At 37.9% G+C, this 71,735-nt stretch overlaps 2 pseudogenes; one reads left to right on the forward strand and one right to left on the reverse strand.

The window, feature by feature from the left end:
• Positions 1-40,049: 40,049 nt before the first annotated feature.
• LOC118008709 lies at positions 40,050-40,953 on the reverse strand (annotated as a pseudogene).
• Positions 40,954-45,347: 4,394 nt separating this feature from the next.
• Positions 45,348-45,882, forward strand: LOC118008922 (annotated as a pseudogene).
• Positions 45,883-71,735: the final 25,853 nt, after the last annotated feature.

Genomic DNA, 71,735 nt, shown 5'->3' on the forward strand with positions numbered 1-71,735 from the left:
CTTCTATTTCTAATGGGTGTTAAATTTTATCAAATGCTTTTTCTGCTTCTATTGAGATGATCATTTGTTCTTTGTTTTTCTATTGATATGACATGATATTAATTGATTTTTTGGATTTCAAATCAACTCTGCACTTTGGTATCCCATTTGGTTATGTTGCATAATCCTTCTTATATGTAGCTGAGTTTGGTTTGCTGCTATTTTGTTGTGTGGTTCATAAGATATATTGGTCTGCAGCTTTCTTGTGATATATTCTGGTTTTGGTACCAAGGTAACACTGGCCTCATAGAATGAGCTGGGAAGTGTTCTGCCCAGGGGCACCTGGGTGGCTCAGTCGTTAAAGTGTCTGCCTTCGGTTCAGGTCATGATCCCAAGGTTCTGGGATGGAGCCCCATATCAGGATCCCTGCTCAGCGGGAAGCCTGCTTCTCCCTCCCCCACTCCTCCTGCTTGTGTTCCCTCTCTCGCTGTGTCTCTCTCTGTGAAATAAATAAATAAAATCTTAAAAAAAAAAAGGAAGTGTTCTTCCTCCTCCTCCTCCCCCTTCCTCCTCCTCCTCCTTCTCCTTCTTCTTTTCTTCTCCCTCTTCTTCTTTTTATTTTTTGGAAGACTTGTAAAGAATTGTTATTAATTTGCTTTAACTGTTTCGTAGAATTCACCAGTGAAGCCATCTGGGCTTGGCCTTTTCTTTGTAGGTAGTTTTTTGATGACTAATTCGATCTTTTAATTGTTACAACTCTACTCAGATTGTCTGTTTTTTCTTTAGTCACATTTGGTAGTTTATGATTTGGGGGGAATTTATCCATTTCATTTAAGTTGTGTTGTCTATTTTCATACAATTGTTCTTTGTATTTATAACCCTTTTTATGCTTATAAATCAGTAGTAATGTTCCTTTTTTCATTTCAGATTCTAGTAACTTGAGTCTTCTTTTTTTGTGGTCAATCTTCCAAAATCTGTTAATTTTATTAACTTTATTAAAGCTCATTCTTTCCAAACAACCAGACTTTGGTTTCATTGATTTTCTTTATATTTTATATTTCATTAATTTCTTTTTTCCTTCAAATTTTTATTTAAATTCTAATTATTTAACATATAGTGCAATATTGGTTTCAGGAGTAGAATTCAGTGATTCATCACTTACATACAACACACAGTGCTCATCATAACAAGTGCCCTTTTTAATACACATCACCCATCTAGCCCATTCCCTGCTCACCTCCATAAACCCTCATTTTGTTCTCTATCTTTAAGAGTCTCTTATGATTTGTTTCCCTTTCTCTCTCTCCTTTTTCTTTTCCCCCTCCCATATGTTCATCTGTATTGTTTCTAAAATTCTAGCTATGAGTCTATTTCACTAATTTCTACTCTAATAATTATTTCCTTCTTTCTGCTCACTTTAGAGTTAGTTTGTTCTTTTTTTCCAGTGTCTTAAGGTGGAAGGTTATTAATTTTCACTCATGTTAAATTATTTTCTAACTTTCTTTGTGATTTCTTCCATGACCTATTGGTTATTTATGTGTGTGTTGTTTAATTTCCACATTTTTGCAAGTTTCCCCTTCTCTTATTGGTTTTTTAATTTTATTCCATTGTGGTTTGAGGACATACTTTGTATTGCTTCTATCCTTTTAAATGGAATTAGGTTTTTTTTTTTTTGCTTTTCAGTCTATCCTGGAAAATATTCCATATGCACATGAGAAGAATGAATATTCTGCTGTTTTGAGATGGAGTTTTCTACAAATGTATGTTAGGTATAGTTGGTTTATAGTGTTTTTTAAAAAAATTTAAATTCCAGTATAGTTAATATACAGTGTTATATTAGTTTCAGGTATAAAATACAGTGATTCAACAATTCCATACAACTCCCAGTGCTCATCACAACAAGTGCCCTCTTTAATCCTCATCACCTATTTCAACCACCCCCCCACCCCCCTCCCCTCTGGTAACCATCAGTTTGTTCTCTATAGTTAAGAATCTGTGTCTTGGTTTGCTTCTCTCTTTTTTCCTTTGCTCATTTGTTTTGTTTCTTAAATTCCACATATGAGTGAAATCATATGGTATTTGTCTTTCTTTGACTAACTTATTTCTCTTAGCATTATACTCTCTAGCTCCATCCATGTCAATGCAAATGGCAAGATTACATTCTTTTTTGTGGCTGAATAATATTCCATTGTGTGTATATATGCCAATTTTGTTAAAATGTCTATACGACCCAAAGCGATCTACAGATTTAATGCAATCCCTATCAAAATACCAACAGATCAGTTTTTCACAGAACTAGAACAAAAAATCCTAAAATTTGTATGGTACCACAAAGACCCTGAATTGCCAAAGCAATTTTGAAAAGGAAAAGCAAAGCTGGAGATATCAAAATTCCAGACTTCAAGTTATATTACAAACTGTAGTAATTATAGCGTTGCTCAAATCATCTATTTCCCTGTTTATTTTCTGCCTAGTTGTTCCATCCATTGTTGAAGGTAGTTTATTAAAGTCTCCATTTAATTCTGCCAATTTTTGCTTTAGGTATTTTGGGGTTCTGTTTTTAAGTGCACATGTATTTATAATTGTTATATCTTCCAGCTAAATTGATCCTTTCATCATTATAAAATGTCCTTTTTTACCTGTAGAATTTTTGTTGTTATTTTAAAGTCTATTTTATTAGTATTGCCACTATTAGTGGCAATTAATATTAGTATTGTCACTTCACTTTCTTGTGGATGTTGTTTGCATGATATATTTTTCCATCCTTTACCTTGGCAACAATGTAGCTTGAGGCAGGATGAGAAATGTTGGCATCCTGTACCTCTTGGGAAGATAGCCCTCCAACTAAGAGTTAGAGAGAGAGATCTATATCTGTGCAAGTCTGGAACATAGTTTCCACCTCACTGAGCTGGGAGGGAGGGAAGAAGGGCGTAGGTTTTGGTTCAAATACCACAGAGTCTTGCAGTTCTTACTGAGTTTTTGTAGATTTTCTTGAATAATATTTCTTCATTTGTTGTATGTCCTGAGAACAATTTTCAGACTTTAAATAATTGTTTTCAAAATAACTTTTACCAGCTTAACTAGGAAGCATATTAATAAAGCCCCTGATATTGTCATGGCAGAAATGAAATTCTTGAGGTGTTTTTTAAGTAAATATATATCCATGTTATGATCTGACCATTCCATGCTTGGTTATTTATCTAAGAGAAAAGAATGCATATGTCTATACAAAGACTTGTACATGAATGTTCCCAACAACGTTATTTGTAATAACCCCCAAATGGAAATAACTCAAACATTCAACAACTTAATAGATAATGAATTGTAATATATCAGTACATTGGAATACTACCCAGCAATAAAATAGACTGGACTATTAATACAGACAACAGCATGAATGAATCTCAAAATAATTACACTGAATAAAACAAGTGAGACAAAAAAGAACACATACTCTATGACTACTTTTATATAAACTACTAGAAAATGTAAAGTAATCAATAGTGACAGAAAATACCCTGAATGGGATGTACTGGGAGGGATTTGAGGGAGGGATTATAAAGGAGCATGAGGAAACCTTTCAGGGTGATGGACATGATAATTATCTTCATTGTGGTGATTGTTTCACAGGCTTATGTATATGTCAAAACATGAAATTGATTGTACACTTTAAATATGTGAAGTTCATTGTAAGTCAGTTATGACTCAATTAAGCTGTTAAAAAAATTCTATTCTTTTTCTTACTGAACATCTCTGGTCCTGGGACGAAACAGCAAATTTCCTCTTGCTTAAAGTGACTTTTCTACTTTGTCTGTGTATTTCCAGCTTCTGATGAACCACCCAAGCCACTGTATTCCTCTCTCTTCCTCTCATTTTGGTGCTTGGTTTCCTCTCTCATCTGTAATTCAGCTGTGTCTTGGATCCATTCGATTTCTTTTCTCATTTCTTTATGCCTTCAACAAACATTTGTTGGGCACCTGCTTAATGCCACATGCTATGCTATATTCTGGAAATAAAAAAGAAACATGGTCCCTGTTGCCAAGGAACTCATTGTCTAGTAGGGTGGAAAGACACACACACACACAAAACACTAGAAATCCTAAGTAATATGGAAGTTTACACAATGTACAATAGGGCACAAAGAAGGAAATGGTAGGGGATATTTTTGGTTTTGTGTCTCCTGAGTTTTCATTCACCCTAATCTTGATAACAGCCTGGTTTCTTTCTGAAGAATTGCCTTTCTCCACTGTGTACTATGTCAGTGTGACTATGAGTCTAAGTGACTGCTTTCCTTGACCAAGAGACCTGTATGAAGCTGAAACACAGGTTTTCTCCATGGATTTTGCATCTTGAGAAATTCAAGGATGGAAAAACAGATATAGTTCACTTATTCCAAAACTACCTCCTGGGCCAGATGGCCATATTCTAATTCCTGCTCCCTAGCTTCCTGATCTGTCCTGATGTCTGTCTATTTCTGAATCTGGTACTCCAACCTTCCTATTATATCTGTGATGCACTTCTAATAAATTTCCTTTTTTCCTAAATAAACCCAAGTCAGTTGCAGTTGCTTACAAGGAGCCCTAAATGATATAACTTCATGGAAGAAAAGGTGCTGAAGTTGTCTATTAACATAGGTATAGTACAGATGGGCCATAGACAAAATTGAAATTGGAGAGATGTACAGGGGCCAGACCCTGGGGTGTCTTAGGATAAGGACAAGATGATTTTAAACTGGAAAGTAATCAATCAATAAAGTCATATATTAGTGTTTCTCAAAATGTAGTCCTTTGGGCCAGAAATATAAGCATCACATAAGCACTTATTAGAAATGCACATTCTAGGGCTCCACTGAATCAGACCTACCAAATCAGAAACTCTGAGCATAGGGTCCAGAAATCTATGTTTTAACAAACACTATATAATTAGGATGCACTCAAAGATTTGAGAATAAATTTTCTACATAATTCTTGCTGCTGTATGGTGGGGAGTGGGGTTTAAAGGGTGGACGTCTGAAGGAAACAAATCCAGTTGGGGCACTATTACATTAGTATATGGCCTAAACTAAAGTACTGCTAGTAGATGGAGTATAGGAAAAAATTTCAAGAAATTCAATGAATATAGAGCCAAATGGACTGCGCCATTAATAGGATGTTTGCAATGAGGAAAATGAAATATTCAGAATTATTTCCAGATTTCTGACTTGGATGAATGAGTGAATTAAGCTTACGGGGAGAAGTATAGACGGAAAGGCAGGTTTTTAAAAATTTACTGAGGTGAAATGCACGTATTTCAAAGTTAACCATTTTAAAGTGAACAATTCAGTAGCATTTAATACACTTACAACACTGTGCAACCACCACCTCTATCTAAATCCAAAACATTTCCATCACTCCAAACTGAAAACCTATGCCCATTAAGCAGTTTATCTCCATTCCCTTGTTCCCCAGCCCCTTGAAACCACCAATCTGTGTTTTGTCTGTATGGATTTACCTGTTTGGGATATTTCATATAAATGGAATCATACAGTATGTGAACTTTTATGTCTGGCTTTTTTTCACTTAGCATAATATTGTTGAGATTCATCCACATTGTAGCATGTATCAGTATTTCATTCCTTTTAATAGCTAATATTCCATTTCATGTATATATCATAATTTGGTTATCCATTCAATCTTTAATGGATTTTTGTTTCCGTCTTTTGGCTATTGTGAATAGTGATACTATAAACATGTGTGTACATGTATTTTCACATACCTGTTTTCAATTCTTTTGGGCATACACCTAGGAGAAGAATCACTGAGTTATTTGGTAACTCTGTTTAACATTTGAAAGAACTACCATTGAATGGTCTTGGAACCCTTTTTGAAAATCAATTGGCCATAAATGTATGGATTTATTTCTGTACTCTCAATTCTATTCCATTGGTTTATATGTATCACACTGTTTTGATTGTTATAGCTTTGTAGTAATGTTTGAAATTGGGAAATGTGAGTCTTCCAACTTTGTTCATTTTCTAGATTGTTTTGGCTATTTGGGATCCCTTGCAATATCATATATATTTGAATATTGACTTTTCCATTTCTACAAAAAAAAAAAAGACACTGGAATTTTGTTAGGGATTGCATTGAATCTGTAGAAAAGCAGATTGAAAGATAAAGCATGAGTTTTATTTTGAGCATGATGAGTTTAGAGTGATCATCTATAAGGAATTAGATATATGTTCTAGAGCTTAGGAAAGAGGCCCCAAAGGAGATGCATATTTGGGATATGAGTATACATGAAGATAGTAGCTGAAGCCCTAGCTGTGATGAGATCTTTTGGGAAGAGCATGTAGAGAGAGAAGAGACGAAAATCCTTGGCTTCACCAATATTAAGAAAGTGTAAGGGAAGGAAAGCCTGTGAAAATAATTTAATAAAAGAAGGACAATGGAAACTAAGTGAACAAGAGAAGAGTAATACAGTAGAAGCCAAGGGAAGAGAGAGATTTAATACAAGTAGTGTTTTGTGTTGCAGAGTTTATGACATAATTTTGAAAAACAGTCAATGGATTTGGCAGTCATAAGGCCACTAGTGACCTTAGGAAGATCAGTTTGTATGAAATGTGAAGGCTGAAACCTGGCTAAGGCAGGTTGGAGCATATACAGAAAGCAAGAAAGAGGGGGCAGCAGAAGTATAGAATATTATTTTGGAGCATCTTGGCCGTGAAAAGAAGGGGAAAGATAAGGTTAGTGAAAGAGGAGGATATAGTGATATTGGAAGATTTAGGAGCCACAGAGAAGTACCTCAGAATGGAAATAAGTTGAAAATAGAGAAGAAAGAGGAAGTAATGAGCAGAATAATGCCTTGAATCTGTTGGATGTAGTGAAAAGAAGGGGCACATGCACCCTAATGTTCATAGCAGCGATGTCCACAATAGCCAAACTGTGGAAGGAGACAAGATGCCCTTCAAAGATAAATGGATAAAGAAGATGTGGTCCATATATACAATAGAATATTACTCAGCCATCAGAAAGGATGAATGCCCGCAATTTGCATCAACATGGATGGAACTGGAGGGGATTATGCTAAGTGAAATAAATCAAGCAGAAAAAGATAATTATCATATGGTTTCACTCATATGTGGAACATAAGGAATAGTGCAGAGGACCATAGGGGAAGGGAGGGAAAACTGAAGAGGGGGTGGAATCAGAGAGGGAGACAAACCATGAGAGACTATGGACTCCGGGAAACAAACTGAGGGTTTCAGAGGGGAGGGGGGATGGGGGGGCTGGAGTAACCGGGTGATGGGTATTAAGGAGGGCACGTGTTTTGATGAGCACTGGGTGTTATACTCAACTAATGAATCGTTGAACACTACAGCAAAAACTAATGTTGTACTATATGATGGCTAACTGAACATAATAAAAGAAAAAAGAAAAAAAAAGAATCTGTTGGAGATGAGGGGGATATGGAGGGAACTGCCTTTATCAGGATAAAGGACAGCCTCCACAGCCTACTTTCACCTTCTTTATCATTAATGACCAAACCTGAAAGTAGGTGCAGATAAAAATGACTCACAAGTATGGGGGGAAATTACAGAAGTTCAATATCTGATGGCCTTGATATTATGGGTGAAATTGGAGGTAAGGTCATCTGCACTGAAATGATAGATTACTTGAGGTTAGTGGAGCAACCAGTCAGAGAAATAGGAGAAACTGGTCAGAAATAAGGTAACAAACTAATAAGGGGTGTTGAGGGTTTAGGAAAGACTAGAGACCATAATTCTGTGGTGGTCTTAATCCATCCAAGGATGTGATTTTTCTACAGTAGCATTCAGCAGCCCAGATGTGGGAGCAGCAAAGGAAGATGGCAACGTTGATCTAAAGTTGAAGACTATAGGAAAGATGATGGGCTTGGTTTTGACTCCAAGGATACAGTGGCTGAGTGCAGCGGGGTCATGTTTGGATAGATGAGAAGATAAAGCCAAACAGGGCTGATGGACTAGGAATAAAATGGCTTTGATGTCTCTGCATGTGAGGTTAAAGAGCTGAAGGAAGAGAAAAGGCTGGAAGGATAAAAAGATAAGATCCAAAACGGTACAGTAGAATATGAGTTTGGAGGCAGAGCTGTCCCAAGTGATATCAAGTCTAGGGTATGACAGTCAAAGTGGATCACTGGGGTAGTGACAGGTGAAGACTGTTGGTGTTGAAGATGTTTAAAAAAAAAAAAAAAAAAAACAGCCACAAGACCAGGATGCTGGATGGCTTCTCATGGATAGAGAAACTGTTCAGCATGAAGATAGGACATGGGGAGGAGAAGAAAACAGGGAGCAGGTATCCAGGCTTTTAATGAATACAGAGGAACAAGTGAGAGGTTCAAAGATAAAACAAAGAGGAGAGGGATATAAAGAAGTATATACAGTTGTCATAAATCTTAATGAAGGAGGCTTTCTTGCCCCAGGATGGAGGAGTAATAATCTTCCAGTTGTTTTGGGATGCTAGGAGACATGATTAAGTAGACAGCATGCAATAAGTGGGTGTAGAAGAATCAGCCTTTTCTATAGAAGAAGCTTGGGAGTTTCAGGAGAGATGTTGTGCTCTGGAAAGATCCAGAAGATAGTGCTCTGTTAAGTGGTTGAGGATATAAGGGAGGTTATTTACAGTAGAATGAGGGTCTTTGAGAAAGGATTGGAAGGAAGTCATCAGTGTGAGAAATATCCAGGTGGAATGAGGATAATGAATGATAATAATAATGTGTGTCAGACACCATAACAAGGGTTTTATATATTTATTTTATGTAATTATTACACTGACTCTGCAATGTAGGTGTTATCTCTCTTTTTCATATAAATAAACTGGCATTGAGGGCACATAGAAACTTGTTTAAAGTCATGTATCTAATAAGTGGCTGAGTTGGCTTTCCAAGATTTGACTTCCCAGCTTGGTCTCTTAACCACTAAAAAGGATTGGAATGACAAGATATAAGAGGAGAGGGTGCTGGAGGAGCTCCCATTTGGAGGGCCTCCAATGATTGGATAGGAGACTTCATGGGTCCATCTAACTGAAGATGTAGATGTGTGTTCATAGGATCCTGTGGCTGGAAGGGGCCCCCAGTCAGGGTCAGCAGTCTGCTCTTAGATTTCCAGATGGTCAGTGAGTGGAGGAATATGGAGACAGGTTCTTGGAGAAGGCTCTGAAAATGTGACAATAACAGAATTGCAGAAACAAGAAGTGATTCTTCCCTTGGGGGTTTTTTTCCCCTCCTTCCCTCTCACCACAGGCCAGGCCCCTTCTGCTTTTTAGGTTTTGCCAGCTGTGGCGAAAGCATTGCTGGTACTCACTCAGATCCCTTCAGATTTCTCTTACTGTTTCTACACACCCCTCTCCTGGTTTCGTGTGTGTTTGCTTCCAAAGGCTACATCTGAGACTCTTCTGATGACTGCTTTCTTTGCCTGGGCCGGCTTTAAGCCAGTGCCTGATGGATGTGGCAGTAAGAAAGCTCAACTTCCTTGCCTCAAGTGAGGACACCTTAGAGGCATAACTTACTGCAGAGTTCTCTTGAGGGATCAGGTTGGACCTACCGTCCTTGGGACCTGGCCTGAAATTGCACTCTGCCTTGGCTTCTTCCCCTTCTCTGTCCTGCTTCCCCCACTTACTTCCTAGTTTCTTCCAGGAGCACTTATTACATAAATCACATGTACATGAATCCTCAACTTAGAGTCTGCTTCTGGGGAACTCAAACAGGAAATCAGGTAACTATTAAAGGAATGTTCATTTAGATAGATATTTTGAAGATAAAATTGAAAATGTATTTTTTTAAACAAAAACACATGAATGATTTAAGTGCTAAAATAAAGTATGGGTGAATTCCTTCATAATACAGAAGTGGAGAAAGCTTTTTGACATATGACTTAAAATCAAGAAGCAATGAAAAGAAAAGATTGATAAAGTCTACTACATAAAAATGAAAATAAAGGGCGCCTGAGTGGCTCAGTTGGTTAAGCGACTGCCTTTGGCTCAGGTCATGATCCTGGAGTCCCGGGATCGAGTCCCGCATCGGGCTCCCTGCTCGGCAGGGAGTCTGCTTCTCCCTCTGACCCTCCCCCCTCTCATGTGCTCTCTCTCATTCTCTCTTTCTCAAATAAATAAATAAAATCTAAAAAATAAATAAATAAAAAAAATGAAAATAAAATTTTCTTAAAAAACATAAGTAAAGAAAATGACAAAATGAAATAAAAAATATTTGCATCTTTTATCATGGGTGAAGGGCTAATTTCCTTGCTATATAAAGAGCTGTCAAAAATTTAGAGGACAGCAGGGATGCACATTCTCTCCACTTCTGTTCAACAAGTACTGGAATTTCTAGTCAGAGCAATTAGGCAAGAAAAGGAAATAAAAGGCATCCAAATCAGAAAGGAAGAAACAAAATTGCCCCTGTTGGCAGATGGCATGATCTTATATATAGAAAACCCTAAAGACTCTGTTAAAAAAAAAACTGTTATATCTAGCAAATGAATTCTAGTAAAGTTTCAGGATACAAAATCAACATTCAAAGATCAGTTGCATTTCTACACACCAACAATGAATTATCTGGAAAAGAAATTAGGAAACGATCCATTTATGATAGCACCAAAAAGCATAAAGTACGTGGAAATAAACTTTAAGGAGGTCAAACACTTATATACTAAAAACTATAAAACATTGATGAAAGCAATTAAACAATACAAAAACAAACGAAACGACATTCTATGATCATGGAATAAAAGAATTAATATTGTTAAAATTTCCATATCACTTAAAGTAATCTACAGATTTAATGCAACCCCTATCAAAATTCTAATGGCATTGCTTTTTACAGAAATGGAAAACATTTTTAGAACATGTATGGAACCACAAAGACCATAAATAGTCAAATCAATCTTGAGAAGGATGAACAAAGATGGAGGCATCAAGCTTCCTGATTTTAAAATATATTACCAAGCTATAATAATCAAAACAGTATGTATGAGACTGGCATAAAGACAGACATATCAACCAATGAACAGAATAAGGAGCCCAGAAATAAATTCCCACATATACAGTCAACTCATCTTTGACAAGAGAGCCAAGAATACACAATGAAGAACAAATAGCTTCTTCAACAAATGGAGCTGGGAAAGCAAGATATCCACATGCAAAATAATGATATTAAACCGTTATCTTACACCATACACAAAAATCAACTCAACTAGATTACAGGCTTAAATGTAAGACCCCAAAACTCTATAACTTCTAGAAGAAAACATAGGTGAAAAGTTTCATGACATTGGCCTTGGCAATGATTTCATGTATACAACACCAAGACCACAGGCGAAAAACCAAACAAACAAACAAAATGAACAAACAAATAAACAAAAAACCCCATCAAACTAAAAAGTTTCTTCACAGGAAAGGAAACAATCAACAGAGTGAAAAGCTACAAAATGGAAGAAAATACTTACAAACCACGTATCTGATAAGGAGTTAATAACCTATTATTAAAAAAAACAAAAGGCAACAAGTGTTGTCGAGTACGTAGAGAAATTGAAACCCTTGCACACTGTCGGTGGAAATGCAAAATAGCACAGCCTTTTTGGAAAATAGTATGAAGTTTCCTTAAAAAATTAAAAATAGAGCTACCATATGATCCAGCAATCCCATTACTGGGTATTTATCCAAAAGAAATGACATCAGGATCTCAAATACACATACACATTATTTACATTGTATATATTGTATATATATCAATATATAAAATAGATATAACCCTATATGTATATGTAGACATATACATAAACCTATAAACTATATGTATATAGTTATATATAGGTGCTTAATATTTGCAAAAAAAAAGAAACATAAGAAGGCCAATCAGAACATAAAATTTGCTACTATGGAGGTATGAATGGAGATAAATGTATCAAGATGGAACTGAGACTTCTCCAAGGATACTTTTCTGTGTAGTTCTCATTTTTGAAATATATTAATATTTTACATATTCAAAAATAAAGTTACATCAAAAAAAGCAAAAAAAGAAAATCCTAATATTGACCATAAGCAGAGACAGATGAACCTTGCTGTATATCAAATTGATAATATATCCACACAGAGAAAAAAAGAATTATAAATTATTTCAAGCAACATTTGAACATGGTTCTCTGACTCCAATACTCTATATATTTAGTGGCATATATTCTGAAGATGAAAAGAGCTGTAAAAAAATCTTAAACTTTACTCAGTAGGTTTACTGTCAATACTATCAGTTTGGTTTAAATATATTGCAGGATCAAGCAATTTGGCAATTTGAGCATGAATATGAAAATAGCTGTATTTTATTATAACAGGAAATAAAAATTTATAAGCCCATAATGATAGCCAAAGAGTGGGTGGGACGGAGAAAAGAGGCAGGAGGAGAAGAAGGAGGAAAAGGAGGAGAAGGGGGATTTTGATTGTGGTACTGTGGTTTTTAAAGAGAATGCCCTTGATCTTAGGAAATGTACACTGAAGTATTTGGTAAAGGGGCTTGATGTTGCCAGCTTATTTTCATTTGAGAGTATTCTGTCCAGGAAAAAAAAAATGTGTATATATATATATATATATATATATATATATATATATATATATATATGCACATGCACATAAGAAAAGGGAGAGAGTAAAACAGATGGGGCAAAATGTAAACAATTGGTGAATCTGAGTAAAGAATATAGGAGAGATCCTTACACTATTCTTGGAATTTGAAATTATATCTAAGTAAAAAGTTAGCAAACAAAAAGTTACTCCCCAAATACTACTTTCTCAGCGTGTGCAACATTTGAGAGCAGAGCAGATGGAAGGGTTGCCCTCTATGCTAAATATTAACCCTGGGGCAGGATGCAGGGTGATTAGAAAACAGAAAGAAGGTCCGGTTCCCAATAACCAAATTAATCCTTTAGTAAGTGAGAACACATGGTTTCCAAAAGCAAACTAGTCTCCAGTTTTTGTCATTAGAGATCACAAGGACTTTAACTGCACAAAACACACGGAGGGAGATTTGGATGAGGAGTAACAAATGCTAAGACCAGGTAAGAGGCCACACCCCAGCTTGGGTTGATTGGTCCGTGGAACAGGGAGGAGTCTTGTGTATCTGTCAGGCTTTGTACATACAGGCACAGAGGTCAGGCGCCAAAGGGAGAGGGAGGGGAGAAAGTACAAAGCAGGCAACAGGCAGGAGCGGTCTCCTGAATAAAAGGCGAAGTGGGGGGGGGGAGCACTGAGAGGCCACAGCCCCTCTCACTTGGGCCATCAGCATCAGGCCTTTGCAGCCACCTCATTAACACATCATTAAGAAGAGTCCATCCCACCTAAGTGAGTGTTTCCCAGAAAAATGGATTATTTCTGTCCCCTTAAAATTCATAAACCCTGCCCAGAAAGCCCCAGGTTTCCTGTAATGTCTATTAAAAAATTCCGGATATTCTAGCAACAATATCCAATCCCCACTATTTCCACTAAGAAAGATAAAATAGTAACACTGAATTATGCTTGCTCTTTCTCAGATGATCTACCCAGTGGAGAGAAGGTATAACATTGGACTGAATATTCAGGCTCTCAGGATCATTACTAAAATAGCTGGTAGTCTCTTAAAAACTGTAGTATGTCTCATTCTCTAAAGACTAAAGTGCAAGAAAACCATTTCCATCATTAGAGTTTGGGTGGGGTTTTTTCCTTTTTGAAATATTAAAACTAAAAGAGTTTACCCTAGTAGTGAATGTGAGATGAGGTTGGCTTTGATTCCTGAACTGTTGTTTCTTTAGGGCTATAAAACTACTTTTATATTAGAGTATCTTGTATTTCATAGGAAGGAAGGAAATTGACATTTATTGGCTGCCTACTATGTGCTAAGCGTTGCACTATTTCATTTAATCCAGAATTTAGCTCATTCCAAACTCAGAAGTAAAAGAAAGAAAACACTAAAAGATTCTTTTTTATTAGAAAGGAATAAAGTTAGTACCATTTTGTTCTGTGGATACAAATTATGGACCTATACACTGAAATATGTTTTCATGCGCATTCTGCAGTATCTAAATATTTATGTCCCCCTTGGTTGTTTTTCTCAATAAGAATTTCTTACTGCAACTATTTTTCCTTTCTTCATTTCCTGGTGGTTTCTTCTTTTTATAGAATAGAATACTTACAATACTATATCAACGAAGCAGATTGTGTCTTGTTTTCTCCTTTTCACTTAAAGACAATATAAAAGCACTGTAGAAAATTTGGCAAAATGATGAAGAAAAAACATCTAAAATCTCACCACTCTACCACAGTAATGCTTTTCAATTCTGTGTACTCATTTCCAGTCTCTGTTCATAGTCGTACGTTTTTACATAGTTGCAATAAAAGTGTATGTGCAAAGTGGGGACCTTTTACTCATCTTCTACATATCTTGTCATGTAAATATCTCTTTTTCAGTATTATAGTTCTTAGTGCTAGATAATATTCAATAAAGTGGCCATACCATAATTTCTTTAAGTGTGCCTCTACCATTAAATGGCTAGATTGCTCCCTATTTTTCAACATTAGACAAATTGTGTCAAAAGTTTCTTCACCTACATAGCATTTACTTTCATTTTCATTTTCCATCATTTCCTTAGGATAAATTCCTAATAGAATATGAGCACTTGAATGGCAATTGACCTGTCTTGTCAAATTGCTTTCTTAAAAGTACTGTAATCAAATGACAAGCCTCCAGGTTCAAGTACATTCCAGAGCTGCCACATTCTTCTCAGCCCTCCTTCAGTACTTGGGTTATCTTAATCATAATGCTTTGGGCCTATTTAGTAGATAAAACATGGTATCGTTTAGTATTCTATTGTATCTCCTATTTGATTTAAAAAAATTTTTTAAAGGCTTTATTTTTTTTTAGAACAGTTGTAGGTTCATTGTAAAGTGAAGAGGACAATTTTCTATATACCTGCTGCCCCCACCACGCATGGCTTCCCCCACTATCAACATCCCACATCAGAGTGGTACATTTGTCACATTGATGAATCTACATTGACATGTCATTATCGCCCAGAGTCCATAGTTTACATTGGGGGTCACTCTTGATATTGTATATTCTATGGATTTGGACAAATGTATAATGACATGTATTCACCATTAGATAATCATAAAGAGTAGTTTCACTGTCCTAAAAATCCTCTGTATTCTACCTATTCATCCCTCCCACTCTCTCCAATCCCTGGCAACCACTGATCTTTCACTGTCTCCATAGTTTTGCCTTTTCCAGAATGTCATATAGTTGGAATCATACAGTATGTAGCCTTTACAGATTGGCTTCATTAGTAACATGTGTTTAAGTTTCCTCCATGTCTTCTCATGGCTTGACTGCTCATTTCTTTTTAGTACTGAATGATATTCTATTGCCTGGATGCACCACTGTTTATTTTATGCATTCACCTACTGAAGGACATTTTGGTTGCTTTCACATTTTGGCAGTTATGAATGAAGCAATTATAAATATCGTGTGCAGGTTTTTGTGTGACTATTCTATTTGAATTTTATTTGCATATCTTTAATTGCAACCAAGTTTGAACATTTCATCTTATTTGTATTTTCTAAAGTAGTGAATTTTTGTAAGATTTTATTTATTTATTTATGTTTAGAGAGGATTAGGGGCAAAGGGAGAGAGAATCTCAAGTAGACTCACCCAGCATGGAGCCCTACACAGAGCTCCATCTAACGACCCTGAGATTGTGACCTGAGCCAAAATCAAGAGTCAGACGTTTAACCAACTGAGCCGCCCAGTGCCCCTAAAAGCAGTGAATTTTCTTTTTCCCAATTTTCTGTTGATATCTGCATGTTTTGTATTTTGGCCAGTTTCTACTTTTTGTTTTAAAACTAATTTCCCTGAAAGTCATTACCTGAAACATTCTTCTCAGTATGTGGCTTGCTGTTTAATTTTGTTTTTCAAAATGATGGTGTTGGTGTTTATGTGCTTGAATCTATCTTTCCTTTTGTCCTTCCTTCTAATGCTTTAAAGTTTTTAAAGTTAACTCTTCTCCTGAAACCTGAAAAATATTCAAATCTAAACTTCAACTTAACTTGCCAATATGTTTATAATTTATTTTGGTGAATTCTGGGAAATGAACTTCTAAGTTATTATTTTTCTAAATTGCCAACCCCTTATCTAAACTGCAATATTTTGGATGCCTCTTTTATGTTATCTGTGATAGGATCTATTTCTGGATTTTCCATCCTATTCCATCTCTGATCTTCCTCTAGTACTACACGCTTTGTGTTTTTGTTGGTTATAAATAGGCATTTTGATTGTATTTATAATGGGGTCTTTATCAGTCAACTCAGGTTGCAATGACAAAAAAACCACAAACTGGGTGGCTTAAACAACAGACACATATTTCTTATGGTTCTAGAGGCCGGATGTCCAAGATCAAGATGCCCTTTAACTCAGTTAATAGTGAGGGCTCTCTTCCTGACTTGCAGATGGCTGCTATCTTGCTGTGTTTTCACATGGCAAAGAGGAAGAGTGAGCTCTCTGGCATCTCTGTTTATAAGAACACTAATCCCACTATATTGGGGCCCCACCCTTAAGACCTTATTTAACCTTAATTACTTCCTTACTCTAAATACAGTCACATTGGGGCTTGGAGCGGCAACATGAATTTGTGGGGGACACAATTCATCCATATCAGGGTCACATTTCCCCATAAGCATCTGGTCCAATTATGTTGCTGACCCTCTAATTTCAGATTCCTGAAGATCGTCAAAGCCAGCCACAACCTCCAGGAGCTATTTCCAATCATCATCTTAGATCCTCATCCTCAGCCCCCACACTGCTGCTTTAGATTCCTAGCACTGTACCCCAACTCCCATGATTGGTCTCTGGCCTCTTTTGATTGTGCCAGCCTTATACACCCCTCCTGACATTTTGAATCTTAGTAACCCTGGATGGCTCTGGCTCTCTAGTCCGTTCTTCCTTGGAGACCCTTGTGGCCTCAGGTGAAAATCTTTACTGAACTGTCATCAGCCTAGCCCTCAGCTCCCTACATTTCTAGAGTTTTTTCTGAAAGGATAAGACATATAATGGCTTCACAGGTCCCCTTCCAGTTGCACATTGACTCATAATACAGGACTCTATGACACCTCTATCTCTGCTGTGGTTTAGATCAATGTAATGGGCCTATATGTCAGGCTTCTTAAATAAGAACCTTAGGCTAGGGCTTTCCATATGTAAAGGAATGCTAAAATGAATACTATTTGTAAGAATCTAAGAGTAATATTCTCTTGCCATGGGTCTTCAAGATTGGTCTCTTACTCTAGATGTTATTCCACATCCTTTTTGAAGAGATTCGTGTTCTCACTGTTAGGTTTCCATCTGGTTAGGCAGGCATGGATGACCTTCTAACTGAGCATGTCAGCATCTTCACAAAGACCCTCTCCTTAAGCTTTGGAATCTTCCTCAAAGCCCTGGAGAAAAATTAGATCCTATTTGGAAGGAAGGACTTTCTTCAAAAACTCATTCACTCCCAGAAAACATTACTTGGTCTTTTCTTCTTCCTTATAAAAATCCCCTAAAATAGCAGTTGAGAATCTGAGTATTTGGCCAGGGACTGTTTTATTTGCCCCTCCATCTCCAGCACTTGATGTAGTACCTGGCCCATAGTAGACACTTAACAAATATTTATGAAAGACAAGAAAGATAAGGTCAATTTAAACCTGGGAGCTGAGCCCAGTTTTTAATTTTATATATTAGAGTTATTTGTTGGTTTCATGAATGTGTGACCCCTTCAACATAGGTACACCAAGATGCTGCTCACAGGGACAAAATTCTGAGTCTCAGGGTCATTCTTCCAGTGTTTTGGCCAGAAGTGTGCTTCACAGAAGAAGGGTCTACTAGAGATCTCTGCCTAAAATTTAGAAGAGGGGAGGAAGCTTTTATTCATCCTTCAGTCCTATAGGTATTTAATGTAGTTTCAAAGATGAGAAAAAACAATGTGCCCCCATAAGACAGGAACAGAGGTTCAAAGAAAGATGACACTGAAATTAATGTTGGGCCTGCATTTTTAAAGGAGGAATTGCTTTACATAGTATGAAAACAATGGAGATTGGTAGTAAGAAATTTACTGTTGTTTCCTATCCCCCCAAAATTGGATCTTACAAAAGTTATAGGATTGATATTCCCACCACTTATCATCACAAACAGCATCACATCGTTCAGACGCATCATTTAGAAATTGTAATTCATGGAGTGAGGATTCAGGAATAAATGTGATATCAATTCACATCAGGTTCCTACTGTGAGAACTTTTCTATTTTATAGTCTTTCTTATCTGGAACAGTTTTCCTGCATCTTTCTACCTCATTGCTTTGCATTTTAAAATTGATCATTTGTTCTGTGGCTGTACTTTGTAATTTCTCTCGTCCTCTATTATTATTTACCATTTTAAATCTGTGTGGCTTGAGGGACAGTCTATTTCATAGTTGTTAACAAAAAGTTTTACGGCCACAATGGATCGTGGATCACCACATCAAAAACCAATGATGTATTGTATGGTGACTAACATAACATAATAAAATTTTTAAAAAAATTAAATTATATTAAAATTAAAGTTGGGGGAAAAAAAAAGTTTTACGGCCAAAGCAGCACACTCTTAGTAGCAAAGCAGCCTGTAGAACATTCCCAGAATTCTGTTCAGAACCCCTAGAAATGTGATCCTTTAAAATATATATATATTTATATATTTATTTGAGAAAGGGAGAAAGAGTGTGAGTGGGGGGAAGAGCAGAGGGAGAGAATCATTAAGGAGACTCCCCACTAAGCGTGGAGCCCCATGCGGGGCTCAATCCCATGACCCATGAGATCATGACCTAAGCCAAAACCAAGATGCTTAACTGACTGATTCACCATGGCACCCCAGGAATGTGGCCCTAAGGACTTACTTAGCAGGGCCTTTACACTATGAAGATAGAAAGCCCTGAAAATGAAGAGGCAAACAGAAATTCATGGGTATGAAATAGGCACCCATAGATGTGAAGATACTGCAGTTTATTCTTGAGGATTCCAAAGTACCAGATAGAGGTAGAGCATTAGCACAGCACTTTTCAAACTTTAATGTGTATATGAATCACCAGGGGATTTTGTTAAATGTAGATTTTAATTCAGTAGATCTGGAGTGAGGCCTGAGAGTCTGTGTTTCTAACACACTCCCAGATGATGCTGATGCTGATGATCCATGGACCACATTCTGAGGAAAATAGTCTTTTTATGATTTATTTATTTACATCTTTTTTATTGCAAAAAAATTATCATTTTTAAAGTCAGAGTGATAAAACAAGATAAAAAATAAAATAAGTGAAGAAATTGAAGTTAAGGAGAGGAAAGTAGGAAAGGAAAGAAGCATAAGTCTGGAAGGATCAGTTGACATAGGAGATGCAAACCATCATGACCTGAACAATTGCTAGAGAAGGGAAAGCTTTTCTGTACTTTTTACTGACCAGAACAAAATGAAAAACTTGACCTGTTACAAATCTTACAGTGTTTGTGACATAAAACCTTCCCAGTGCTCAGCAGAAGCCAGGGGCACTGAGCACAAGGGGCATCATTTCCTGTGGGTAACCAGGCAAGAGGCCCCAGGTGAAGCAGTGAGCAACATTCTTCAACGTGTTCTCAGAGGAAATAGAATGGTTAACTCTTGGTTTTAATTTTTTTTAAATAATGTATGCATCTGTGTAGGTCAATGGCATAGTGCCAACATGTAGATTTATGACTCTCTGATGCTCTGGCTTGTTTCAAGGATAAGATTTAGGATCTCTAGGATGGAAGGACTGCATATCCTTCAGCATGGATTATTTATATAGAGATAAATCATATATATGTATCCAGCCCAGGAAAAGTTTGTGTAACAAGATACATAAAAGGATATGGAATGATTTTGTTCAAAGCTGAGCACAAGTCCTCTACTAGGCATAGTCCCCTGAGATTTGCTAAGATGTAGACTAACTGGTCCTTCAATTACTCACCCTATTACAAATCTCTAGAATACATATGAGGAGACTAGATAGTCACTAATGTGATCTTTGAAGGGAATTTACAGAAAAGATGAATGTGGCATTTTCCCCCTCCTCTAGGGAAAGATAGGGGTTTTCTCCTGCCTAGTCAAATTTGGAATCTTAAGCACTTGATGAGGGCCTGCCTCCTAAAAGAAGAGCCAAAGATTCTCACAGATACACCTAATGCTGTTTCTTGAGTGTTTTAGTCAGTGGCACACTAGTAAATGTTTAACAACCTGCTCTCTGGAAAGGGGGTGGAGGTGGAGGAAGCCCTGATTTGTAGCATTTGCTGACTTCTGTGGTGTAAATATTCCCATCAAGCCTGAAGTCACTGATGTAAAGTTGTGAAGAAATGTGTACAATCAACTGTCAGCTCCAGAACACCACCTAATTTTAGGTAAACCCCATGTTACTACAATAACAACCTCCAAATGTGTTTTGTAGACACCTCCCACATTAACTTGGGGCTTGATCATGTGACTTGCTTTCAGCCATGGGAAATCAGCAAGTATGACAGAAGCAGAGGCTTAGAAAGTGCTTGTGCTTTGGGGCTTTCCTTCTTAGAATGCTTCATCATGTAAGGAAGCCTAGGATAGCCTGCTGGAGGCTGAGAGATCACTTGGAGATATGTGACCCAGCCAACACCCAACACCAACTGCTAGACATGTGAGTGAGGTTACCTTAGACCCTCCAGCCCCAATCAAGCCACCAGATGACTGCAGCTATATGTGTCACCACAAGGCGAACCAGCAGAAAATCATCCATCTGAGCCCATCCCAAATTACTGACACACAGAATTTAGAGCAAAATGAAGTGGTTGTTGTTTTAATCTACTAAGTTTTGAAGTGTTTTAACCTACTAAGTGTGTATGCAACAATAGATAACTGATACACTTTGTATGTGTCCTCTGAAGTTTAAGGTACATAAGAGTACTGATGCTGGTAGAGTAGCTCATGATGGCATGGCGTGGAGGGAAGGGCCAGTATTGGATCAAACCATACTGCCACCTCTTGGTGAGCAAGGTCAAGTCCTGGTCACGAAGGGGATCCTTGAAAGGACTCCACCCAAAAAGGCAACCTGCTGGGGCAAAAAGACCCCACAAGAATAGAGATTATGGGAAGTCCCCTAGAAGCAGGAAATAAAGGGATATTATTAAGAGAGGTCTGCCAGAAAGCTTATTGCCTACATCTGAAGGAAGGTATAGTGAGGTAGCTTCCACCAATGCACTTCATAGAAGACTTAGGGTTTGGATGCCTACCAAGATAAGAGGGTATTCAACAGTCAAGAGAAACATAACACCAACTCCAAGCTCTCTTTTCTCCATTCCTTCCTTAAAGGAGCCACAGGTGGGAATAGAATGAAGAGTAAAGTAGAAGAAAGCTCTTTCCTATTTGTATTGTACCAAATCTGGGCAATTCCATAACTTGCAAAACTCACATTTGCATTTAAAGACCTTTTGAATAATATTCTATGCATAATGAGTGGCTTATAGACACCCAATAAAAATTAAATATTATCTTATTCATTCATCTGTTCATTCATTCATTCATTCATTCAATAAATATAGATGTAGGGTTACTTTTGCCAGGCAAGTTGTAGGATCTAAGAACTCAGCAATGTTTATTGTATTTATATACAATGTTTATTGTATATAAAGTTCTTTTTTTTTAATTTTTTTTTAAGATTTTATTTATTTATTTGAGAGAGAGAATGAGAGAGAGCATGAGAGGGAAGAGGGTCAGAGGGAGAAGCAGACTCCCCGCTGAGCAGGGAGCCCGATGCGGGACTCGATCCAGGGACTCCAGGATCATGACCTGAGCCGAAGGCAGTCACTTAACCAACTGAGCCACCCAGGCGCCCTGTATATAAAGTTCTTAACCTTCATAGAGCTTACATTCTAGTGTTGGGGACAGATAAAAGAGATAAATACATAATTAAGTATCAGAGGGAAGTGCTCAAATGAAAATAAACATGTATTTTCTGATACCATTCCAGTGAGTGAGAGTGTCACCTTATTACTGTTGGGTGGGGATGATAGTTTAGGTTCTCCACTCAACTTCCATTAGCCCTTGGGTGAAAGGGGCTCCTTGTCATTCCTTAGTGGCAGTTGGGGTCCAAAACTGTAGATGAGGAGAGGACAGCAAGGGAGTAATGGAGGGCAGAAATGTTACCCTTCATTAGGTCCTAACACTTCCCAAGCAACCAGGGAAGTTCTCAATATGTAGTTACTTAACACAACTTAAATATTCAACACCAGTAAAATGGATAATTAATTGTGACATGTTTATACAATGGAATACTATGCACCAATGACCACAAATGAATGAATGGTATCATGTATCAAAATGGATGCATTTCAAGAATATAATGTAACAAATAAAAAACAAGTCACAGAAAAAAACATATACAGTGTTAATAATTATATAAGGCTTGAAAATGGGCAAAACTAAGCAAAATGTTTTTTAGGGATACTTGAATGGGTACAAATGAAAAACTGTAATGAATAGTGAGGATTATTCTGGAAAGAGTGGGGTGTGACTAGGGAGAGGTATACAGAAGCCTTCAAAAATATCATTAATGTTCTAGTTCAGCAGTTCTTAAATTTTTATCTGTGTCAAAATCAGGAGGAAAACTTGGTAAAAGTCTGAGTCTTATCCTACTTCCATGAACTTGAACCTCTTTCTTCTCTATTAGCTCTCCAGTTGATTCTGATAGATAGCAAGGTTTGAGAGCCAAGGTTCTCTTAAGCTAGGTAGTGTGTAAACAGAATTTTACTTTGTAATTATCATTTAGCTACATATGTACATTAAATATATCCTTTATATGTATAATAACATTCCATTTAAAACTTTTATGTAGGGCGCCTGGGTGGCTCAGTCGTTAAGCGTCTGCCTTCGGCTCAGGTCATGATCCCAGGGTCCTGGGATCGAGTCCCACATCGGGCTTCCCGCTCTGCAGGGAGCCTGCTTCTCCCTCTCCCACTCCCCCTGCTTGTGTTCCTGCTCTCGCTATGTCTCTCTCTGTTAAATAAATAAAATCTTAAAAAAAAAAAAACTTTTATGTAATTGCCTTGACAGCCTCGTCCCTGCTTCCTAAGCCTGAAAACTCCCAGCAGTCCAAGACTCTTGACCATGACTGGACAGACCTCAAGATACTTTATGGGACAGTCTACATTCAGAAATTAGATTGTTCAGGGGCACCTGGGTGGCTCAGTCAGTTAAACGTCTGACCCTTGGCTTCAGCTCAGATCATGACCTCAGGGTTGTGTGATCGAGCCCCGTCAGGCTCTGTGCTCAGCGAGGAGTCTGCAGGAGATTCTCTCCCTCTACCCCTTCCCCCTGCCCCTGCTCATGCTCTCTCTCTCTCCCTCAAATTAATTAATTAATTAATATTTTTCTTCATAAAAGAAAGAAATTAGATTGTTCAGTCTAGTTTGAGTCAAAACTCCAAACTTGATTTAGCATTAAACTGTATTTCTCTCTCACTTTATACCTGCTCCAGACTAGAAGTCTGCCATAGAAAAATGAGGTGTGGTTGATGTGGTTGACTTCTTTTTTTCCCCTTAAATCCCCCTCTGCTGTAGTCAAAGCCACCACCACCTTTCATCATCACTACTATTATGACATTCTATTAACTGGTCTATCCTCTCTCACTTTTGCTTTCCCTGCAACCCATTCTCCACACAGCAGCCCGAATAACTTTTGTTTTGTAGGCTTACGGAAAACTTGTGTAAATAGCACAAAAGAATTCCCTTACATCCTTCACTCAGGTTTCCCTGATGTTAGCATCTTATATAACCATAGCACACTTATTAAAACCAAGAAATTCACATTGGTACAATACTATTACCTGAACTACATGCCTTATTCTAATTTTAGTAGTTTTCCCACTGTCCTTTTCTCTTTCAGGATCCTATGCAGGATCTCACATGACATTCAGTTATTTCTGCTTAATCTCCTCCCATCTATAAAAGTTCCTCACTCTTTCCTTATCTTTCATGACCTTGACACAGTTAAAGAGTATTAATCAGTTTTTTTTGTCAAATGTCCCCTGGTTTACGTTTTCCTGGTGTTTTTTTTAGTGATTGGAGTGAGGCATTGTGGTATGCTTTATTTAAAGATTTTCAGGGGTCTCCAGTACACTACAAAAAAAATCAAACATCATGTACCAAATCTGGCATCATCTGACACTTCATTTTTGCTCTTGATTCACCTTAAATCACTCTGGTCTAGCCATAGTGGGTATTATAGTTTGAATTGCCCAAGAAGCACACTGTGAGATGGAGTTTACTATGCAGGATGTTTATTAGGGAGAGCCCTGCGACCAACCCTTATGAAGGGAATGGGAGAAAGGGGGGTAGGCAATTGGGGAAATTGAGCAGCAATGCTGGCACAGTGACAGACTTGACTGATCCTACATGGAGCCCTGGGGCTAGAAATGGCCTTTCAGGTTTGTCCCCCTTTGAAATAACATGGCCAAGACTTCTACTTCCCACATGAGCTGATCACTGGAAAAGATGTGACCTTGGTGGCGTGGCATCTGAAAGTGCTGACACTGAAAGTTGTCTGTCCTTAGCATTCCCAGCACTGGGGACAATAAGTCCTTCAGTGAAGCGGGATCTAGGTGGTACATGACAGTGTTCCACCGAACTGTCTCTCAGTTCAAGGTCATTTTCCCTTTAGAAAACGTCAGGTACCTGTCCTTCTAGCTGTTACGCTTTCCTCTGGCTATTTGCATAGATGATTCATCCTCATCCTTCAGAAATGAGCTAAAATATCAGTGCCACACTGAGGCCTTCTTGGTTTCCTTCTTCCTATTTCATGATTTATGATTACATATCTGTTTATTAATTTACTGTCTCCTGATGGGGCTGAGAGCTCCATAAAGGCAGGAAGCACATAAAGTTGTTTCACCTCTGTTTACCACCACTTACCTTGGGGCCCAGCCCATGGCAAGCCCTCAATAAATTGCCTAAAATGAATGAATAACGGGATGAATGGATGAAATAAAATGTAACAAATCTGAGTTTGTTAGACAGAACTTCAGAGTATGGCAAATAGTCCCAGACAACCAGGAACTGATCTAGGGTATGTGGTGTGGTGAAATCTCCTTAAGTAAAGGGTTCAGGAGGTGCAAAATGCATTGGGAGGCTCAGTAGTCAAGGAGAGTTGATGATGGGTTTTAGTGTCCTCAGGCTGCCATAATGCAATACAATTGATGGAGTGGCTTAAGCGATAAAAACTTATTTTTTCACAGTTCTGGAGGTTGAGAGATCAAGATCAAGGTGCCAGCATGCTCAGGTGCTAGTGAGGGCCCTTTACCTGGCTTCTAGATGACTACCTTCTTGCCTGGCTTGCTGGCTTGTCTTCACGTGGTGGAGAGAGAGAAAACAAACTCTTTGATGTTTCTTCTTATAAGGGCACTAATCCCATCATGTGGGACCACCCTCATGATCTCATCTAAACCTAATTACCTTCCAAAGTCTCCACCTCCAATACCATCCCACTGAGGGTTGAGGGCTTCAACACAGGAATTTGGGGTACACAATTCAGTCCATAGCAAGATGCAGTGCATTTTATATTAGGTTTGTTTAAAAGACTATTAACTTACATAATTTTGCATTGAGTTTGAAAGACTAAACACATTAACTCATTATCCTTTTCTAAAGCATATGGTTAGTACTCAAGGAATACTATCACCACATATTAAGTTTGAAATACTAAAGATATACTCCTTGGGACAAAAGGACATCTTGGTTGCTTCCAAATTTTGGCAATTATGAATAAAGCTGCTATAAACAACTGTGTGCAGGTTTTTGTGAGGACTTAAGTTTTCAATTCCTCTGGGTAGGTACCAAGGAGTGCAGTTGCTGGATCATATACTTAAGAGAATATTTAGTTTTATAAGAAACTACCAAACTGTCTTCCGAAGTGGCTGTACCACTTTGCGTTCTCATCAGCAATGAATAAGTGTTCCTGCTGCTCCACATCCTCACCAGCATTTAGTGGTCCCAGTGTTCCCCATTTTTTACATTCTTAGAGGTATGTAGTAGTATCTCCATTGTGGCTTTAATTTACATTTCCCTGATGATATATGATGTGGAGTATATTTTCATATACTTGTCTGCCATCTGCATATTCTTTTTGATGGTGTCTATAAAAATCTTTTACCCATTTTTAATTGGGGTTTTTTATTGTTGAGTTTTAAGAGATCATTGTAGATTTTAGATAACAGTCCTTTATCAGAAGTGTCTTTCTAAAAATATTTTCTCCTACTCTGTGGCTTGTCTTCTTGTTTTCTTGGCATTGTCTTTTGCAGAGCAGAATTTATTTATTTATTTATTTATTTATTTATTTATTTATTTATTTATTTATTTATTTATTTTAGCTTCTTAAAAACATCTTTATTCCAAATGTTCTTTAACACTTCACTACATGCATTACTGAGTGGGCATCACTTCTAGTCACTGAAATAACACTGTGCTGAACACAGTTTGAAAGTATGTTCATTTAAAAATCTTCAATAAAATAGTTTTTTTACACTTCACTACATACATTAAAGAATGGGTGTGAGTTCCATTCTCTGAAATAACACTGTTCTGAAGGCGACTTTCAAAGAGCTTGTTAGAAACATCTCTATTACAAGTGTTTTTAGACACCTCTCTACATACATTACGGAATGTGTATCTCTTCCATTCACTGATATAACACTGTTCAGAATGAAGTTTGTAAGTAGCTTGTTATAAACATTTTATTACAAGTATCTTTTCTTTCCAGTTTTATTGAGAAAGAATTGGCAAACAATACTGCTTAAGTTTAAGACGTACAACATAATGGTTTGATTTACATATATTGTGAAATGATTACCATGATAGCTTCAGCTAACATCCATCTTCTAATATCGATACAATAAAAAGGAAAATATTTTCTCCTTGTGATGAGAACTCTTAGGATTTACTCTTGTAACAACTGTCCTATATATCACACAGTAGGGTTGGCTATAGTCATGATGTTGTATGTTACATCCCTAGTAATTGTTTATCTTATAACTGGAAGTTTGTACCTTTTGACAACCTTCCTCCACTTCCCCTCTGCCTCTGGTAACTATAATTCTGATCTCTTTTTCTATGCATTTTGGGTTTTTGTTTTTTCCACATATATGTGAAATCATATAGTATTTGTCTTTCTCTAACTTGTTTCACTTAGCGTAAGTGTTGTTGGTCCATCATCCATGTTGTTGCACATGACAGGATTTTCTCATTGTTATGGCTGAATAATATTCCACTATATATATATATATATATTACAACTTCTTTATCCCTTTATGCATCCATGGACACTTAGATTGTTTCCATGTCTTGGCTATTGTAAATAATGCTGCGATGAACATAAGGGTGCAGATGCCTTTTTGAGTTAGTGTTTTTATTTCTTTTGGGTATATTCCCAGAAGTAGAATTGCTGAATCATTTGGTAGCTCTATTTTTAATTTTTTGATGATCTCCCATGCTGTTTTCCACAGTGGCTGCACCAATTTGCATTCCCACCAACAGTTCACAAGGGTTCCCCTTTCTCCACATCCATGCCAGCATTTATCTCTTATCTTTTTGATGATGGCCATTCTAACTGGCATGAAATGATTTCTCATTGTGGTTTTAATTTGCATTTCCCTAATGACTAGTGATGTTGAGCATCTTTTCATATACCTGTTGGTCTTTCATGTATCTTCTTTAGAGAACTGTCTATTCAGGTACTTTGCCCATTTTTTAATTGCGTTTTTGTTGGTGGTGTTATTTTATTTGCTATCAAGTTGCACGAGTTCTTTTTTTAATTTGAGTTGACATACAATGTCACATTAGTTTCAGATATACAACATAATGTTTCAACAGCTCTATACATTACGCTGTGCTCCCCACAAGTGTAGCTCCCATCTGTCACCATGCAACACTATCACAGTACCATTGTCTATATTACTTATGCTGTACCTTTTATTCCCGTGACTTATTTATCCCATAACTAGAAGCCTGTATCTCCCACTCCCCATTCACCCATGTTGCCTATCTCTCCTCTCCCTCCCCTGTGGCAATCACCAGTTTGTTTTCTGTATTTATAGCTCTGATTCAGCTTTTTGTTTGTTTATTCATTTGTTGTTTCTTACATTCCACATATAAGTGAAACTGTGTATGTTTGTCTTTCTCTGTCTGTACTTATTTCACTTAGCCTCTAGGTCCATCCAGGTTGTTGCAAATGACAAGATCTCATCCTTTTTTATGGCTGAGTAATAGTTGTATAAACTAGACACACAGATCAGTGGAACAGAATAGAGGGCCAGGGATAAACCCATGCATATATGGTCAATGAATCTGTAAATGGTCAATGAGTCTTTTCAATAAATGGTGCTAGGAAAACTGCAAAGGTACATTCAAAAGAATGATACTGAACCGCTTTCTTACACCATACACAAAAATAAACTCAAAGTGGGTTAAAGATCTAAATGTGAGACCTGAAACCATAAATTTCCTAGAGGAGAGCACAGGCAATATCTTTGACATCATCTATAGCAACATTTTTCCAGATATGTCTCCTAAGGCAAGGGAAACAAAAGCAAAAATAACTAATTGGAACTACATCAGAATAAAAAGCTTTTGCACAGCGAAGGAAACCATCAACAAAACAAAAAAGACAACCTACTGAATGGGAAACAATATTTGCAAATGATTGATAGGGGGTTAATATCCAAAACATATAAAGAACTTATGCAACTCAACACCAGAAAAACAAATAATCCAATTAAAAATAGTCAGAGGACCTGAATAGACATTTTTCCAAAGAAGATCCACAGATGGCTAACAGACACATGAAAAGATGCTCAACATAACCAATCATCAGGGACATGCAAATCAAAACCACAATGACTTAGAGTTCTTATATATTTTGGGTATTAACTCCTTATCAGATATATGGTTTGCAAATACTTTTCCCATTTTGTAGGCTGTATTTTCATTTTGTTGATGGTTTCTTTTGCTGTGTAGAAGTTTTTAGTTTGATGTAGTCCCACCTACTTATTTTTGCTTACATTGCTTGTGCTTTAGGTGTCATACCCAAAAAATCATTACTAAGACCCATGTCAAGGAGATTTTTTTCCTATGTTTTCTTCCAGGAGTTTCATGGTTTGGGGTCTTACATTTAAGTACTTAATCCATTTTGTGCTATTTTTTGTGAGTGGTGTCAGATATGGGTCCAGTTTCATTCTTTTACATGTGATATCCAATTATCCCAGTGCCTTTTGTTGAAAAGAATATCTTTTCTCCATTCTTGGCTCCCTTGTCAGATATTAGTTGACTGTATATTCTTGGGCTTATTTCTGGCCTCTCTATTCTGTTCCATGTGTCCGTTTGTCTGTTTTTATGCCAGTACCATACTGTTTTGATTATAGCTTTACAGTATAACTTGAAATCAGAGAGTGTGGTGCCTACTGTTCAGTTCTTTCTCAGTATTTCTTTGAATATTCAAGGTCTTTTGTGATTCCATATAAATTTTGGGAATTTTTTTCTGCTTCTGTAAAAAATTCCATTGGAATCTGGATAGGGATTGCATTGAATCTATAGATGGTCTTTGGTAGTATTGACATTTCAACAATACTAATTCTTCCAATTCATGAACACAGGATGTTTTTCCATTTATTTGTGTCTTCTTCAATTTCTTTCATCCGTGTCTTGAAGTTTTCAGAGTAGAGATCTTCTACCTCCTTAGTTAAATTTATTCCTAAGTATTTTATGTTTTTGAAGCTATTATAAATGGGACTGATTTCTTTATTTCTTTTTCAGGTAATATGTTGGTAATGTATAGAAATGCTACTGATTTTTGTATGTTGATTTTGTATCTTGCAAATTTATTGAATTCATAGATGAGATCTAATGGTTTTCTAATAGGATTTTCTATTGTCAAACCACATCATCTGCAAAAAGACAATTTTACTTTTTCTTTTCTAATTCTAATATCTTTTATTTCTTTCTCTTGCCTAATTGCTCTAGCTAGGACTTCTAGTATTATATTGAATAACAGTGGTGAGAGTGGGTACTCTTTTCTTGTTCCTCTTGTTAGAGGAAAAGCTTTCAACCTTTCACCATTGAGTATGTTGTTAGTTGTGGGCTTGTCATATATGGCCTTTATGTTTTGAGATATGTTCCTTCTATACCTAAATTGCTAAGAATTTTTATCATGAATGGATGTTGAATTTTGTCAAATATTTTTTTCTGCATCTATTCAGATGATCATATAATTCTTTTCTTTCATTTTATTTATGTGATGTATCATTTTGACTGATTTCCATATGTTGAACCATCTTTGCATCCCAGGGATAAATTTCACTTGATCATGGTATGTGATCTTTTCAATGTGCTGCTAAATTTAATTTGCTAGTATTTTATTGAGAATTTTTGCATCTATATTCATCAGTGATATTGGCCTGTTGTTTTCTTTCCTAGTAGTGTCCTTTTCTGGTTTTGGTATCAGGATAATGCTGGTCTCATAAAATGAATTTAGGAGTAGTCCCTTCTCTTTGATGTTTTGTAAGAATTTGAGAAGAATTGGTGTTAATTCTTCTTAAATATTTGGCAAAATTCACCAGTGAAACCATCTGGTCCTATGATTTTCTTCACTGGAAGGTTTTTGATTACTGATTCAATCTCCTTATTAGTAACTGGTCTATTCAGATTTTTCTATTTCTTCCTAATTCAGTCTTGGTAAGTTGTATGTTTTTAAGATATTTTCAGTTATTTTAGGTTGTCCAGTTTTTGGTGTATAATTGTTCATAGCAGCCTCTTATGATCCTTTGAATTTCTGTGGTATCAGTTGTAATGTCTCCTTTTTCTTTTATACTTTTGTTGATTTGGGTCTTTCTCTTTTATACTTATTCAGTTTAACTAAAGGTTTGTCAATTTTATTTTTCTTTTCAAAGAACCAACTTTTATTTTGGTTATTCCTTTCTATTGTTTTCCTGTTCCCTATTTCATTTTATTTCTGCCCTAATCTTTATTATTTCCTTTCTTCTAATAACTTTGGGCTCAGTTTGTTCTTTTTCTAGTTCCTTAAGGCATAGAGTTAGGTTACTTATTTGGGATCTTTCTTTCTTCTTAATGTAAGCATTTATTGCTATGAACTTCCCTATTAGAACTGCTTTTGCTGCACCCCACAAGTTCTAGTTTGTTGTGTTTCCATTTTCATTTGTCTCAAGAAACTTTTTTATTTCCACTCTAATTTCTTCTTTGATCCATTGGTTATTCAGGAGAGTGTTGTTTCATTTCCATGTGTTTGTGAATTTTCCAGTTTTCCTCTTGTTTTTGATTTCTAGTTTCATGCCATGTTGCTCAGAGAAGATACTAGGTATGATTTCAATCTTGAATTTCCTAAGATTTATTTTGTGGTCTAACATATGGTCTAACCTATAAAATGTTCCATGTGCACTTGGGAAGAATGTGTATTCTGCTGTTGTTGGCTAAAATGTTCTGTATATATCTGTTAGGTCTTTTTGGTCTATAGTGTTTTTCCAATCTGTTATTTCCTTATTGATTATCTGCCTGGACAATCTATCTATTGTTGAGAGTGAGGTATTAAAGTCTCCAGCTATTACTATATTACTATTTATTTCTCCTTTTAGCTCTCATAGAATGAGTTAGGATATATCCCTTTGCTTATATTTTCTGAAAGAAATTATGGAGAATTGGTATTATTTCTTCCTTAGATGTTTGGTAAAATTCACCAGTGAATCCATCTAGGTTTAGTGTTTTCTGATTTGGAAGGTTATTAATTATTGATTCAATTTCTCTAATAGGCCTATTCATATTGTTTATTTCCTCTTGTATGAGTTTTGGCAAATTGTATCTTTCAAAGAATTGGTCCATGTCACCTAGGTTATCACACTTGAGGGCATAGAGTTATGCATAGCATTTCTTTATATCTTTATTATGTCTATAGACTCTGTAGTGATGTCTGTGCTTTCATTTCTGATGTTTAGTAATTTGTTCCTTTTTTTCCCTTAATTATCCTGGCTAGAGGCTTACCAATTTTATTTACCTTTTCAAAGAAGAAACTTTGGATTTCACTGATTTTTTTTCTATTGATTTCTTGTTTTCATTTTCATTAATTTCTGCTCTAGTTTTTATTATTTCCTTTCTTCTGCTTACTTTGGATTTAATTGGCACTCCTTTCTCTAGTTTTCTAAAGTGGAAACAGATTACTGATTTTAGATTTTTTAAATATATGCATATATTAAATACATATATTAAAAAAGAAGCATTGCTTTCGCCACATCCCACAAATTTTGATAAGTTGTGTTTTCATTTTTATTTAGTTCAAAATATTTTAAAATTTCTCTTGAGGCTTCTTTGACCCATGTGTGATTTAGACATAAGTTGTTTAATCTCAACATATTTGGGGATCATGCCTCTTTAAAAAATAAATGAAAGAAGACAGTTAAATGAAAACATTTTGTTGTAATCTGGTATAGCCCAGCCCAGCACCATCAAAGCTCTCAATATAAATGGAAATTTGAGAATATAATTTTTATCTCAATGCTGGACTTCCATATTTAACAGCACACTTCTTTCCATATCCAAGAGCACTCACGAAATGCAGGGCAAGATCAGCTAACTTGAGGATGGAATTTTATTACCATAAATTTTAAAAGAACCACCTCAGCTGCTGTGTGCAATGTGGAGGACTAGAATATGTGAAATCCAGTTTGGCTTCCATTAAAATTAACACTATTAGAAGAGATTATATTTCCTTTTATTATTATTATTCAAGTGTTAATACACATATCTTTAAACCCACTCTAATCTGGTAACAGAGCTGATCACGGAAAGATGAATTACTTATTTTCTTGCTTTATTTATTTATATTATGACCGAAAAATTACATTATTTCACTTAATTAGGGATTAAAATAGGAATGAACTAGCATGAGTCAGTTATAAAAATAGAAGAGAAAAATTAAAAAATAAACAAGTTTAGTATTCATCATTTAACTATTTTTTATCTCATTTTAATGGAAGAGATAGTTGGCTTTTTTTCCTCCCCTCAGTTGTGATTTCACTGTAAGTTGAAAGCTAATAAATAAGCCATTTCTGGGCTTTCTTTTTGGATGAGAAAACATTTTTTTAAAAAACTATTGCTTAAAGCATCTTTCACTTGTATGAGGAACAAAGAAAGCAGAATCCGGTGATTAGACTATGTTTGCAACAATTGTTTGTTAAGCCTGGGACTTTTTAGAAACAAGTATACAATTATTCATCTAATCTAAACTTTGCATTTTTCTGTTTTCAGGTCAAACTCCAAGAGTTTGAGGTCGAATTTTGATGGAGCACGCAGATGTCCTCAGCTGTCAGGAGGAATACTTACCATATTTGCTTGCATATTTTCCCCATTATATTGGCAGATTCTTAGTTATTGACATAGGAAAAAGAGGTGGATTAAGGAGTTAACCTATCGATCACTGTAGCCTAGGACCCGTATTACCCTTGACATGGGTGATCCAAGGCTTTCAGCTTTACTGTATCCTTTTAGAAAGAAGACATTGTTTCACATGCGACTAATAAAATAATAATAATGAGGATGGTAGCAATAAGAAAAAGAACAGATTCCTTTTGAGCACCTACTACCCAACTATACAAGCATGTACACACGTACACACACACACACACACACATTCTGCCTCTTCTTTCCACCATAGTTGTTATCACCTCCTCACATACTCATTTTCCTCCCTGTTGGTGAAAAACTGGAAAAGGGGTTTATTGATGCCTACAGAAGTATCTGAGATGCATTGGTTTGCTATGAAATATCCTCACAGGTATGGAAATGTGGCTTCAACTAAGGATTCCTCAGCTTGGATGAAATGTTTGCAGCATTATGTAAGGCATTGCTTACACTTCAAAAAGAAGGATCAGCAAGGGAAGAAATGATGCAAAGGATTTGCTAGAAGTTTTGGGGGAAAACTTCTTTGTAAGTCAGAGACTTAACTTCTCTCCTAAACATCAAGAACAACAACAACAACAACAACAACAAAAAAAAAACAGCCCTATAAATAGAATGAATGTGGAAATACTGCCAAGACTGAAAATCCCAGCCCATAGCAACTGTCAGTTTTAGGGAACTTCCAGAGGGGAAGTTCCAGAGGGGAGTACTGTTTGTCCACAGCAAAAATTAGGGGAGAAAGAGGTTCCCTTACTGTTGTTAATTGCCAAAATGTGTATCAAGCCTTCTTTGATGCAAGAGCTTCTTGGGAAGTTTGCACATATATGGAGAGCAAAAGGAAGCAATGACAGAGTTTAGCTTTTCTATTACCTTTTGTAATTTTCTCAAGTATAACAAATGCTGAACATCTCAGAGGAATAAACTTTAAAGGCTTGAAAAAGCTGGACACCAACAAGATGCACCTTTTTCATCTTTGCTAGGTTAAGATGATCCAAATAGCTCCTTCTGTTCCAAAAGTCTATGGAGGCCCCTCAATAGACAGATCCACTGGCAATGTGTAGCTAGACCTGGTTGTGTGGCTGGGCTTGGGTAAAGCATTTTCATTAAGCCCTGTGCTGTGTTCCGTGGCACTATTGATGAACTGAGTTGCTATTCTGATCAATCAATTTAATGATCAATGCATTTAAACAATGGTTTTGCACTTTTTGGTCTAACTGGTTGGTTATTTTACTGAATTGATTAAATCTACTTGCTACATTAGGGCCAGAGGAAAGAGATTGCACACTCACCTAGAAGAAAATGTGAGAAAAATTATCATATTCTCACAGTTGATGAAGATTATCACTTTTTAAAAAAATTACCCCAATTCTTTTTTTTTAAAGATCTATTTATTTATTTGAGAGAAAGAGTGAGAGAGAGCAAGTGGGGGAGAGGCATAGGGAGAGAATCTCGAGCAGACTCCCCACCGAGGGCAGAGCCCGACGTGGGGCTCACTCCCATGACCCATGAGATCATGACCTGAGCTGAAACCAAGAGTTGGTTGCTTAACCAACTGAGCCAGTTAGGTGCTCGAAGATCATCACTTTTTTATAGTGAGAAATCCATACAGTTTGGGTTTCTTTAAAATGATTATTGAACTTTTTTAACTACTCATTTTCATGCTTAGCACCAGGCAAGGCATAGGTATGCAAAACTGAACAAACCATTGTAATTTTTGCCCTCATGGAGTTTATAGCTTAGGTGACAAGAGAGAGGCTTTGAATAAATAATTAGACAAATAAATAAATATATACAAATGATGAGTACAATTTACCTTAAAAATGAACAAAAAGCATTTTTAAAAAAGGAATGCAAAGTATCTTTGTTTTTTTCCCTTTTTTTCTTCCTTCCTTCCTTCCTTCCTTCCTTCCTTCCTTCATTCCTTGCTTTCCTCCTCCCTCCTCCTTCCCTTGTTGCTTTATTGGAAAATGTATAGGTTGAAGGAGGTTGGAATATATAAATATGAGGTAAACCTAAGAGACAACATGAACAGTTTCTTCAAGTAGAAAACATGGGAAGAAGAATAACAGGGTGTAAGAAAGGAAGTGGAGTAGGAAAGAAAAAACACCCAAGACCCTGTGAATTCCATTTAAAATATATAATAATAGAAATTAATGGCATAGGTTGGTAAGCTTAGAGAAATAAATCCAGAGGAAGGAAATCACTTAAGAAAGAATTTTCTTAATATTTTTGTAAGTGGAGAGTTTCATTTTGTTTTTGTTTGGCTTTTGGGTTTTTTTTTTAAGTTGTATTTATTTATTTGAGAAAGAATGTGTGTGAGAATGGGGGGGAGGGGGAGAGGGAGAGGAAGAGAGAGAATTTCAAGCAGACTTCCCGCCCAGTGGAGAGCTGGATGTGGGGCTCAATCTCACGACCCTGAAATCATGGTCTGATCTGAAGTCAAGAGTCGGATGCCTAATTGACTGGGCCATCCCAGTGCCCCTGTTTTGTTTTGTTTTAAACTGTTCTCATGAAGTATATTTTATAGGCAGAATTTTGGATGGAGTAATTAATTCCTGGCTCAGAGGAATGATATGTAATGCCTACAGTCACACAGGCTGAGCTGGGTTGGGCCACCAGGTCTCCCAATGCCTAAACCGGGGTTCTTTTCACTGTATTGCTTCAATTTTAAGTAAAGAAATCTTCCCAAATGCCATGCCTCACTGTTTTTAAAGGACATTTTAGTTTACATGTGAACAAATTGTCTACAGTTTGGCTGGAGGCAGGGTACTTATTTCCCATCTCTCCTGATTGCCTGTGGTCACATTCCTGGTTCCTGCCCAGCCTATACTCAAGAGTTACCTGGTGGGTGAGATTGGGAGAAAAAACTGGGCAGGTGCAACTCTATTCCTTCCTCCCCCAGCATCTGCCTGCAGAGAGCTTTGAATTTCCATGGGAGAGGCCTGGGTCAGGCAGATAACCCACCTAAGTTTCATTCTCCAAACAGCTTTAACAATAACAAAGCTGGTATTTTTATCTCATCCTTTGAGTCCTGTAAGCTCAGATGGGAAAGAAGGGTGTAAATTATTGGCATTCCTCTAAGCCCAATGAATTTTATCAAGAAACATATTTCATAGTGGTTAGAAACATGGACACTGTGTTTATATCCCAGCTCTGACACTTAACTAGCTGTGTGATCTTGGGCAAATTGCTTAACTCCTCTGGACCTCTACAAGATGGAACAATAACAGAATCTACCTGGAAGTGTTTATGTAGCAATTTAAACAAAATTTTAAGTGTCTGACACATATTAAGCACTATATTAATGTTAGCTTTGTTTTTCTTTAAGATAAAATTAAATAACTAGCTTTTTAACAGTGGTTTATTACTATGCACAAGGGATAATCTTTCAAGAAGGCTTTCAAGAAGACTGTGTCTTGTATATAGGGATTTTTATATTACACAAATATTTCAAATATTTATTTTTATATGGAGATAATGAAGTTTATGGTTAAAAGTATGGACACTAGAGTCAGACACCGTGGTTCAAATTTTAGCCTCGTGACTTACCAGCTGTGTGACCTTAGGTAAATAACTTTTTTTTTTTTAAAGATTTTATTTATTTATTTGAGACAGAGAGAATGAGAGAGACAGAGAGCACATGAGAGGGGGGAGGGTCAGAGGGAGAAGCAGGCTCCCTGCCAAGCAGGGAGCCCAATGCGGGACTCGATCCCAGGACTCCAGGATCATGACCTGAGCTGAAGGCAGTCGCTTAACCAACTGAGCCACCCAGGCGCCCCTTAGGTAAATAACTTAAACTTGGATCTCAATTTTCACATATGTGATATAAGAATAATGATAGTATCCAACTTCAAAGATTGTTGTGGAAAATGACAATATTTATAAAGTACTTACTGATCTGATATCTGTTATATATTTGTTAAAGAAAATAATACATAAAAATGGAGTGGAATTGCCAGGACCTGCAGTAACTCTATGTTTAACCTTTTGAGAAACTGCAAGACATTTTCCAAAGCAGTTGAAATAGTTTACATTCCCACCAGCAGTACATGAGGGTTCCACTTTCTCCACATCTTTACCAACACTTCTTCTTGTCCATCTGTTTAATCCATCCCAGTGGATGTGAATTGGTATCTCACTGTGCTTTTGACTTGCATTTCCCTGAAGTCGAATGATGTTAAGCATTTTTCATATGTTGATTGGCCATTCTTGGTGAAATGTGTACTCAGATCCTTGTGCATGAAATATCTTCTTGAAGAAATGTGTATCAGAAATATGTATCAGGGCGCCTGGGTGGTTCAGTTGGTTAAGCATCTGCCTTTGGCTCAGGTCATGATCCCAAGGTCCTGGGATTGAGCCCCATGCCAGGCTCTCCACTCAGCAGGGAACCTGCTTCTCCCTCTCCCTCTGCCTGTCGCTCCCCCTGCTCGCTCATGCTCTCTCTCCCTCTTTCTCTGTTAAATAAATAAATAAATAATCTTTAAAAAAAAAGAAAGATGTATCAGAAATATGTATCAGATATATCAGAAATATCTTCCTTGTGCACATTTTAACTGGATTATTTGTCTTTTTATTATTGAATTATAAGAGTTCTTTATATATTCTAGGTGCAAGTCCCTTATCAGATAATATGATTTGCAAATATTTTCTCCAGTTCAGTGAGTTGTCTTTTCACTTTCTTGATCATGTCCTTTGAAGCACAAAATTTTTACTTCTGAACAAGTCTAATTAATCCATTTTTCTTATTGTTGCCCTCATGTTTTTGGTGTCATATCTAAGAAGTCTTTGCCTAAACCAAGATCATCATGACTTATTTCTATATTTCTTCTAAGTGTCTTATAATTTTAGTTTTTATATTTAAGTTAATGACACATTTTGATTTAATTTTTGTGTATGGTGTGAGGTAGTAGTCTAATATCTTTTTTATTTTTCATGTGGATACCCAGTTGTTTCAGCACCATGTGCTGAAGACTGTTATTTCCCTATGGAATTAACTTGGCACCTTTCTTGAAAATCAATTGACTATAAATGTAAGGCAATATTTATGGACTCCAATTCTATTCCATTGATCTATATGTCTATCTTCACACTGATATTACACTGTTTTGATTACTGTATCTTTTTTTTAAGATTTTATTTATTTATTTGACAGAGAGAGACACAGCAAGAGAGAGAACACAAGCAGGGGGAGCAGGAGAGGAAGAAGCAGGCTTCCCGTGGAGCAGGGAGCCCAATGCGGGGCTCGATCCCAGGACCCTGGGATCATGACCTGAGCTGAAGGCAGACACTTAACGACTGAGCCACCCAGGCACCCTTGATTACTGTATCTTTGTGGTAAGATTTTATTTTATTTTATTTTATTTTATTTATTTTATTTTATTTATTTTATTTTATTTTATTATTTTATTTTATTTTATTTTATTTTATTTTATTTTATTTTATTTTATTTATTTTAATGTTAGTCACCATACATCACCAGTTTTCGATGCAGTGATCCATGATTCATTGTTTTCATACAAACCCCAGTGCTCCATGCAGTACGTGCCCTCCTTAATACCCATCACCCGGCTAACCCATCCCCCGACCCCCCTCCCCTTTAAAACCCTCAGTTTGTTTCTCAGAGTCCATAGTCTCTCATGGTTCATCTCTCCTTCCAATTCCTCCCCCCTTCATTTTTCCCTTCCTTCTCCTAATGTCCTCCATGCTATTCCTTATGTTCCACAGATAAGTGAAACCATATGATAATTGACTTTCTCTGCTTGACTTATTTCACTTAGCATAATCTCCTCCAGTTCCATCCCTGTTGATGTAAAAGTTGGGTATTCATCTTTTCTGATGGATGAGTAATATTCCATTGTATATATAGACCACATCTTCTTTATCCATTTGTCTGTTGAAGGGCATCTTGGCTCTTTGCCAAGCTGTGACATTGCTGCTATGAACACTGGGGTGAATATGGCCCTTCTTTTCACTACATCTGTGTCTTTGGGGTAAATACCCAGGAGTGCAATTGCTGGGTCATAGGGTAGCTCTATTTTTAAATTTTTGAGGCACCTCCACACTGTTTTCCAAAGTGGCTGTACCAACTTGCATTCCCACCAACAGTGTAAGAGGGTTCCCCTTTCTCCACAACCTCTCCAACAGTTGTTGTTTCTTGCCTTATCCATTTTTGCCATTCTAACTGGTGTAAGGTGGTATCTCAGTGTGGTTTTGATTTGAATTTCCCTGATGGCTAATGGTGATGAACATTTTTTCATGTGTCTGTTAGCCATTTGTATGTCTTCTTTGGAGAAGTGTCTGTCATGTCTTCTGCCCATTTTTTGACTAGATTACTTGTTTTTTGGGTGTTGAGTTTGAGAAGTTCTTTATAGATCTTGGATACCAGCCCTTTGTCTGTAGTGTCATTTGCAAATATTGTCTCCCATTCTGTGGGTTGCCTCTTTGTTTTGTTGACTGTTTCCTTTGCTGTGCAGAAGCTTTTTATCTTGATGAAGTCCCAAAAGTTCATTTTTGCTTTTGTTTCACTAGCCTTTTTTTTTTTAATAAGCTTTAGTTCACTTTATTTTTCTTGTATAAAAATAGGTGGTGGTCACAGCTGGAGCCTGGGTCCTCTGCATGGAGACTCTGGTGTGGGTTTTCACAAGATAGTCAATGAATTCCTGATATGGAGACTTGGTGAACACCTTCTCCTTCCAGAGGTCAGGGGTGAGATAGCTGTAGGTCTTGGAGATGGCATCAAAAGTAGCCTTAGCAAAGTTCCCCAGGGTGGCAGTGCAGCCTCTGGCTGAGGTGTACCAGTCATCGATACTGGCCATCATCAGTAGCTTCTTGGGCACAGGGGCTGAAACAATGCCAGTGCCTCTGGGGGCAGGGACGAGACACACCAGCACAGAGCCACAGCGGCCAGTCACCTTGCATGGGAAAGTGTGGGGCTTGCCGATCTTGTTCCCCCAGTAGCCTCACCTCACAGGGATGATGGAAAGCTTGGCCAGGATCATGGCCCCACGGATGGCAGTGGCGACCTCCTTGGAGCACTTGACACCCAAGCCGATGTGTCCATTGTAATCTCCGATGGCAACAAACGCCTTGAACCTGGTCTGCTGGCCAGCATGGGTCTGCTTTTGCACAGGCATGATCTTCAGAACCTCGTCCTTGAGGGATGCTCCCAGGAAGAAATCAATGATCTCAGATTCCTTGACAGGCAGAGAGAAGAGACAGATCTCCTTCAGGGACTTGATCTTCATGTCCTTGACCAGGCAGCCCAGCTTGGTGACCTGGATCCACTCCTTGTCTTCAGCCTTGCCTCTGCGGGCTCCACGGCCTTGACCCCGGCCCGACCACGGCCATGACCTTGGCCCAGATGCCCCTGCTGAAGCCTCCATGGAAGCTGTCATGGCCTCCCATTCCAGGGCCCCCAGGCCCTCCAGGCCCTCTTGCAGCACCAGCATCATCCGCCATTTGGTGTTCTCTTGGAGAAGAAGCTGTTTCACTAGCCTTTGGAGATGCTTTCTTATACACTAACAATGCAACTGTAGAAAGAGAAATTAGAGAAATGATTCCATTTACAATAGCACCAAAACCATAAGATACCTCGGAATAAACCTAACCAAAGAGGTAAAGGATCTATACTCTAGGAACTACAGAACACTCATTAAAAAAATTGAAGAAGACACAAAAAGATGGAAAAACATTCCATGCTCATGGATCGGAAGAATAAACATTGTTAAAATGTCTATGCCTTCTATACCTTCAATGCCATCCCAATCAAAATTCCAATGACATTTTTCAAAGTGCTGGAACAAACAATCCTAAAATTTGTATGGAATCAGAAAAGACCCTGAATCACCAAGGAAATGTTGAAAAAGAAAAACAAAGCTGGGGACATCACGTTGCCCAATTTCAAGCTATATTACAAAGCTGTGATCACCAGGACAGCATGGTACTGGCACAAAAACAGACATATAGACCAATGGAACAGAAGAGAGAGCCCAGATATGGACCCTCAACTCTATGGTCAAATAATCTTCGACAAACAGGAAAAAAATATGCAATGGGAATAAGACAGTCTCTTCAATAAATGGTGCTGGGAAAATTGGACAGCTATACACAGAAGAATGAAACTCAACCATTCTCTAACGCCATACACAAAGATAAACTCAAAATGGATGAAAGACCTCAATGTGAGATAGGAATCCATCAAAATCCTAGAGAAGAACATAGGCAGGAACCTCTTTGACATTGGCCACAGCAACTTCTTTCAAGATACATCTGTGGTAAGTTTTGAAATCAGAAAGAATGAGTCCTTCAATTTTGTTCTTTTTTAATATTGTTTAGACTATTATGAGAAACTTGAATTTCCAAATGAATTTTAGGATTAGCTTATAAATTTCTGCAAAGAAGCCAGCTTGAATTTTCATAAGGATTGCATTAAATCTATAGATCAACTTGGGGAGTATCTCCATATAACAATATTAAGCCTTTTGAATTATGAACACAAGACGACTTTCCATTCATTTACATTTTCTTTCCTTTCCTTCAGCACTATTTTATAGCTTTCAGAGTATAAATTTTGCACTTTTTTGTTAAATTTATTTCTAAGTATTTATTCTTTTTTATATTCTTTTGGTTCATTGTTGACATATAAAAATATAATTAATTTATGTATATTGATCTTGTACCTGGTAACTTATATGAACTTCTTTATTCTAATAGTTTTTTGTGTATGTATTCCTTAGGATTTTATATATACAAGATCAGTTCATGTAAAAATAGAAATGGTTTTACTTCTTCCTTTCTAATCTAGATGCCTTTTATTTCTTTTTTTCTTATGTAATTGCCATGACTAGACCCTCCAATACAATGTTCAAAGGAAGTAGGTAGAGTAGATATCCTTGTTTTGTTTCTGATCTTAAGGAGAAAGCATTCAGTATTAAGTATGATGTTAGCTGCTAATTTTTTGTGGATGCCCTTTATCAGAAAGAGGAAGTTCCCTTCTACTTCTAGTTTGTTGAGACTTGTTATCATGAAGATGTGTATTTTATCAAATGTTTTTTCTGCATTTATTGAAATGATCATGTAGCTTTTGTCCATTATTCTATCAGTATGTTACATTACCTTGATTGATGTTAAAGCAACCTTGTGTTCCTGGGATAAGTCCCACTTGATCATCATATCTGATACTTTTTATATGTTGCTGTGTCCACTTTGCTGGTTTTTTTTTTTTTTTTTTTTTTTTGAGGATTTTTGTGTCTGTATATTCATAAGGGATAGTGGCCTGTTAGTTTTATTGTCATATCTTTGGTTTTGGTATTAGGTTAATATTAGCCTAATAAAATAAGTTGGGCAATGTTCCCTCCTCTTCTTTTTGGAAGAGTTTGTGAAGAAATAGTATTAATTCTTCTTTAAATGTTTGGTAGAATACAATAGTAAATCTGTCTGGGAATGGGCTTTTCTTTGTGTGAAATTTTAAAACTACTAATTCAATCTCTTCACTTGTGACACCTCTGTTCAGATTTTTTCAATTTCTTCTTGAATCAGTGTTGGTAGTTTGTGTCTTTCTAGGAATTTTTCCATTTCATCTACGCTATCTAATTTGTTGGCATACAGTTGTTCATAATATTTGCTCATAAAATTTTTTATTGCTGGAAGATTGGAAGTAGCATTCTCTCCTTCATACTTGGTTTAGTAATTTGAGTCTTCTCTCTTTTTCCATTGGTCAGTCTGGTTAAAAGCTTGTCCATTTTGTTGATCTTTTTTAACAACCAACTTTTGGTCTTGTTGATTATCTCTATTGGTTTTGTATTTTCTATTTCATTAATGTTGTTTCTAATCTTTATTATTTCCTTCCTTCTGCTTCCTTTGGGTTTAGTTTGCCTTTTTTTTTTTTCTAGATCCTTAAGGTGGAAGGTTAGGTTACTGATCTCTTTTTTATATAGGTGTTCAGAGCTATAAATTTCTCTTTAATCAGTGCTTTCAATGTATCCTATAAGTTTTGGTATATTGTACCTTCACTTTCATTCATCTCAAAGTATTTTCTGATTTCCTTTGTGATTTCTTCTTTGATCCATTTGTTATTTAGAAGTGTGTTAGTTGATTTCCACATATTTGTGAGTTTCACAAATTATTTTTGTTGTTGGTTTCTAACTTCATTCCTTTGTGGTCAGAGAACATACTTTGTATGACTTCAGTCCTTTTAAATTTATTGAGTCTTGTTATATGACCTTGCATATGGTCTATCCTGGAGAGTGTTCTATGTGCACTTCAAAAGAATGGGCATTGTACTGTCATTACATGGAGTGATCTAAAGATGCTTTTTCTAGTTGGTTTATAGTGTTGTTCATATCTTCCACTTTCTTGTTGATCTTCTATTTTTTCTAGCCATTATTTGTGGGAGAGCAAGACCTCAGTGGGTAAAAGAAACAATAATAACAGGAACACACATATATGGCAAAAGCTGTATGCCTATGGCAAAAGCCAACCATTCCCCCATCATTCCATACTGAAAACCGTACATGCTGAAAACAGCAATGATGGCGGATAAGATAGTTAGGCCTACTGAGGTTGGCTCTCCCATCTCCTGCAGCCCCCTAGCTAATGCCTCACTAGGACCCATACTGATAGTCATGTACACAGTTCCTCGCTGCCCCTCACATGATTGCTTTCTTGAGTTGTTTTTTCTTTGCATCCACAGACTGTACATTCTAAGAAAATAAAATCAAGAGTCCACCCAGACTCTGGGCTTCACTTCCATGCCTGCACTTCTCGGCAATCCCTGGTGGTGCAGCCCGTTCGGGCCTCTTTTTGTTCCAAATTATTGGACTCGGAGTAATCATTTCATCTCAACAAATGCTCTACATGACAATTATTAAACATAGGTTAGTGAAGTCTCCAACTATTAGCATTCATGGTGCACATATTTTTATTTTAATTCTATAAATATTTCCTGCTTAGCCCTCTACCCATTTGCTATACTTGAAAACCATATTTAAACCTTAATACCCCACCAGAGTTCATCCACCTTTGCTCCTTTTGTCCACATACACACCAGAGAGAGACATAAAACTTTGGGAATGGAGAGGAGTAAATGTGGGGGAGTCCCAGAGCTTGGTGGTATAAAGGATCAGTATAGTACACTAGTGGCAGACTTAAAAGATCAAGTCAGGTTAAATATGATGGAAGTCTGAATTCCAACTAGGAAACTTCAAAGTTCAGGGCTCTAAGCTGTATATTAGAAATCACAGATGAGATGATTTCATGGTTAATTGATTTTTGACAAGAGTGCCAAAACAATTCAATGAGAGACAGAATAGTCTTTTCAACAAATGGTGCTGAGTCAACTAGACATCCACATACAAAAAAAAAAAAAAATCACAGTTAGACCCCTATGTTACACAATATACAAAAATTAATTCAAAAGGGATCATAGACCCAAATTTAAGAGCAAAAACTATAAAACTCTTGGAAGAAAACAAAGGAGTAAAACCTTGAGTAGGCAAAGTCTTCTTAGATATCACACCAAAAGCATAAGCAATTAAAGAAAAAATAATTAGACTTCATCAAAATTAAAAACTTTCGTACTTCAACAGATGCTATTAAGAAAATGAAAAGACAACACACATAAGGGGAAAAAATATTTGCAAATAATATATCTGATAGGGACTTGTGCCCAGAGTAAATAAAGAACACTTACAATTTAACAACAACAACAAAAAAGCCAATTAAACGAATTAAAACAGAGGCAAAGGATTGAATAGACATTTATCCAAAGAAGATATACAAATGGCCAACAAGCACATGCTTACCATCATTAGTCATTAGGGAAATGTAAATCAAAACCACAGTGAGACTGTAGCATGGCCACCGGCGCAGCTGCCTCCTTAGCATTCTTGAGTCAGGAGCACGGAGCCCTGGGGATGGTGGGGGGTGGTCTGCGAGTCCCGGCTCTGATCACTGTGGACAGTTTTTCCTTCGGCTGTGAGCGCTCCAGCCACACCTGCTCTTTCACCTTCAAGGTAGAGGAAGAGGATGATGTGGAGCACTATGTTGGCTTTGACCATGCTCTGCCTCACTGAGGGGGCCAAAGAGGAGTGTAGTGTGGTAGAAGTCATGGCCAGGAACCATGACCACCAGGAGATTGCAGTCCCTGTGGCCAACCTCAAGTTGTCCTGCCAACTCATGCTCAGTTTGGATGACTTCCAGCTCCAGCCACCTGTAACCTTCTGTCTGAAGTCAGGTTCTGGCCCTGTGCATATCAGAGGGTAGCACCAGATTGTTACTATAAGCAATGATATTTCTGAGGAAGGAGAGAGTGAAGAAGAAGGGAGTGTGCAGGAGGAAGCTGAGTTGTGTCTCATCCTGCCTGCCAAGAAGCAGGGGGGCAGGCCCTAGTCTCCTTGGAGTGGTAGGAACTCTGAACTTCTATCCTGACCATTTTTGCCCCACTTGCCTATGAGATCGAAGGTCAGCATCTGAAGCTCAGGACTACACATTTCTTATACTTTTTACATTTTTGAATAAAGGTTAAAATAAAGTGATGTGAAGGGTTTTTTGCAAAAACAAAACAAAACAAAACAAAAACCCACAGTGAGATACTACTTGACGCTCACTAGGATTGCTATAATAAAAAAGATGGACAAGACTAAGTGTTGACGAGGATGTGGAGAAATTGAAATTTTTATACACTAATGGAATATAAAATGGTACAGACCCTTGGGGAAATAGTTTAGTTGTTCTTTAAATAATTAAATAACTAAATATGCGGTTACCATATGACCCAGACAGTCTACTCTGAGGTATATCCTCAGGAGAAGAGAAAGCATATGTCCTCACAAAAACTTGTACATGAATATTCACAGCAGCATTATTCACAAAGTCCAAAATGGAAAAAACCTGAATATCCATAAACTGAAGAATGGATAAACAAAATGTGTCATAAAAATATAATGTAATAATATTTGGCCATAGAAAGGAATAAGGTACTGATACATGCCACAACATGAATGAATCTTGAAAACGTTATGCTAGGTGAAAAAAGCCAGACACAAAATGCCACACATGTTGTATGATTCCATACAATCATAAAAACCATTGAATTTTATACTTTAAAATATTGAACTTTATGGTATATGAATTGTATCTCAATAAAGCTATTGTTTTTTAAAATGTGAATAAGATAATTTCCCAACTCTTAAGAAAGTCACACTTCAGCATGGGTAAAATTGTCATTGCTGGTTGTTTAGAATTGAGCCTCTGTCTGGACTTCTCACCCGAGATATCAGTGCCCTTGGGATAAACTCCTGTTACCTACCTGGAAGATGATTCTCCTGAACATCAGGTGAATGCCATACCCCATTATGCCAACGGTCTGTCCAACTGTGGCATACCTGCAGTAGACACTCAGAAATCCTTCTTGAACTAACTTGGTTTCTACCACATTCTCTCAGCTTGTCTGTGGGAAACTCAGCCTCATGCTGGGTCACTGTGATTCTTGATACCAGTCCTGACTACCTGGATGATTTACTACCTCAGAAATCTTTCTGTTTTCATCAACTGTCCTAGTGGATATGAGTCTTGCTTGTTCTACTTCAACCAAGGTCCATTTCTGACCATGCTGAATAGATCTCCTTTCAGCTACCTGTCAAGTGAATTCATACGGCTGGTGAGGCAATATGGTCTAACACAAGAATATAGCAGTTAAGAGTCCAAGCCTCCACAATCCCCAATTTAGATAAATAGCAAAGCTTGGTCTCTCTTCCTTCTCTCCCAGCCTCCTCTTTTCAACTTCACACTGTGGAAAGAATGATCTTTAAAAAATGTGAATCGGATCATGCCTCTTCTTTGCTTAATTGCTAACACAGATTGAATGCTTAATGTCAAGTACATTTCTAAGCCTTTTATGTTTATTGATGCGATACATCTTCACAACAATAAGTATTCTTCTTCTTCTCATTTTATAGATGAGCAAGATGAGGTATGGAAAAGTTAAGTTGCTTATCCAAGAGAACACATTCACTAAGTGGTTGGGGTGAGAAATGAACTTAGACAGCATGTCTCCAGAGTCCTTGAGCTCAGCATTACACCATCCCCCTTTCAACAGCTGTTCATCCCACTGAGAATAAAATTCTTACCATGGTTTTCAAGGCCTACACGATCTGATACCTGCTCTCCTCATCTTCTACCACTGCCCAGTACCTGAACTGATCATAATCCAGTCACAAGAGCCTGGGGTTAATTCCTAGTATGTGTCAAGCTCTACCCCCACCCCAGCATCTTTGCACTTTGAGTTGCCTCTCTGATGTATCTTCTCTCCTCCCCTCCTTCATATGTCTGGCTCTTTAAATGTTGCCATGTCAGAGATCTTCCCTGATCTTCCTCTCTTAGCAAATACTTCCTCCCCAGCTCTCTGTCCCCAGACCATTCTTGTATGACAGCAGCCTTCTCATTTTGTTCCGATCATTTTGTCAATGTGTTTACCTGATTATGAACTACCTCCCCTGCTGGACTGTGGGATCTTGAAGATGGGAGCTATGTCTGATTGGTTCACCTGGCACCCAGCTCTCTATCTGACATGATGTCAGCACTTAACCAAAATTAGCTTAATGAATGATGAAGAGGGCTTAACCTATACCTTTGTGATAGGACATATCAACTTATACTGCTATTATTCTAAACTTCTTAAAGCAGAGCTCTATTTTGTTAATCTGTATGCCCTTTGCGTCTAGTATATTCACACTGGAATGCTTTAATATATATTGAACAAGGAGAATGAATAAAGACGTGAGCCATTAAGGACCAGGATTCACCAAGAAAGGCTTTACAGAAGAGGTATACTTAAATGACTCACTTCAGTTACCAAAAACATTTTTTCAAACATAAAAGATATGCATTTTTAAGGCTCCTTATGAAGCAAACAGTTCTTGCTAAATAACATATCAATCATTCAAATGTAACTGAGAAAATACCATATGGATACTTGTATTGCAAAAAAAGCCATGGGTTTAAGTTATATAGGAACCTACAGAAAAAGAGAATTTTGCCAAACATTTAAATAGTGACAAGGTGTTAATGTTGGTCTCCAAATCCCTAAAGTGGCAGACCATATCTATGCATACCTTCTGAACTGGATCAAAGGCCAGTTGATTTAATCCTCAACAATGGTATTTAGTGGGGATCAATTATTTTTTAATTCAAACGAGTGATGAATGAGGCAGATGTGGATTAAATCCCGTTGTTGTATAGGCTGTTTACTTTACTCATACTTAACCTATAATTCATCATTCTTATAATACAGTGCTTCAGACAAGTTTGTGAAGTCAGAGTGTGGGATTAGAAAGACAGCTCTATTATTTACCTGCTGTGTGACTTCAGGCAAATTATTCTCTAAACTTTGGTTTCCTGGCTTATAAAATTGGGATAATGGTAGTACCTGAATGTGAAATGCTTCCCATAGTGCCTGTCATACAGAAATCCTTCACTAAGGGTTAGATATTAATAGTAGTGTTTTGGGTCATGTGGAGGAGGAAACACTTGTTTGGCTATCAAGAGATCTGAGTTCTAGTCCCCATTCTTTCACTAACTAGTTGTAAGACTTTGGGCAAACCCTTTGGCCATTTTCGGTCCCAGCTTCCTGTTTGATAAATGAGGGCATTTACATGACTATTTGTTTCAGATCTCTATTACTGCGTAATAAACCATCAAAACTTAGTGTCTGAAAATGACAATTCATTATTCTCATAGTTCTGTGGGTTGGTTGGTAGCAACTGGAAGGTTCTTTTGCTCTATGTAGTATAGCTAAGGTCACTCAAGGAGCTGCATTCAGCTGGGAGTTTGACTGAAGTAGTAATACATAAAGTGGCCTCTCACCATCTACAGTCTCTCTCTTCGTGTCCTCTCTTCATTCCACAGTCTAGCCCAAGTATCTTTACAACAATGCTTCTATGCGGGAGTATTCCAAAAAGGCAAGTTCCAATGTAAAGGGTTTATCAAGCCTCTACGTCATCTCACTTGCTGATATTCCACTGGCCAGAGCCAGTCAGATGACCAAACCTGAGTCCATTTGGAAGAAGACTACCCAAGGGCATGAATCCTGTGAGGAGTGTTTCATTGGAGACCGTCAATGGAAGAGTCTACCTCACCACGATTCCAGATTTTCTCCAGAATCAGCCTATGCCAATTTAATTATCTAGTGCTTAGTACCTAGATTTCTTTCCATGGTCCTTTCCGGTTTGTCATTTTGCTTCTTAACACACTATTGTTTCATGAATATGGCATGCTTATGGAAGCCATCATAAGTCAAATTCCCTTGTCTATAAAAAAAAATAAGCTGTAGACAAATTTTCCACTTTCACTTTTGTTGGAGTTTTCCCTAACTGTTGACTTGGCCCCTAATCCTTCTGGATCCGATGTATTTCAATATGCTAAATTTTCAATCACTTGAAATTTTAAGTACCATTCCCCACCTCACAAAAATTTCACTACCTTTCCTTAGGCTTCCCTTAGTCCACTCTCTTTCCCTACCTCCTTTCTCCTTTTGTATCTCCCTGAGAGGCATTTACCTAAGGTTTCCAGCTCTAGCTGCTCAGTGTTTATATGGCTCTAATCTGGATCTTTTGTGGAGCTTTCCCTCTGCATCCTCCTGGGAACAGAACAAAGGCAGCTCTCTTTACATAATGTCCAAGTGCTGCTCTTGTGTCACGTGTTTCTGCAAATGCTGATCATCTGCCTCTTGATGCTGAAAAGAGACGCTCGGAGTTTTCGATCCATCTGGAGCCATCTAGAGGATGCATAGGTTCAGGAAAACCCCCATCTCCCCAGCTGACAGCCCCATGTGCATTGGCACCATTGCACCCACTCTGTCCCTTGTCATCCACATGCAATTTGAAAGGCAAAGCAACAAACCACTGTTCAGTAGAACAAGCTGTTTCACACTATCTTCAGGGACATACCCTGTTGTTGCTGATATAAAAACTTCAGGCAGGGGTTGGGTTTTTCATCTCAAAATGCCCCATTCTGGTCTCTGGCTGAGTCATTTCAGGTTGAGGTGGAAATCTAGCAACTGTCTGGTTAATGGGATCCATTGAGGCAGCAGGGGGTCTGGCTAAGTTTAGCACTTACCAACAAGAAAGAGCTTGGAGTCTAGGCTTTCCACAAGGCTAAAAAAATCTTGTTAAAAGGCATTTCAGGAAGCTAAACAATCACTTCCCTGGGCTTCCTCTCTTTAGGAATCAACAAAACAAAAGTCACACAGATCTTATCTGATAATTGCTATTAACTATGCTGTACTGTTTTCCCAATGTTATCTAGTATGTCATTGATAAGACATAGAATAGAGCTAGGGTGGTTCCTTCAAAAAAGCATCATGCCAGGAAGTTACTAATATGTCAAATAGTTTCAAGAAGGCACACCAAGCACACTGATAGAATTTTTGAAACTATATATTTTATAAAGTAATATGGATCCATTAATGAAACATCAGCACTAAATACAAACCACCTGACACATGTGATCCTTTCCGAAGACAGATTAGAAATCCAAGCTTGTCATGACTTTGCTCACTTTTTAATTTAGTGTAAATATATCTGAAGTTAATGTGCGTTTTGAAAAGAACTCAACTCCCAGTAAAAATCAAATGTTCTGAAAATTCTCCAGTTTATGTAAATGATCCAAGAATATTATGCTTCTTATATGTGTGTGTACTTTAAGAAAATCATTTTAAGAAAATGAATTTTAACAGGAGAAAGAATAATCAGTTAAATACATTAAAATAGAAAATATATTGTTCATTGTGTCTGTCTAGCATTACTGCATAATGGAAAAATTCTTATCTTAAAAAGACTAAGATTCTGTGTAGGCATAGAAAATATCTGAGCAGATCTACAAGAGAATATTAACAGTGTTTGACTCTGGGTAGAGAAACCAGGGGTGGCAGGGAGATTCAGTTCACATTTTATATATTCATTATATGGTAAACTTTATAACATTATCATGCATTACTTTATCATAGAAAATTAGTGGAAAAAGGACAAACTTAAGTTTTTCATTTTATTTTATTAATCTTATCCCCAGGTCACAAGTAAAAGTTAATAGGAATAGAATTCACAGAATTCATAGCATTTTAGAGTTGGAGACTTTTGAGATCATCTATTCCATTACATCAACTATTTCTAAACTAGTGCTAAGTTTACCCAGTTTGCCTAACACCAAACACAACTACATTCCAATAGAGCTAAAGAATGTGGGCAGCCATTGGAGTTCACCTTAATGGAATCTGATCTACAGTTGAAGGTGTGTGGTGTAGGTTTCTGCTTTACCCCTTAGTGTCATGAAGCGTCAAGATCATTCTTTCAAGAAATGGGTAAGATAGGCAGAAGAGGGGTTTGCCTACCAGGGTGAGCCTTAAGACACCAAAAGCATTCCCTCCCAACTACCCCCTAATTTCCAAATACATTCCATTACAGATTTAGACTTTTTTTTTGTAGAGAGAGAGAGAAAGAGGGGGAGAGAGAGAGCCCAAACAGGGGGCAGAGGGAGAGGGAGAGAGAGAATCTCAAGCAGGCTCCACTCTCAGCACAGAGCCCAACGCGGGGTTTGATCTCACAACCCTGAGATTATGACTTGAGCCAAAATCAAGAGTCAGCCGCTCAACCTACTGAGCCACCCAGGTGCCCTCAGATTTAGACTTTTGAATGAAGACACATTTACTGAAATGCATATGTCCCTGTGAGGGGTAAGCAAAAAATAAATAAATAAATAACACAAAGAAGAATTGAACCTACTGATTCTTTCCTGAACCTTGGGAAGAAAGCTGGTGAAGGGAGAAGAAAAATTGGGGATACCATAGAGAGGAAAGGATATGCTAAGGAAAGCTTGGCCTGTGTCATTCTTCTGTCTACAGAATCCTACTGCCATGTAATAAGCTTTAGAAAGTGGCTTTTGGTGATAACTTGAACTTTTCTAAAACTAAGCAACACCAGCAATTCCTCAAGTTTGCAAATCCCAGTAGCTCCCCTCCTTGTGATCTCACTGCTGTCTCATCACCCTTTTCTGGGAAGAGCATGATTTATCAGTTTGCTCTACACTTGTATGGAGACCCCTGAGCCCAAGGCTTTGCTTGGAAACGATGTAGTCAATATTGTATATCACAACCTAATGAGAAAGAGGAACATTGAACAACTGGAAGGAGAGCTCTAAAGAAGTTCAGGATGCTACAGGAAAAGTGTATGTAGGTGCATGTGTGGGCATGTGTGTATGCGTGCACACACACACACCACCTCCTCACTACTACTCATCATTAGGACTCCAGTAATTGGGTCCCTAGCTCCTGGTAACCTTCCCTAACTACTCACGGCATACTGACTGAATACACATCTCTCAGTCTTTTCAGGACTATAGTGTAATTATTGTGTTTCTTACTTACCTCCTTCACTACACCATAAAAATCTTTGTGGGCAGTGACTGTGTCTTCTATCCCATCTCCCAACACCATGCCCAACATACAGTAGGTACATGATACATTTTTGGTGAATGAAGGAAGGAGGGAAATGGAGCCACTTAACTGCATTTTAACACTACAACTAGAAATTTCTTTCTATACAGAACACAAATTTCAAAAGAATTATGAATGCCTCCTTCACCCAGCAATGATTCTTAGGAGCTCTTCATGGTTGTAGCTTGGGTGGGAGTCTTACAAACAGCATTTGGCAGTCGTCTTCCTTCTTGTCTTCCAGGAAGAGAGAATTCTAAATAATGCTTATTCAAGAATTCCCAGGTTTCTGCATGGGTATTAAGATTTGGAGTTTGCAGGGAGGAATGTTGGACAATGAACTGAAAATAAGAGAAGAAAAGAATGAGAAGGAAAGGAAAGGACCAGCCACGCGGGGTGGGGAAAACCAAAGAAAGAGCTAAGAGAATTGGCAGAATCTCCAGGGCAAGGTTGTGTTAGGTTGGCGATTCCCATTTCAAATTTGCACACGCCTCTGGAACTCCCTGAAGGCTTTCGTGAGGGAAAACCCCACCTACAGGTTCTGGATGAAACGTTCCTCCTGGCTTCTAGAAATGAGTCCCCTGGTCCTACTATTACTCATTTCCTGGAAAAGTCATAACTGGTCTATCCTGACCTTCAGAGCCATTCAGATTCAAGAAGAAATTAGAGAAATCATTCAGAAAAGCCTCAAAAACCCATTGCTCTGTCTTCTTTATCAAAAACTTCATGAACATTTTTACTGCTACTTTCTTTGGCATGTTCTGGGTGAATCAGCATGAAAACAAAGTGACTTCACTACCAAGTTGAAATTTAATTCTACAAAGGATGCTATTTCTAGTTTTGAAAAACTGTGCTCAGAACTTGAATCTAAAGTAATAATATACCCTTTCAGGCCTTATGTAAAGTCATCCCTATAACCTGAAGCTTGGCATGATCTCTAGTTTTAGTGGTGCTGTTATTACCTATATTTCTTTATTTGTCACAACAATCACAGTCTTGTTTTCTACCTTGGCATTGGTAACTATAGCTTACCTTTCAGGAAAAACATATTCATATTACCCTTACCTGTGCATGATTACCTGGAAAGCAGAAAAGCCAGTCTTGAGAATATGCCATCCATAATTCCCTCCTCCCTTAGCCAAGCTCTTGGGATTTTAACATTTTAATTAGGAGAGGTTCTTTTCTCCAATTCAGTAACGTCTTTACAGGCTGAGTTTGAGTATGGCCTATGGACTCAAGCTCTAGACTGTAGGTCCCTCCCTGAAATAACTGCCATCACCCAAAAGAAGCAGATAATCGCCTTCTATGCACAAGGCAGTGTATTTTGCAGTGCCAAGTTGCAGGAATATCTATGTGGGTTTGTGAGAAAATCTGGCCTAAATACTTCAGCATCTATAGACAAGCAAGTGTGTGGTTTATCCCAATGTAGCCCTTCCATCACAAGATGACACATGCACCATGATATTAATAAAGTCCATCAGTCATGATGAGTCTCAATCATCGACTGTTTCCCAAAAGTTTTACTTCTTGCAACCACTACATCTCATCTTTCACACAATGTATTTGTACTACAGATACCTGCAGATACATATATATTAGTAGATCAATTGCTTCAAAAGAAAGAGAATGAAGGGGTATATAACAAAGAGATATAACTTCACTTGTATAATGAAAATATATTTAACTTGAATTTGTGCTTTAGGCACTACAGAAGCGGTGAACCAAGCAACTAATTTACCACCACATGTAGAATGATCCATAGATTATGAGAGGCTACATTGAGTGGACACTAAAACTTTCATTCCATTCAAACCCTGCCAAAACTCTTGGGATGGTTAAATTCTTATTAACAGAGTATTCTCATTAAGAAGGAAAAAGGGAGGAGCACCTGGGTGGCTCAGTTGGTTGAGCATCTGACTCTTTGTTTTGGCTCAGGTCATGGTCTCAGGTTTGTGAGATCGAGCCCCATGTTGGGCTCTGTGCTGAGTGTGGAGCCTGCTTAAGATTCTCCCTCTTCATCTGCCCCTCCCACCCCACTTGCCTTGTGGGTGTGCTCTCTCTCCCTCTAAAAGTAAATAAATAAATCTTTAAAAAAAAGGAAGGAAAAAGGGAATGATGTTATCAAAGCAGCAATATAGGTCGATCCCAACTTTCATCCCCCTCACAAAGCAACCAACAAGCAACTATCCATAGACAAGACACCTTTGTGAAAATCCCAGAACCCAGGGGTGAGGCTGAGGTATCCCTTTGGATCACAGAGACTGAGCAGGATAGCATTAGAAGAGTAAGAGAAGCAGCTACGCTCTGACCACATTGCCCCTCCCCAGACAAGCGCAGTGCCACACCAAGAGGGCCTCCTGGGCCTACAGTTTCTCTAGTGGGTAAAAGAGAGCCGAAAGCAGACATCCAGCTTCCCCAGCTTTATGGAATGCTTCCCAAGGGGCTCAAGTAGGGAAATCTGCAGGGCTTGGCCACGGAAGATCAGATAGAAATGGAGAAGGGGATCGGGGCTTACAGTTAACAGTACTCAGATCTTGGCAAGACCACATTCCTCCTCCCAGCTGTGCTCCAGCAGGGATTCCAGCCAGCAACTCTGCCCATCTACAGAGCTGAGCTTATGGCCCTGTATGACCAGGGAGCACAGTGGGCATTTCTGCCTGGTTCACACCCACACAGGGAGGAAATCACAGTTGAAGCCCCGCCCAACTGCTGAGTGTAGCCTCACCTAACCAGAGAATCTGGGCAGCTGCAGAAATGAAGCCAGCAGTCCTGCCCAACAATGGAGTATAGCCCCTGGCTCTGCATAACCAGGAAGTCTTAACAGTGACACTGGACAGCCTCAGAACCCAGCTGTCAGCACAACCCAGCCTACAGTACCACCCAACCACAGCCTAGCCAGTGATACAGTCCAATCATGAAGCATTCTCTGTGGCCCCTCCCGACAAAAAAGCCTGGAAAGTGACCACCACCTAACCATGGAGCAAAGACTGTAGCCCCGCCCACCTGCAACTGGTTTCCCCTCCTGACCAAAATGTCCAGCCAGTGAACTTGATCAGCAACAGAACACAACAAGTGGCCTACATGATCACGAAGCTCAGCCTACAGCCCAGCCCAACTTCAGGGCACAGCCTGCATCCCTGCCTACTCACACAGCAGTGTGCTGCCCTGCTGAAACAGAGTCCAGCCAGCAGCAGCATATGGTTGGGGATCACAGCCTGAGACTCCACCACACACGGAGTAATTGCAGAAAAAAGCCTATAGCCAGGGCCAATCAAGGAATCCAACCAGGGGTACCACTCTGCCAGAAACAAAGCAGGTGACCTCATCTGACAAGAGGTGACTGCAGAGCCCAGCTAGTGGCCTCACCTGACCATGGAGCACAGCCAGCAGCCCTGCCTGATCAGAGAGCACAGTGGTCTTGCTAGAATATGGAGACCAGCCAACTGCAGAACCCATTCAACAGCACTCCCCTTGTCCTGGGAGCACAGGCGGTGGCCTTGCCCAAATAGAGACCCCAAAAGCAAGCTCCACCTTCCCAAGGATGTTACCAGCTGACCCATCCAGAACTCCAAGCTGAGCTGATTGGTGAAGAACCATCCCTGCCAACGTGAATCTATAAAGAGGAGGAGACTGCTTATTCAGATGCATAGATACCAATGCAAAGAATCAAGTATCATGAAAAATGAGGTAAACATGACATCACCAAAGACACTAATAAAGCTCCAATAACTGACCCTAAAGAAATCGAGATCTATAAACTGCCAAGGAATTCAGAATAACCCTCTTAAAGAAGTTCAGTGAACTACAAGAATACACAGACACCAAAATTAAGAAAACAATCCATGAACAAAATGAGAAGTTCAACAAAGAAATAGAAACCATAAAAAGTCACAGAAATTCAAGAGCTGAGGAATACAATGACTTAACTGAAAAATGCAATAGAAACTGTCACAACCAAGAAGATATTCAAATGGGCATCAGGTACATGAAAATGTGCTTAACATTACTAATCATTAAGGAAATACAAATCAAAACCACAGTGAGATGTCACCTCACACCTGTTAAAATGGCTAGTACCAAAAAGACATAGCAAGTACTTGTGAGGATGTAGAGAAAAGGGAACCCTCATGCACTGTTGGTGGGAATGCCCACTGGTGCAGTCACTATGGAGAACACTATGGAAGTTGCTTGAAAAATTAAAAATCGAACTAGCATATGATCCAGCAATTCCACTTCTGGGTGTATATTCAAAGGAAATGAGATCACTGTATCAAAGAGCTATCTGCAACCTCATATTCATAGCAGCACAATTGACAGTAGCCAAGATATGAGAACAACCTAAGTGTCCATCAGTGGATGGATGGATAAAGAATATATATATTTTTTATATTTATATTCAGCCATAAAAAATAATGAAATCTTGCCATTTGCAACAACATGGATGAAACTTGAGGGCATCATGCTAAGTGAAATAAATCAGACAGAGAAGACAAAGACTGTATGATCTCACATATATGTGGAACCTAAAGACGGTCGAGCTCATAGAACCAGAGAACAGACTGGTGGTTGCCAGATGCGAGGAGTAGGGTGTGGAGAAAATGGGTAAACGTAGTCAAATGGTACAAAGTTCTAGTTGTAGGGTGATTAAGTTCTGGGGATATAATGGAGCATGATAACTGTAGCTAACAATACTGTACTGTATATTTGAAAGTTGCTAATGAAGCAGAATTTAAAAGTTCTCACCACACACACAAATTGTAACTATGTGAGGTGATGGATGCATTAACTAACCTTATTGTGGTGATCATTTTGCACTATGTACATATATAAAATCACTACATTGTTCACCTTAAACTTACACAACGTTATATGTCAATTATATATCTCCAGGAAGCTGGAAAAATGCCAGGGTGGGGGACCCTAAATAATTGAAAGCTAACATCTCATCAAATCTAAGAAGTTAGCCCATTCTCCCATTTCTGGAGTAGATAGTTACAATTTATATTTTCCTGTTTGGGGCAGTTCAGCAACAGCCAAGTGTGTAGTCACAACAAAGCAATGTGGCTCCTGTGACTCATCCAAATTGGGGCACAATTAGCAAAATGTGTTCCCATAAATGGCAGTTTCACTACTAAATTCTGGGGAGAAACCAGGAGCCATGTAAGACAGAACAGCTTGGGGAAAATGGTAAGTCAGTCTAGCTAAAGTAAAATACATTGGTTATGTCTGGGTGAAGAAGGTCAAAGTCAGAATGACTTGAGAGTTGTTAAGAGTTACTATTAGAATTCCCAAGCTGAATAGCAGCCATAGCCTGTAGCAATTTTTGAGTGGGGAAAAAATATGTAGACTCTAAATATTGGACTCAGGAGAATAGTATATTTGTCAGACTAAGCAAACACTCCAACTTTAACAATTCTAAATTTAGAACCAGTCTTGAACTGTTGGAGGTCTGTGTCTACATGGGCTGAAAAAGGAAACTTCTTGGTTCCTACTCCTTAGTGCCTACAAGAATAACAACTCCTTGATCTCAAGATCAATGAGGACAAGGAAAGGATGGATTTTTTTTTTCTTTTTTGTCCTTTATATCTCAAAGTTGAGTCAGCTGTCAACCGGAATTTGGCCATGATGCAGAACCACAGACCTGGGTTTCCCAGGTACGCAGCTGTGACCTGTGGGGATATGATGAGATGCAGGGAGTTTTGGAAAATAGAGCTACCAAGTTGCCAATATATAAAACAGATGTAGGGAAGAATGAGAAAACAAGGCCCTACAAATGCTTTCCTTTCCTGCCCTGAAGCCCTCCTTTGGCCTGTACTCTGATGTGGGTAGGAAGGCATTTCTACCTGGCTTCCCTCAGGAAATGAAGTTTGGCCTGAGCTTTGAAGTATGCAGAAGAAGAAAACAATGTTTCAGACAGTTTCAGACAGGGATGTGGGAAGGTCCTGTGTCAAAGATATTATGACACATTCAAGGCACAGAAATAGGGTTAGTGTGGCTAAACTACAAGGAGTCAGGGGGAGAGTACTTGAAAGCAGAGCTAAAGTGTCAAGTCACCCTTGAAAGCCATGCCATTTTAATTTGTCTATCTTTAGGCTCAGAACAATGAGTAGCCAATGCAGGTTATTTAGAGAGGCACTATATACCCAGATTCTCATTTTGTGATTACTCTGTATGGATGGTGGTGAATGTATTGGAGGCAGAAGGACTGGGCTCAAAGAGGCCTTTCAAGAGACTAGTCCAATCATCTAAACTGGAAATGATTGTAGCTTGGACCAGGGTGGTACCAGAAGAGATGAATGGGAGGGGATGGGTATAGGAGGGAAAATCAACACAGCTCGTTTGATGGATTGGTTATAAAGAGTAAGAGAGATGGAGGTGCCAAAGATGAATCTTGGGTGTCTATCATGTCCAACTGGGGAAGCTGCTGACTAAAGTAAGGAATACCAAAAGAGGATCAGATATTGGAGAGAAAGCATAAAGTCAGACTTGGCCCTGATTAACTGAGATGTCTCTGCAACTTGAAAGGGAAGGTGTTGAGTAGGACATTGGATGCGCCGGTTTGAATCTCAGAGGAGAGATTTGGGATGAGGCTATACCATTTTTAATAATCATTGTTGGAAAAAAAAATAAAATAATCATTGTTGGATGTGGATGAGTTTGCCTCACAGGAAGAGTTATAGAGAGAGAATGAAAAGAGGCCTCAAACTGAGTCTTGAGAAACTATCATTGGGCCTATAGGAGAGGATGCACCTCCTACATAGAAGTAGGAGAAAAATCATGGGTACATGATGTCAGGAAGAAAGAGTTTTCAGAATTAGCTAAAATTTAATAGTGTCAGAATTAAAAGAAGTGCCTAAATAAGGAAATCTACAAGGTAGAAACTTTAAGCAAGCTTGGCCTGCTACTGGGGAGAGAAGTAGTATTATTGATCAAGAGAGTGGTCAGTGGCAAGAATTCCAAGGTGTACAGGTTGCAGGCTCAACAGAATGGGTTGTCCTGGAATGGGATTTGTAGTTGTGGGTTTTGGTATGGATTCATCTAAGGTTTTCGACAAGACATGCAGGGATTAGGCCTGGGTTTGGGTAGCTGTTTCTGGGAATGGCCTGGGGGTGGCCTAGGGGATTGTTAAGGATTGAGAAGTTAAGATTTCTTTTCACAGGGAGGATTATCCTTTTCTTGGTCCTCAGCCCATCCAGTGATCCCAACTGACTTGACAGGTGCTGACTTCTTCCTACATTGCCTCTGCTCCATTTCTAAAATGATTCTTAATCTAACACAAATTTATAACAACCAATTAATGGCCTGGAAACACTTGATTTGGTTAATTATAGACACACACATTTATTTTAGTTGTAATGTCTCCTCTTTCATTTATGATTTTATATACTGGAGTCTACTCCCTTTTTTTCTTTGTCTAGCTAAAGCTTTGTCAATTTTGTTTACCTTTTTAAAAAAAACAGCTCATTTTGTTAATCTTTTTTTATTGTCCTTCTGGTCTCCATTTCATTTATTTCTGCTCTGATCTTTATTATTTCCTCCCTTCTGCTAACTTTGGGCTTAGTTTTGTTCTTCTTTTTCTAGTTCCTTGAGGTGTAAAGTTAGGTTATTGATTTGAGATCTTTCTTTTTTTCTTAATGTAGGTGTTTATCACTGTAACCCTCCTTCTTAGAACTGCTTTTGCTACATCCCGTAAGTTTTGGTGTGTTCTGTTTCCGTGTTCATTTCTTTCAAGATTTTTTTTTTATTCCCCTTTTGATTTCTTCTCTGATCCATTGGTTGCTTAGGAGTGTGTTGTTTAATTTCCCCATCTTTGTGAATTGTCTAGTTCCCCCCACCCCGCTATGTATTTCTAGTTTTATATTATTGTGGTCAGAAAAGATACTTGGTTATGATTTTAATCTTCTTAAATTTGTTAAGACTTGCTTTGTGACATAACATGATCTAGCCTGGAGAATATTTCATGTGCTTGAGAAGAATGTGTATTTGTTGCTCTTGGATGAAATGTTCTGTATGTGTCTGTTAGGTCCTTTTGGTTTAAAGTATAGTTCAGGTCCAACGTTTTTGTATTACTTTTCTCTCTGGATGATCCAACCATTGTTGAATGTGGTGTATTGAAGTCTTATACTATTATTGTATTACTGTCTATTTCTCCCTTCAGATATGTTAATAAATGTGTCCTTAAAGCTAAAGCAAGTCTCTTGTGGGCAGTATATATTTGGGTTTTGTCTTTTGTTTGGAGAATTTAATCCATTTACATTCATTTAACGTAACTACTGCTAGGTAAGGACTTATTAATGCCATGTTACTAATTGTTCTCTGGCTGCTTTTTAGGTCCCTTTTTCTTTCCTTCCTCTCTTCGTGTCTTCTTTTGTGAACTGATTTTTTGTAGTGATATGCTTTAGTTCCCTTCTCTTTATCTTTTGTGTATCTACTGTAGGTTTTTTCTTTTTGGTTCCCGTGCAGCTTATATAAACATTTTATAGATATAACGGTTTATTTTAAGCTGATAACAACTGAACTTGGATCACTCTACCTTTTTCCTCTCCCCCTTTTATGTTTTTGATGTCACAATTCACATCTTTTTATATGGTTTATCCATTAACAAATTATTGTAGAGGGCAATTTGTTCTTGAATACTAATTTTTTTCTTGCATCTTGCTAAACTTTCTACACATCCTAATGACTTTGGTGTTCTATAGAGACAGTAATCTCATTTTTGAAAAAATAACAGTTTACTATTTCTTGGTTTTGAGTCCTTATATCTTTAATTCCTTTCCTTACTGTGCTGGTTATGACAATTCTAAATATAGAACTTCTGATAATGGAGTCCATTGTCTTCTTCCTGCTCTTTAAGGATATGTTTTTAACATTCTTACACTAAGTATGAATTTTGCTCTAAATTTTTTAGATGCCCTTTATTGGATTAATAGAATTCCTTAATATTCTTTTTTTTTAAAGCATGGAGCTTGAACTCCGGACCCTGAGATCAAGACCTGAAACTGAGATCAAGAGTCAGACACCCAGCCAGCTGAGACACCCAGGCACCCCGAGCTCCTTAATATTCCTAGTTTAATAATCTTTTAATCAGAATTCTTTGATTTCATTAAAAATTTTTTGCATATATTCAGATTATTATAAAATTTGTTATTTAATCCATTAATGTGAAAATTTTATTAGGTTTTCTATGTAATCCACCTTTCCATTGTTGGGATAAACCCAATGTCATGATGTATTACCTGTATTATACATCACAGTGTTCTCTTTGATAATATTTTATTTAGGATTTTGCATCTGAATTAATCAGTGAAATAGCTCTATAATTCTCCTTTCTCATACTGTCAAAGTTGGGGTTTGATATCCAACTTATGCTGGTGTCATAACAAGGGTTGGACTATTTTCCTCTGGAATTGGTTATATAAGTGTGTTTGTTCTTTGTATGTTTATAGAAATAACCTGTAAAACTGTGTTGTACTTCTGTCCTCTTTGTGAAAGGAGTTTTTAAACTACTATTTTAGGCATTTTACTCCCTTTTGAGTCAATTTTATATTTTCCTAGGAATTTGAATATTTACTTAAAATTTTTAATGTATGGACAAAGTTCTTTTTAATACCTGTATCCTTTGTCATTCTTAGTATTTTTGTGGTTTTGTTTTTTTTTCTTGATCAATCTTTAGGTTTGTACATATATTAGTCTTTTCAAAGAATTGACTATTGGTTTTATAAACCCTCTATTAAGTCAGATGCTTATCTCTTTAATTTTTTTCTTTTTTTCTTTTTTAGCTGAAGCATTTAAGGCTATTTCTTTCTAAATGCCAAAATTTTTAGTTTGTAGTTTAGTTTATAGTTTTTAAAATATACTTTTTAAAATTAAAATCCAAAAGAGTTTTTGGGTGAGAATTATTAGAAAACAGTATATGAAAAGGACAGATGAAGATGAAGAGGCATAAGGAGAAAGAGGGTGAGAGCCAGTGGAGTGAAAGAAGACCTTGTACTCTGTGATTTAACAACCCTCCATGGCCTTTAAGACCTACAGCAAAGTTGCTGAACTCTTGGTAATCAGTTGTGAGATGATTTTCTGTGAAAACAGGTGAAGAGCCGAACCAATCTTTTCACTTTCAATCATGTGGAAAGCAGAGAGAAACATTTGGAAGTAAGGCTCAGGAGCAATTAAAAATCTGAGCTAATAAAAGGCTGTGGACTTGGGGCTCATGCCAAATTAACCAAACAGTGATTAGTGTTATGGAGAAACGATGCAGTTTTCAATGTAATAGTATGAGAGGAGACCTATGTTAGATTAGCCCTTAAGTGTTTGTTCACCCTTCCTTGAAATTTCTTCCACTCTAAAATATTCACGTCTCACTAGCCATACAGAGTGGACTGATAATAGATGGCACAGAGAGCAGTAAAAATAGTACTTTTATTCACATTCTCCTGAATAAGAATCAAGGAAAAGAAGTGTGAGTAGCACCATCTTCAATTTTTTTTTTTTTCTTGTTTCCACAAACTCTGGATTCTGCTCTGCCAGAAGTCTTAATACCCAGGGAAGGATGCACCCACTGGAAAATGTAATGATGATTGGAGTGTTTGAAAATTTAAGAAGAAATTGTGCACTTTAACTTTTTATTTCATAAGTAAGAACTGTTTTTGCAATTTGAGTTAGCTTAACAAATGGAGGATTTTTGCTCATGAATAAATGTATCATTTTCCCACAGATAGTTGAATGGTTAAAAAAAAATACCAAATTTAGTAGAATCACACACAAAAAAAGGAAAATGGGCTCCACCTGGTGATCATAATTTAACACAGTCTAACACTTTATTAATGTATTTAAATGAATATAGTTTCAATTAGCTATTACCCCATACTACCACAAAAGTTAGTGACTTAAAAAACAATTGTTTTATTATTGCTTATGGCTTCTGTGTGCCGGGAATTTAGAGAAGAGTTGAGGAAGAGCCTGTTTGAATGGTTTGGGCTCTGGATTTCTCATGTGGTTGCAGTCAGACAATGATTGAATTTAGAAAACAGGGCATTGGAGCTAGTGACTGTTTCAGGTATCTTTCATTTTTCATAGAGTCTCCGGCCTTCTCCATGTAGTCTCTCTACATGGGCTAATTTGGACTTCTTTGTAACTATCAGACTGCTTAATGGATGCTGAAACCTTCAAGAGCAAATATTCCAGCTCACAAGGTAGAAGCTGAATCACCTTTTATGACCTAGCCTTGAAAGTCACATAATACTAATTCTATCATACTCTCAGTCAACCCAGTCACAAAATCCCACCCTTTTCAAGGGGTGAGGATGTAGATCCAACCTCTCAATGTAGTAAGAATCAAAAAACTTTGCAGACATATTTAAAAATCACTGCAAATATACCAGAAAGCAGAGGAGGACAATTTACAATCCTTGTTTAGAATGACGGAATGTTGGTCAATCTTAAAACAGACCTTCTTTCACCCAGATATTCATCCCACAAATATATACATTTTCAGTGTCTTAGATATCTAGAATCTTGACTTCTTTCTTGTCAACACCTTTATTTTCTTTCAACCTCAGATCTACATAAGAATAGAATCAACCATGGGCATGTATGCCACATGATGAAGTCCTCTGGAGGAAAGAAGGGAAAGAAGCTAATGTTAATGAGCACCCATTTTATGCCAAATATCAAGCTAAACTTCATACTTTTGTTTATTTCACCAAACTTATCTAGTGATCTATTGCCGCTTACCAAATTATCCTACACCTTAATTAGTGTCACAAAACAGCAACTGCATTCATCTCACAAAATTTGGGGCCAGAAATTCAGATCTTAGCCAGAGTGGATTGAATGGCTGGAAAAAGCTGTCATGGCTCTACCTGTTGGTTGAGTTCCTTGATTCTTCTCCACATGGCATTTGCTAGAGCTGGAATGTCTAAGATGACTTCATTACTTACATGTCTAGTGCCCTTTCTTGGATAACTGGCACAGCTAGATTTGTCTAGGTATCTCTCTACATGCAGCTTCTCCCCAGGGCTAGGTTATGCCTCACAGCATAGTAATCTAGGCTAGTCAGACTCAGTCAAGTTCAAAACTCCTCCCACTTTTTCTTGTAGCCTTTATGCAATCTATCAATTAGTGTTTCCCCATATTTGTTCCTCAGAAGCTCTGCCTCCAACAAGCCATGGTTTGAAGTACTTTGGGAAGCATTGCATAACATATTTCTTTTTGGAGACTCAAAATGCACATTAATATATAAAAAGCACTGAGACGTCTGTTTAACTTTCCCAAGCTTGTTTGACTAAGGAACCTCTCTTTTAATATAAGACCCATTAACATCAGTCCATGGAATATGCTTTCACAGATGTTGTATTAAATAGTGCAAAGAAGGGGCGCCTGGGTGGCTTAGTCGTTAAGCATCTGCCTTCAGCTCAGGTCATGATCCCAGGGCCTGGGATCGAGCCCCACATCGGGCTCCCTGCTTGGCGGGAAGCCTGCTTCTCCCTCTCCCACTCTCCCTGCTTGTGTTCTTGCTCTCGCTGTCTCTCTCTCTCTGTCAAATAAATAAATAAAATCTTTAAAAAAATAAACAAATAAATAAGTAAATAAATAGTGCAAAGAAAATGTGTTATTGTTGATGTTGTAAAAGGTATATTACAGGCAGGATCTGATTTTAATGAGGACCACTGACCTGTCATAACTACATAACAAGGCTATTTTCATGATCTGATTAATCATCCAGGTTGAAATTGCTCTGCTGATGTATATAAATTTTCATGAAAGAGAAATCTTGTGTGATCAGAGTCCCTAAGTTCTTGCCAATCAAACAGTGGGAAAGAATGTTGAGTATAATTTCTGCCTATTTAAAGAATTTGGGTGCTTGTATTTTTAATGCCTACAGAATGTTCAATTTTATTAGGAAAACATTACACATATCAAATTTACTTTTATTTTGTTGAAGAGAATATTTGTTATATTGAAAAGAATTTTCTCAGCTGTATATATTTATATATGTTAAATACATCTTGTCTACATTCAGATAATCGCAATTGGTTACTTTCTATATGCCAAGCCCTGTTGTGATACAGAAATATACGTATAAGACAACAGAGCACTAGCCCTCATTATTTGGAAACTATTTGAGAGAGATGGGTCTTGCATATCTTGAACAATAATACTGCCAAACAAGGCTATATAATAAGATGAAAAATAAAATAAAATCCCAAGTCAAATGCGTCCAACAGCCAAAAGATGCTGTGGAAAGGCAGGGAATAGAAGAGCTAAGTAACCGAAGCAATTTTCATAGAGAGCGGAGTGGAACTTGACTCATCTTGGTGGATGGATGTCACAGAATTTGAATTGTCAGAAGAAATAAGCAGCCGGTAGGCAAAGCATGATCAAAGGCAAGTGAATCCCATTTCCCTCTGGAATTGGCAGTCCTTGCATACATTGCTTCTCTTCTTTGTCCTTTCTTTCTGTCTCAACCTGCCCCTGCTTATTTGTCTCTTCATGGCTAATCAAAGCTCTGTCTGGCAGCTGTGCTCTTCCACCACCCAGTTCCAGTCATCCAGAGCCAGCTCAAGTACCTGACCCTCCATTAAACAAAGCTTCCCAACAATTGTGATCCTTTTTTAAAACTAGCTAGTAGTTTGGCACTACCAAATCAAAACAATGCCTGAGTGTACAACGGGGCAGCTAAATCTGATGGATCCATTATTGAGACTGATGAATGAGCCCATTGAAGAAGTAAAGATTGATGCAAATGCTTTCTCTGGGCACAGTCGGACGTGAAAGAATAAAATTTAGAGCTAGGGAAAAGTATGACTGACTATGGTTGATTGATTAGGCCATTGAAGACCATTGGAGGTGCTCTAAAAGGGAAGTCGCTGGGCAAAAGTAGGGTTTTGTGAGGATTATTCTCACAGGAGAAAGGTATAGAATTAACTGCAGGAAGGGGAGACTATAGACAGGGAGATTCGGTGAGGAGGTAATTGAAACTCACAAGTGAAGCAGTGAGAGCTGGTCTGATACATTAGGAGTAGACATAAAAAAGAGAAGATAAATCTGCCATATTTCAAAGAAAGATTTGCAGAACTTGGTAACAGTGACCGTAGGGGACAACTTTGGTTTTCTCTTTTCTAAAGTAAGGGAATTAAAATAGATGCTTAATAAGTTTACTTTAAACTATATAATATCTATGAGTCTAAGATACTCAAGGGGAAGGGTAAAATTGAAAACAAACATGTTTGTCTTATAACTCAGGGTGCTATACCTGACCACAGATGGGGTGGCTTAAATAACAGATATTTATTGGGGTGCCTGGTGGCTCAGTCAATTAAGCGTCTGACTCTTGATTTCGGCTCAGGTCATGTTCTCAGGGTTGTGGATTGAGTCACAGGTCATCGGGCTCCATGTTCAGCAGGAAGTCTGCTTCTCTCCCTCTTCTTCTCCCTCTGCCCCTCCACCCCCCTACTCATGCACACACTCTCTCTCTCTCTAAAATAAAATAAACAAATCCCCCCCAAAACCCACATATTTACTTTCTCACAGTTCTAGAGGATGGGAAGTCCAAGATCGAGGTGCTGGCAGACTGGTTCCTATGAAAGCCCCTTCTTGCTGATAGCTGCCTTGTTGCTGTGTCCTTCCATGGTGGAGAGAGAAAGAACTAGCTCTCTGGTCTCTTCTTATAAAGGCATGAATCCCACCATGAGGGCCCACCCACCCTCAGGACCTCAACTAAACCTAATGACCTCCCGAAGGCCCCACCTTCTAACACCATCACATTCGGAGTTAGGGCTTCAACATATGAATTTGGAGGGGACACAAACATTCAGTCCATAACAGTTTCCCTTTCTGAATACTCTGCTATTGAATTCTACCATAATCCCAAACACTGGTGTTATGAAACTTTGATTATGTTTGTGGATATATTTGTGCACATCCTAATTATTTTTACTATGGAACTATTCTTGCATTGTGCAAGCATACACATTGCTGACATTAATTAACCATCTTCCCTCTTGATAGTTTTAAGCAAGACTTTCAACTGTTGTCTTCTGATTTTATGTGTGGTTATATGTATCAGTTAGGATCAAGTTGGGCTGAATGCACCTTAGAAGCCAAATAACGATGCCTTAAACACAATAAAAATTTCTTTCCCATGTAAAAGAAGTGTGATGATAAGCTCTTTAGAACTGATACAGCAGGTCTACAGATGTCAGAGACCAAGGTCATTTACTCTCTCTGCTCCTCCATCCTAACACATGGCTCTCCTTTTTAAGACTCTCTCACCATCCAAGATGGTTCTAGAGCTCCAACAATATAGGCATCAGAAAGTTAGGAAAGGAGAAGTGTTAAGACACACTTTCCAATTAACTCAGCACCCTTTATGGGGCCTTCCATGGGGTACCACACAACAGTTCTACTTACATCTCATTGGCTGCGCCTATCTATAAGAGATGATAGATTTTAGCCTGACGCATTGTTGCTTCCATTAATACAGTTTTCTGGTAGGTAAGAAGAAGGCAAGAATGGATATTATCTCTGCCATAATATGCTTATTAATCAACAGTATAGTCTTCTGAGTATTAAATTCTAAATCTCACTGGATTATTTTATAAAAGCAAAGAAACATGAACATATTGTCTAAATTTTGTTATTGGCATCAAGATAAGATATTCTGTATGTATGCAAAATAGCATTTTCCTCACACAAATTTTGTTCATTTTTCCCTCAACTACAGAAAGCTGCCTGTTTGTAAAATTTACCTTTAGGGATAAAGAGATGATGCCATTGAACTACTGTCTACTCAACCTGGATTTTGACTTTTTTTTTTGATGAAGCAATGGGCTTTCTCCAATCCATCCCACACTCTAACTTGGCCTCTCTAGTTGCCAGTGGCCTTCTACAGTAAGGGCAATGGCTAGGGCTAGAAGTACAGGAGACTGATGCTAAAATCCCCTGTGAAATAAGAACAATGAAGTTGGCAAAATTCCTGAAATTAAACCTGCCTTGAAATCTTGTAGTCAGGTTTATTCTGAATGAATTTCCTCTGTTTTTACTTAACACGACCTCTCATCAATTTGGGTGACCCAAGTGGGTTTGATCCTCCGTCTTCTTACTTGGGGCTTCTCCAAACGCGGACTGTGAAACAAGGATTTGGGTGTAGGTGGTTAATCTGGGAGATGATCCCAGAAGCACACCTGAGACAGGAAGAGAGGAAAGTCAGTAGAGGGTGTGCTAATGGGGTAGTTTGCTCAATCTCACTGTGACCTTCGGAGGCATTGTGTCAAACACGCCTCACAATTGTTCCAACAAGGGTGAGGGAAGCTGAAGTATTTATCTGTTGATGCCCATCCCTCCCCAGCTGGAGGTTGCCTCAGGTGGTGTGACATATCCAGCATTTCTGGTTTGCCCTACTGGAAGGCTGAGCAAGCTCTCAGGCCAAAAAGCAGGAGGCTCAGGAATTTGAGGTTGAAATACTGTTAGCCTGCTGGAAACTCTTGTGCAGCTACCAGTGAACTAGAGGTGGGCTGAGGGAAAAGGCATTAACAGGGTCTGCAACTTGCCCCCTGAAACTCCATGTTCAGAGTAGTTATATGATATGTACCTGATCAATCAGACTGTCACCTTCTGTGGCCACAGTGATTGAGTCAGGTATGGCCGCCCCTTCCCCAGAAGGGACTTCTCTTTTCTCACAGGTAGTAGGGGCTTCTCCTTACCATAAATTCCCTTCTGTATTATTTACTGATTGCTGAGTAACAAATTGCCACAAATTTAACAGCTTAAAGGAACATAGTCTATGTAGGTCAGTCAGGAGTCCGAGCATGGCTTAGCTGAGTCCTCTGTCAGGTTAGGATCAAGGTACTGGCCAGGGCTCAGTTATTATCCAGGGGTTCAACTGCGAATAGATCTGCTTTCAAGCTCACTCCAGTTGTTGTCAGAATTCATTCCCTTTTGGTTATAGAACTGAAGGCTTCCGTTCTTACTGGCTGTCAAGTAGAGGCTGCCCTTGGCTCCAAGACCTCCCACAGTTCTTGGCCATGTGGCTTTCTCCCTAGGCACCCTAACACCATGGCAACTTGTTTCTCCAAAGTCAGAAATGGAGGAAGAGAGTGAGTCTGCTAGCAAGGTGGAATTTTGTGTAACCAAATATAATCACAGAAGTTGCATTCCATCACCTTTGCCATGTTCTATTAGTTAGAGGCAAGTCACAGGTCCTGCCTACATTTGAGGGGAGGGGATCATAGAAAAAGGTGTGAATTCTAGAAGGTCGGGATCATAGGGACCACCTTAAAGTCTATCTGGCACCCCTTCTAAGGTATTCAGTTCTACCATGATAAGAAAGTTTGCTCTCAGAGATTCCAAGGCCACCACTTCTGAGGCAGGTTTCTTGCCTCTGCCTCCACCGTGATGATCTTGTAAGTTCTCTCTCTAAAGACAGGAAAAACCTCACATACTTAATCTCTCATAGAGCGCTCTCTCTAATAGAGCTTCTGATAAATTAGGATTTACTTCAATTGTTTAGGGCAATTATTTCTCTTAGTGAATCCCAATACTGAATTAGCCTGCTTGGCAATCATGTCACACTGCTGATGTAAATTATATTAAAACAAACTATTCCATCTGCGTCATCTTTCATTATGAACTACTGTTAAGTCAAATCTGTTCCTTCATGCACTTTTGGATCTCAGTGAGTTACTTTACATTTATTCTTACTAAATTTCATTTTGTTGATTTTTTGGACAAGGTTTTAAAAACATTTTATATGGGTTTTTTGGTTTGTTTGGGTTTTTTTGTTTTTTTTTTTTTGGCTTTGGCTTTGGCTATCTTTCAAACTCTGGGTCATCTGCAGGTTTGATAAATGTGTCTTATATGGATTCAGCCAGGCATTTGACTTAAAATGTTAAAAATGGCAAAGTTAAATGGAGTTTGGAGGGCTGTCACCATGATGGACACTAACAAATTCGTGCATGTAACACTGTTCCCAACGATCCCACCTAGGTTTTTGGTGGTCACCACTTCCTTTTCTAAAGGCTCCAAGACCATCTATTTGATAATCATGCTAAAATTTGTTGAGTCGCAGTATCAAGGTTACTGGTATATAGTTTCTGGAATCTAAATTTCTCTTCCTTTTGTAAATTGTGATACTATGATAGTTCACTGATTGATACCCCCTTAAGACAAAGGAACTAATTTCTCCCAACTGCTGGGAGTTAGGCTATTGACAACTTATAGCTGAGTCCCTCTCTGGGAATTGCCCTCTGCTAAAGACAGCCTCCTCTCCCAAGGTCACCTCCTGCTCCTGGGGGTTGAGGGGGATAAGCCCACATTCATCGACTGGTGGAAGTGAATTTATAAAGACCTGGTTCTCTTGCCTCAAGGTAAGAAAAGTCTTCAAGTCCCTCCCAACTTCAGAGCCTACCATGGGATCAACCCAGGTCTTTGTTGTGACTGAATTTCTATTTAGTTTCTCCCTCTGTCCTGTTCTGCTGCCATTCATCAGTGTTGGTCCGGAAGGCATACCCTAATGTAAGTCTCTAACCCGGAGTCTGTTTCCCAGGGAACTGGACTTGCAGTACCATCCCCATTCCTCAGGAGTCTCTCACACCCTTCAAAAGTCTTCTTTCAGTGTCCAGGGTATAATTTAAATTCATTTTATTGTGTAAGAGCTCTTAATATCTAATTCTCTTAAGATTTTGTCCCTCAATATATTGTTGGATATATATATATATGTGTGTGTGTGTATATATATACATATATATGTATATATGTATATATA

The sequence above is a fragment of the Mirounga leonina genome, unplaced genomic scaffold (assembly GCF_011800145.1).
Source record: "Mirounga leonina isolate KUSES-001 unplaced genomic scaffold, KU_Mleo_1.0 Mir_101609, whole genome shotgun sequence".
NCBI classification, from domain to species: Eukaryota; Metazoa; Chordata; class Mammalia; order Carnivora; family Phocidae; genus Mirounga; species Mirounga leonina.